This window comes from Panthera leo, chromosome A2 (genome assembly GCF_018350215.1).
Source record: "Panthera leo isolate Ple1 chromosome A2, P.leo_Ple1_pat1.1, whole genome shotgun sequence".
Taxonomy (NCBI): Eukaryota; Metazoa; Chordata; class Mammalia; order Carnivora; family Felidae; genus Panthera; species Panthera leo.
The window spans coordinates 38711544-38783632 of record NC_056680.1 but is presented as its reverse complement, the minus strand read 5'-3'; the positions used below and the strand labels follow the sequence as shown (position 1 = coordinate 38783632).

General features: G+C 43.4%; 1 protein-coding gene across 1 annotated transcript; it reads left to right on the top strand.

Moving 5' to 3' along the window:
* The first annotated feature begins 20195 nt into the window (after positions 1 to 20195).
* Positions 20196 to 58052, top strand: EIF4E3 (eukaryotic translation initiation factor 4E family member 3). The gene is made up of 7 exons (XM_042929979.1): positions 20196 to 20380; positions 34896 to 34968; positions 45077 to 45171; positions 46809 to 46869; positions 49430 to 49496; positions 52899 to 53054; positions 57427 to 58052. The coding sequence occupies exons 1-7, from the start codon at positions 20196 to 20198 to the stop codon at positions 57471 to 57473; spliced, it is 684 nt and encodes a 227-aa protein (XP_042785913.1). The 3' UTR covers positions 57474 to 58052.
* The last annotated feature ends 14037 nt before the right edge of the window (positions 58053 to 72089 follow it).

The window sequence follows — 72089 nt, the reverse complement described above, 5'->3', positions numbered from 1 at the left end:
ATTACAATATGGACTGGCCTGAAAGCCTGATTTTTTTTTTTTTTTTTTTTGGAGAGAAAGAGGGTGCAAGTGAGCAAGGGGCAGGGAGAGAGAGAGAGAGAGAGAGAGAGAGAGAGAGAGAGAAGAGGGGCTCACCCAAAGCGGGGCTGGAGTTCACCTGCTGTGGGACTTGAACTCACAAACCATGAGATTGTGACCTGAGCCGAAGTCAGATGCTTAATGACTGAGCCACCCAGGTGCCCGGAAAGCCTGAATTCTTAATAAATATATACAGGGCTGCATTGATGAATACATAACTGAAGGAAAACCTATCAATATCATGTAAATATTAAGCTGGGGGTTGTAACACCTGAGACACAGTTGAAAAAAACCATTACGCTGAAGGCAGTATTTTAATCACCTGAAGATGAACACTTCCGATATTGAAAAGAAATAAAAATCTACGCTAACATGTTATCACCATTTAAACTCTTATTTGTTTGTTTGTTTGTTTGTTTGTTTATATTTCTGTCATAAATTTTTCCTAAGAGTTATAGCCAAGGCTCCAAATGAGAAAAAAAAAAGCTGCCTTTTATGTGACCCATCTTTTCCCCATTATATTTAATAGCTATTTAAACTCCCTCTAGTGGTTAAGTTATGATGTGACCCTAAATTTTGCTTTTCAAAGATTGAATGCGGCCCCCAGGACAAGGGTGCTACTGTGAATGCAGAAGATTGTAGGGTCAACCCTGTTTCCTGACTGCTCTTCTCCTGTGTATGGACTAAGGGTATGAATAGCAAGTTTCAAAGCTGCTGCTTCTATAATCCTCTCCTCTGTCTCCTATTTCTTCACAAGTCAGATTATGCATTGATTATTGTCATTTTCTAGAGAATTACAGAGACTAGTTGCTAAGATAACAGATTTGTGGGGCACTTCCTTATACAATGCTCTGAGCTATGGAACTGGAACTGAGGCACACAGGACACATTCTAGACATGTGCCTATTTCTTGACTTGCTGTCTCACCTATTACTTTCTTATAATGAAAGCATCGACTTTCCTATAATGAAAAATGAAAGTGACTGTTATCAAATACCCACCCTCTGTGCATGTACACATCCCACTCGCGCCCAAATTCTTTCTCTCCCCCCTGACCACCAGGCTTTGCATTGGGTCTTGATTTAGATGAGGTGGAGATTCTTTTCATTGGCCAGAATTATTAGCCTTGTCTGGGGAGAGCAACTGCAAAAATAAGATCCAGGCTGACCTTAGAGACAAGACAGACAGGTTTTGATGGTGAAACAAGTCACACAGAAGTGTGACTTTGGCACATTTCTCATTTGACCTTATGGTTAAGGGTCTCCATTTCTCATCACCACCATCCCTTTACTTTCTGACATGCATAGAGCCCACTTAATGAGTACAGGTTCAAGTCTGCTTAGCATTAGTGAGGTGTAGGATCCTGAAATTCCAGGCGATGTAGGACAATTCACAGCTGAATCACATAACTATATGTTGTCAATTCTACTACCACTTTCTTGTTTTCCTTAGAGCCACTAATTGTCTCCACACACACCCCCGCCCCCGTCCCGCCCCCTTAAAGTGATATGTGCCACTTTGACCTCAGACTTTCTGACAGATCTTGCACTTTCACCCAACACAGCCAAACTCCTCATCTGGTTGATTGGTAGTGTTTTCATCCTTGGAGACCTTTCTCTTGGAACGTTTCTTACCTTCTGTCTGGTCTGGACGGCTCCCTGCACCGCTGTTGCCCTGGATCTTCCCATCAAAATCATGCTGGCCTCTTCACTCCCCTGCCATGTCAAATCTCTCATTTCCTGCGGCCCACCTCTTTCTCTTTCTTGTCTTGTTCTTTCATTTCGTTTTTAGGTGGTTGTATGGATGAACATCAGTAACTTCCTGAGAAAGGTGATTTGGAGGTAACCGTTTTAAGATTTTACACATCTAAAAGTGCCTTTCTTTTTGCCTTCAACCTTCCATAGTTTGGCTGGGAATAGAATTTTACCAGGTTGGAAATAATGACTAATGACGTTGAGCATCTTTTCATGTGCTGATCTGCCATCGACATATCTTCTTTTTTGATAAGTCCTTTCAAATCTTTATCTGTATTTTTTGATCGAGTCACTTATTATTAATGACTTTTGAGAGTTCTTTATGTATTCTGGAAACACATTCTTTTTCAGGTATATGATTCCCAAATATTTTTTCTTGGTCCGTGGCTTGTTTTTTTATTCTTTCAATAGTGTCTTTTGATAAGCAGAAGATTTTCATTTTCACCAAGTTCCGTGTATCAATTTGGATTATTTTACACATTGTGCTTTTAGTGCCCTTATCTAAGCAGTCATTGCTGGTAACAGAGTCACAAAGATTTTCTCCTGTGGTTTCTTCGAAAAGTTTTTTTTTGAAGTATTACATTTAGTTTTATGTTCCATATGAAGTTAATTCTTGTAAATGGTATGAGATATGGCTTGAAGTTATTTTTTGCATGTGGATATCCACTTCTTCCAGCCCTCTTTGTTGGAAAACTTACTTTTCACACAGTTGCTTTTGCATCTTTGTCAAAGAAATCAGTTGTTCATATACGTGTATGTCCATTTCTGGACCCTCCATTCTGTGTAGTTTATCCATATCTCTCGATGCCAATGCCACACTTTATTGATTATTGTGACTTTTTAACAAGCTTTAAAATCATGGAGTGTTGGGGCGCCTGGGTGGCTCAGTCGGTTAAGCGTCCGACTTCAGCTCAAGTCACGATCTCACAGTCCGTGAGTTTGAGCCCCGCGTCGGGCTCTGGGCTGATGGCTCAGGGCTGATGGCTCAGAGCCTGGAGTCTGCTTCCCATTCTGTGTCTCCCTCTCTCTCTGCCCCGCCCCCGTTCATGCTCTGTCTCTCTCTGTCTCAAAAATAAATAAATGTTAAAAAAAAAAAAATCGTGGAGTGTTATTTCTCCAGATTTGTTCTTCTTTTTCAAATTGTTCTGACTGTTCTAAGTCATTAGCATTCACATATGGATCTTAGAATCAAGTTGTCGAATTCTACAAAAAGGCCTGTTGGGATTTAATTGGGATTGTATGTACATCAGTTAGGGGATAATTGACACTTTAACAATACTACATCTTCCTGTACATGAAAAAGACATATCTCTTCATTTATTTGGGTCTTTAATTTCTCTCAGTAGTTTTCTGTCGTTAGCATACAGTTATTTACATCTTTTGTCAGATTTTTCCATAAGCATTTCATATTTATGATACTGTTACAAATGGCATTTTAAACAATTTCAGTTTCTAATTGTTCACCACCAGTATGTAAATACATAATTTATTTTTGCATATTTATCTTGTGTCCTGAAATTTTGCTAAGTGCACTTACGCCAGTAGTTTTTTGGGGCAAATTCCATGAGGTTTTTTACATTGATGGTTGTGTTATCTGTGAATAAAGACATTTAACCTTTTCTTTTCCAATCTAGATGCTTGTTACTTCTTTTTCTTGCCTTGTTGTACTGGTTGGAACCTCCAGTACAATGTTAAATAGAAGTGATGAGAACAGATTTTATTGGTCTGTTTCCTCATATCAAAGGGAAGGCATTCAGATTTTCACCAGTAAGTTTGATATTAGCTATAGGTTTTTAGAGATGCCTGTAGATGAGGTTCCCTTCTATCCCTACTTTGCTGAAATTTGTTTTTAATAGAAAATGATTGTTGTTTTTTGACAAATGTTTTTTTCTGCCGTTTTTGAGATGAACACATGGATTTACTAGGATAGTTTGTTAAATGATGAATTGTATTGACTGACTTTTGAATGTTAAACCGACCTGTATTCCTGAGAGAAATCCCATTTGGTCCAGATGTACTATCCTTTTTATATTTTCTTATTCTTATATTCTACTTGGTAAAATTTTGTTTGGAATTTTTCTATCTATTTTCATTAAAGTTATTGATACTTTTCTTCTGGTACTGGTTTTGTCTGTCTGTTTGTTTTCAAGGTGACACTGACTTAATAGAATGAGTTGAGAAGTATCCCTCCTTTAAAATTTTTTTGAATTGTGCTTGGTATTATTTTTCCTTAAGTGTTTGGTAGAGAAACCATTTGCACATGTTTCCTTTGTGGGAAGGTTTTTAAGGACATCCTCAATTTCTTGTGGTAATATATGGCTATTCGAGTTATCTGTTTCTTGAGTAAACTTCAGTAGTTAGTGTCTTTCAAGTTATTTGTCCAGCTCATCAGTGTTATCAGTTCATTGTCATAAAGTTGTTAATAACCTTCCCTCATTATCCTTAGAATTCCTTTGTCATCTGTAGACTTTACAGATCGATTTAGACTTTATAGATAGGTATAGATTTGTTATCACCTATCTCTTTCCTGATTTTGCCAATTTGTTTCTTCTCATTTTTTTTTCCTGAACAGTCTGGCTAAAGGTTTACCTTTTTCTTTCTTTCTTTCTTTCTTTTTTTTTTTAATCTCAAAGAACTATATTTTTGTTTCATTGATTTCTCTGCTTTCTATTTCATTGGGTTCTACTCTGATCTTTATTATTTCTTTTCTTGGGTCCATTTTGCTCTTCACTTCTAGTTTCTTAACATGATTTCAGTCATCAAGTTCATTGATTTGAGACCACTATGCAAGCATTTGTATTATAAAATTTTCCCTAGGGTCATCTGGGTGGCTCAGTCATTTAAGCTTCCAACTTTACCTCAGGTCATGATCTCACAGGGTTTGTGAGTTTGAGCCCCTCCTGGGGCTCTGTGCTGACAGCTCAGAGCCTGGAGCCTGCTTCCGAGTTTTTGTCTCCCTCTCTCTCTGCCCCTCCCCTCCTCTCTCTCTCTCTCTCTCTCTCTCTGTCTCAAAAATAAATAAACATTAAAAAAATTAATAAAATTTTCCCTACATTTGTATTATAAATTCTCTTATAAGTTTAACTGCCTTAGTAGTATCCCATAAATATGATATGTGTTGTCATATTCACTCATTTCTAAGTACTTCTAATTTCTTTTCTTCTTTTTTAAACAATGGGTTATGTAGAAGTGTTTTATTTAGTTTACAAATTTGAGGGGATTCCCAGAGATGGTGCTGTTACTAATTTTTAGTTTAATTCCATTATATCAGAGAACATCAGAGAACATCCATTGTAACTTGAGTTCCTTTAAATTTATTGAGAGTTGTTTTATGTCCCAGAGTATGGTTTGCCTTGCTAAACATTCCATGTGCCTCTGAGAAGACTGTACATTGTGTGGTTGTTGGATAGAATGTTCTGTGAATGACAATCAGGTCAGTTTGAATATTTCTATATCCAAATAAATGTAAAATATTTTATATTCTTACTGATTTTCTGTCTACCTATTCTATCAGTTATTGAGAGAGAGACGTTAAAATCTTGGCCTACAAGTGTAGATCCGTGTATTTCTCCTTGTGCTGGACCAGTTTTTTCTTCTTGCATTTTAGAGCTGTGTTGTCAGGAGCAAAAATGTTTAGAATTGTTATGTCTTCTTGGTGAATTGACTTGTTTATATTATCAATTGACCTTCTTGATTCCCCATAATTTTCCTTGCTCTTAAAAGTCACTTAGCGCGATATTAATATAGCCCCTCCAGCTTTCTTTTGATTAGAAATTGCACAGTATACCTTTTCTGCTCCTATTTTGTTATTTTAAAAATTATTTTATGGTAAGATATGTTCATAAAATCCAGCAGAGGACCAAGGTTATTTTCAATTGTGCTTACAGTCTAAGCCTGGGATTTAGGGGTGTGCAACCTGGATTTTTGTATGTCCTCAGGCATGTGGTTTTGAATGAATTCTTACAATTATTTTGTTTTCTTAATGGTTTTTCTCATATATTCTTCGTTCATAGTACCTGCTCAGTAAAAATTTGTTAAATTGAAAGTTTTTGTATACTACCCACAGAAAAAAAAAAAAGAAAATTCCAATCCTTTTAGTTTTCACCTATCTCTGTCTTTATATTTGAAGTGTATTTCTTGTATGGAGCATTATTCTAGCTCTTGCCATTTTACCCAGTCTGACAATCCCTAACTTTTTTTTTTTTTTTTTTTAACGTTTATTTATTTTTGAGAGAGACAGAGACAGAATGCCAGTGGGTTAGGGGGAGAGAGAGGGAGACACAGAAGCAGAAGCAGGCTCCAGGCTGCAGCTCCAGCTGTCAGCACAGAGCCCGACGCGGGGCTCGAATTCACGAGCTGTGAGATCATGACCTGAGCCGAAGTCGGACGCTCAACCGACTGAGCCACCCAGGCACCCCCAATCCTGAACTTTTAATTAGGGTACTTAGACTGTTTATATTTAAGGTGAATATTAACGTGGTACAATTTGAATCTATCATCTTGCTATTTGTTTGTAACTTGTCTTCCTTGCTCGGTGCTCCCTTTTCCCTATTTTTATACCTACTTTTGGATTAATTAAAAATTTTTTAGAATTTATTTTTTATATATCTTTGTTGGATTATTAGCCATAATTTTTTGCTTTGTTATTTCAGTGCTTCGTATTTATAGTGTAATCTTCGATTTATCACACACTCTACAGGTGATACTTGCCTCTTCACCTATAGTATACAAACTTACAAATACTGTGCTTCCATTTTCCCAAACTTTCTGCTCTTGTTGTCACATATTTTTCTTCTTGTGTGTTTTAAACCTCATACTACCTTGTTATTATTTTTGTGTAAATATACCACTGTATTTTTTTTTTTAAGATTTTATTTTTAAGTAATTTCTGTTCTACCCAACGTGGGGCTAGAACTCACTACCCTGAGATCAAAAGTTGCCTGCTCCACCAACTGAGCCGGCCAGGCACCACCCCCATTGTCTTTTAAGGAGATTTTAAATGTGGCTTCAGGGTCTGAGCTGTCAGCACAGAGCCCAACTGGACTGGGGGCTCGAACCACGAACAGTGAGATCACGACCTGAGCTGGCCAGATGCTTAACCCCCTAAGCTACCCAGGCGCCCCCATTTCTCTTCTTCTTGAAGGATTTTATACTGTGTGTACTTTTTAGCTTTTGGATGTCTGAAAACATCTTTATTTCTTCTTTTTTTGTTTTTTTAATTTTCACTATTCCCCCCCTGCTTTCAATTCATTGATTTCTGCTTTTATTTTTAACATTTCCCCTTCCTTCTTGACTTGGATTTATTTTCCTCTTCTCTTTCTAGTTTATTAATGTAGGAACTTGTGTTATTGATTCCAAGCTTTTCTTTTCTCAGGTAAGCATTGCACACTGTAAAATTCCCTCTCAGCAGTGTGTTAGCTACATCTGACATATTATATTGTATTTTCATTTTTATTCAGTTCTATTATATTCAAATTTTCTTTGAGACTTCTCTTTAGCCTATGGGTTATTTAAATGTGTACTGTTTAATTTTCATGTGTTTGGAAAATTTGTCCTTGTCTATTAGTGGTTTCTTTTAAATTTCTTAAGTTCCAGTGCACCTGGGTGGTGGCTCAGTCTGTTGGGCGTCTGACTTCAGCTCAGGTCATGATTTCAGTTCGTGAGTTCGAGCCCCACATCTGGCTCTGTGCTGACAGCTCAGAACCTAGAGCCTGCTTTGGATTCTATGTCTCTCCCTCTCTCTCTCTCTTTTTCTGCCCCCTCCCACTTGCGCTCTCTCTCTCTCTCTCTCAAAGATAAATAAACATTAAAAAAATTTTTTCAGTATCTTAAGTTTTTATGATCAATATGTAATCTATATTGGTGAGTGTTCCAGGAGCATTAAAAAAAAAAAAAAAAAAAAGCATGTTCTGCTAAAGTGCAATATATGTCAGTTACATGCTGATGGCTAAATGTTGTTGTTTATTTCTTCTGGAACCACATGCAACCTTTCTTGCTGATTTTCTGTCTAGTATTTCTATCAGTTGCTGAGTGTGGGGTATTCAAGTCCTGAACTGTAATTGCCTATCTCCTTTACACTCTTTCAGGGCTTGCTTTGTTGTATTTTGAGGTTCTTTTGTTTGGTGCACATGTATTTGGGCTCATTATGTCTTCCTGAGTTGATTCGTTCATCATTATGTAATATCTTTCTTTATCTCTAGTAAACTTTGCTTTGAAGTCTGCTTTATCTGATATTAATATAGCCACACTTAATCCTTTTAATGTTTACATGACATATCTTTTTCCGTCTTTTTCATTTCATCCTACCCATATTTTGTATTTGAAGTGAGTTTTTTGTAGATAGTATATCATTGGATCATGAGGTTGCTTTGTTCTTGTCATCATTTCTTAATTTCACCTTCTCTCCCTGGTGAAGGTTGATGCCTATGCCCCTCTCTTGTCCTTGACAGCTTGGGTCGAGGGTGAGGTCATAATTGTTCTGCGATGTTTGGCTGCTGTGCAGCACTTATTGTCTAAAAGTTGTCTTTCTTGGTAGCTGCTCCTTTTCTTGTCCTTTGGCTAGAGAGAAAGCAGACTTCTCTTGGGCTTTTTTTTTTTTTTTTTTAGCCTCTGCTCATTGGCATTTCTCCGATGCCAGCTTGTCCGGCTGGTGCTTTTGTTGACAAAAGATATTATAACAAAACTGGCTTTATTAAAAATAGAATTATAACATTTTTTAACTGAGATAAAATTGGCATATAAATCACGTAAGTTGCAGGCATACAACATTGTAATTTGACCTCTGTCTGAAGTACAAAGTGATCACCACCCAAAGTCTAGTTACCATCTGTCACTGTTCCAATGATCTCCTTCCCCTGGGTTGCCCCCCAACTCCTTCCACATTGGACCGGTACTTTTTATGTGACATCACCAGAGTTTTCTGCATGTATCCTTTTTTTTTTTTCCATTCATTGTGAGAGAGATAGCACACATGTGCAGGTGAGCGGGAGAGGGAAGAGAAAGAGAGAGAATCCCAACCAGGCTTCGTGCTGTCAGCACAGAGCCCCACGCAAGGCCTGATCCCATGAACTGTGAGATCATGACCTGAGCCAAAATCAAGAGTTGGACACTCAAGGACTGGAGCCCCCAGGCATCCCATGTCATGCGTTTCTGAATAAGTGCCCAATTAAGTAGTAGGAAATACCTGCTCAGCACGATGTCGCCTTTCTGCTGTGTCTTCCGTAGACATGTGTAGAAAACAAGGGCCCTGCTCTAATAGCGGTGGTGAGTCACCCCTACTCCCACAGAACCGTTCTGGCCTAGATCATTCTATGAAACATAGTCACTAATGCTACTGAAGAAAAACATGTCCCATGGCAGGTGAAGGGTGTGTTCTATGATCTGATTTCCATTCTCCCACCCCTTCACTATTCGGCAGTAGATTTACATCATGGGATTCATTTTCATTTTATGTCTTTTTATTTACGCACCAGCTCCTTTGCAAGTAATTTTAATGCTTCCTTTTATGACAGTGAGGCTTTGTGTCTGTGTGTTCCTATATAAAATAAAGGAAATGATTGTTTTTAATGCAGATTTGAAAGAAATATAATGGATTTCAGCTACAACAATTTCTCCCCATTTAGAGGAGATGAACACCTAGTTAGATGAAGAACGTCATTTCTCGTATAATTTGAATACATCCCGTTTCCATGACAACTTGTACTTACCAGCTTGCCTGGTAAAAGAAGTGTTTGAATTCTTTCTTTGATAAAAGATTTGACCAAACCCTGGGGTTCCAGTTTTTTTGAATTCCAATCATTTATTTCCAGTTTGGGGGTATTTCTCTTTCTAACATGGGATGCTTTTGAGGGAAAGAAACCTAAAACCCTGTTAGGGGGTAAACTCCATGTTCAGAATAAAAGGAGAGGATTCACAGGCCAAATGCTAATGAGCATAGGAAATGCTGTTTTTGTAGGTTGTCCTCATTTTCTGGTATCTTCCAGTTCAATCACATCAACGCAGATGATGCAACAACTCATTAAGATGCTTTTTGATTTGATAAAGAATGATTCGGTTATTCATTTCCATCTGGACACTCTCATCATTAGGCTGGTTTCCTCACTGCCGACTTAGGTCTTGCCTTTATGGGTGATCTGTGCCCTCTCACTGCTGAATTTCGATTCTTGCGAGGAGCATGGTTTTATTAATGATTTTCCCTCAGAATGAAAGATAGGGAATTATTTGCATCATTAACTATGCTGGTGCAAAACATGAGAAAGATGGCACTGTATTTTATGGACAAGATGATGTTTTATGTAATATGAAATATTTTAATCCATAAGGCAAGAAAACATGACCTTTGCACATTTTACGAATGATAATTAACTCCACGTTAAGATAATTCAGAGTTTAGTTCTGATGGATCTGGGAGGTTTTGACAGGGCAAAAAGTGATGCTTAGCTATCTCCAAGATCGTGTTCAATGATAATAAATATCTGTGACACAAAACACATGTGCACAGTGGTTTGTGGACTCCCAGGTTTATCATAACACCTATTAGAAAGCACATTTTATATCACATCCAGTATGAGCGATATGTACATTTTTTTTTTACTTCCCCCCCAAAACACCATCTTATCATTAAGGCACTTTTATTTATTTTTATATTTATTTAAGTACTGTCTACACCCAGTGTGGGGCTCGAACCCATGATCTCGAGATCAAGGGTCACATGCTGTTTGGACTGAGCAGCCAGGCGCCCCCAAACTAAGGAACTGTAAATTTTTTTTAACGTTTATTTATTTTTGAGAGAGAGAGACAGAGTGTAAGCGGAGAGTGGGGCAGAAAGGACTGAGTTGTTTATGACAAAACAGACTCTGAAGCAGGCTCCAGGCTCTGAGCTGTCAGCACAGAGCCTGATGTGGGGCTCGAACTCATGAGCTGTGAGATCATGACCTGAGCTGAAGTCAGATGCTTAACTGACTGAGCCACCCAGGCGCCCCAAAACTCAGGACCTTTTAAAGATATACCATAACATACAACTTAACATTATGGGTATAATGTTTAACAAATGCAAGTCAACAGGAAAGAAGACGGAGAAAAATGACATTATCTTTCACTATTGAGAGTATGTAATCCAAGTATTTGGTGAAAGGAAAGAGATTAAGTAACCACAGATATTTCTTTGGCCTAAAATTCTATTTGCAAGCATTTTCATGATTCCTAATGTAGCACTTTGCTCAGTAGTTGTAGTTCTGAAAGTTTTCTGTAATTACAAATTTTTTTGAAGACAAATAATGTGGCTTTATTCCAAACTTGCTTTATTTTCCTTTTCTAATTGCCCATCAATTGATAATAGCGTCTTCAATTTTAGAGGACTCTACTTCTAAGAAGTAAATGACTTGTAAAACATTTTAGTATATACTTTAGTGAATGTTTTAATCATGGAGGCGTCCATTATTCCAATATTTATTGAATGTTCGCTACATGAGCAATCTTTAAAATATTCTGGGAGGCACACACAGATGAGCTTCCCACCCACAAGGAGCTTACTAGGCCAATACAGGAAATAAGGTATAGGTGAGCATTTTGTAACATGACTCATCACCACCTAATATTTTGCTGAGTAAATTGTTAGTTTCCATATGATGATTGCTTTTTTTTTTTTTAAATGTTTATTCATTTTTGAGAGAGCATGAGTGGGGAAGGGGCAGAGAGAGGGAGACACAGAATCTGAAGCAGACTCCAGGCTCTGAGCTGGCAGCACAGAGCCCGACGCGGGGCTCCAGCTCACAAACTGCGAGATCATGACCTGAGCTAAAGTCAGATGCTCAACTGACTGAGCCACCCAGGCGCCCATCCATATGATGATTTCTTAGGCCATAATATGACGTGATTATTGAAGCTTAAAAATAAAGCTTTGCAAAGTACAGTGCCCCTTCTCAAGAGGACAGGCTTGTAGAGTGTTCCCCTAAATGATTTCTGAGCCATAACTGAAAGCTCAAAACCAAATCTTATCCCTAAAGCAGCTCTTTGCTGTGAAGAAGTAACCAGCTTGCTACTGACTTATCCTACCCTGCAAGCAGTCGTTAACTTGAGGTGGCACTTCAAGGCTTTCAGGGTGGACGCAGACTACTGACCGGAAAAGGTAGTGCTCTGTGGACGTCCTCCTGGCATGGCCAACCATCCCGCACTGCCCAGGACTGAGGAGGGGTTTCCTGGGACTTCTGCTCAAAGCCAGACAGTCTCACACAAACTGGATGGTTGGTTCTATACACTCTTCTCTAAATCTCTAACTTTGAATAGAACCCCTCTGTTCAAATCTTTTCAAATAGCATAGAGGATGTCATGTTACCTCTGCCAGAAATTGTGGTAAGGAAAAAAGAACCAGTCATTGTGTGGCATTTTATGGCTTATGCAAGGCCTCACCTCCAGCCAGCACTAAGTCACTATATGCTCATTTTTCAGCTGAGAAACAAAGAGTCTCAGGTTAACTGTTTTGTCTCAAATCACACAGCTGTTAAGTATGGGCCAAACACATTTGGGGAATTTCCTCTGATTACATTGCCTGCTGACCATCTCTCCCTCCCTTTAAAAAATTTCCAAAGACCACATTGAGTCCTGCTGGCTTTCCTTTTCAGGTCCATTTTCTGATCTGAGCATCCTCACATTTTTAGCTGATTGATAAGCGAGGGGAGCATAAATAACTACTCTTTGATAGGAAGCCAGTGATTTGCAGAGTATATTTATTGCAGGGTTGCACGTAATGGGGACGAATCTTGGTAACAATCTGAATGCCAGAGCAGGAGAAGGCAGGTTATGTTAACCTTAAAAATAAAACCGCCAGTTACTTCACCAAGAAAAATGGGTTTATTTGGGAATAGCAGAGAACTGCAATCCAGTACAAGCAAGCTATGGCAAAACCATTGGCAAGTCCAGAGAAATTCAAGGAGAGGAATACTCTTTTATAGAGGAAAGGGGGGAGTTGGAAGGCTATTACAGACAAAACAAAACAAAACAAAACAAAAACCATTGGAGTAAACTGGCAGTTCAGAGTATAGAGACTTTTCATTTGCTGAGATGTAACTGCATCTTACTGGCTGGGCTTTTGCAGGGGGAGGGGGCAAGACTTCCTGCTGCTGGGGTAGCAGTTAAAGTAGTATTGATCTCTTCCTGTTGGGTATGCAGTAAACCACTGTGGTAGCACTGAGAGCTTCCCCTTCTAGCCTCCTGACTCTGTTTTAAATGAGGTTTCCTTTATTAATTTTCACAGTAATATGAATCGTTCATTGTTCTTCCAATCAGTGAAATACTGTATGTCCACAGCAAAGGTCCCTTAATCTGAATTCTTACAGTGGCCACAGAACCAATGCTTAGGAAGTCATTGGGACTTTTCTCTTAACGCAGGAAAAGCATGGTTACTTTCCAGTGTTCCTTTTACCAGTGTAAGCAGTTCGGGCACCTGCTCAGCCCTGGCTCCAGAGCTCTGATCTTGCCCCTTTCGGGAGTGTGCTTGGTGACTGATCTCCTGCTACAGAACTTAGGCTGGCTCTTGAAGGACAGCTAGAGAATTTGGGTGGGCAGAGAAGAGAATTAAAGGCTCAGGAAAAAGTGGGGAGTTGTGCGTACACACAGTAGGTTTACTGAGAGGGGAGTAGACAGATCTTAGATTCAGTAAAGTTGAATTTTCTATGTGCCAGACGCTGCACTAGGAACTGGGGAGACCGTGGTGGGGAAGGGGCTCGCAAGCTTGCCTTGGGGGGGGGGCACGGCTCATGTTTTGGCAAAGCTGAAGATTTGCAAGAACAAGTTGTAAGTTGAAGAAGAAAGCAAGAGGAAGACGGTGCATCCCAAAATATACATATATGTATTTCAAAATACATTTACTTGATATATATTTATATATTTCTCAGTATATGCAAATTTAGATGTCTATATATACATGGTCAAATATATTTAGAAATATACTCGCAAATGCATTTGGAAAAGTGGGTTGAGTGGGGAGGATTGGAAATGCTAGACTGGAGATTTCAGACCTCAGCCTGTGGGAGACAGGCAGCCATGCAGGTTGAGCAAAGAAGTAGCAGAAAAAAGGTGCTTTTGGGTAAGAGTAATATACCATCCTAAGAAAGGATAAACTAGCAGAGGAGAAAGACTAGAAATTAGGAAATGATTTCATGGACTGTGTCCCTTTCAATCAACAGCTGCTGTATACCCAGTTCTTTTCCTTCACAAATCTTGGTGGCATGCCATCCATGTGGTCAGTCCTAGGCTGGGTACCAGGGGCACAGAGGGTCCTGGTTCTCTTGGCCCGGATGTTCTGGGGTGGGAGATGGGCAGTAGATCCGTGCAGCTGTGACCTGTGCATGAGGGAAATAATCGGTGGAGAAGAGGATCTGCTTTGGAGCTGGATGGTGGGAAGGTCTTGTCCAGGAGGCGGCAGTGGGAGAAGAACCCAGTCGTGCAGAGCAGAGACTGGTGGTTTTGCGGAGGAAACAGCATGTGCAGGTGCCTCAAGGCTACCGAGAAGCTTTAAGGAAGGGGAAGAGTGCAGCCATGCGGTTGGAAAGGCAGGAAACGTGCAGGAGATACTGAGCCTTGCTTGCAGCCAGAAAGAGATCTTGAGAGCAGCAGGGAGCTGGTGAAACACTTTAGGCATGATTGGGCTGGAGACTATTGCTGAGCCTACCGTCCATCACTGGGTTAGAAGAGCAAGTGCTGGAAGCAGGGAGACTGGTCAGAAGGATGTTGTGATTGGCTGGAAGTCAGGAGGTGAGACTAGGAGTGGGTGTTATTGGTGGGAATAAAGAAGGAAGACCAATGCAAGGGCTGCAGGAAGAACAAAACGGGGACTCCAGTTGATAGGTGGATATAGATATGGAGGATGTGTCAACTGAACCTGGATGTCACATTTTCCAGGCTCAGTGGCTGGGAGGACTTCAGTCTCCTCGTTGCAAATGCTCAACAAATGCCATTTCATTTACCCCTTTCCCTTCCACTTGTAACTCTGAAATCAGACCGTCAGGGTCTTTCAGATTCTAGATAAGTAACACTGGTTGAGCTTTTTTCTGTGTGCCCGTTGCAAGGTGCACAAACGTGTTTCTCATACATGCCTCAAAGCAGCCTATGGAGGGAGCTCTCATTATCTCCGTGTTCCAAATGAGGAATCTGGCGTTCAGCAAGGTTAATAACTTACCAACGTCACACAGCTCACCCATGGCAGGATCTTGGTTAAAGTAGAATTCAGTTTCCCTAAAGCAATCACTCTTAAATTCCAACATCTTCAGTGTCCCAGAGGTGTTTCAAGTCTTTCCCACTCCTCTAGGCCCCTCCTAGGACTGACCAACTGCAACACTTGCCTTTACTGAAAGCTTGTGCAGGGCCTGGGCCTCACTGTCCCTCGAATCTAGAGAGACTGAGGTCTGCCATCTAGTGGCCACTGCCTTCCATTTTATTCTGAGCTTTTAAAAGAAAGGAAACCGGGAGTTCCCACATCCAAGACAGGCCTGCATATTTATAGCATCACACCCTGTAAACAGGAAACTTCTCAGTCTTAGAGAAGGAGCCTGGTAACATAAACATAGCACATTGGCAATGAGTTCCTCCGCCCCTTCAACAAACATTTAAATATATATGTAATGCATATATATGTAGATACATATATAAGTGTTTGTGTTTATATATAGTCATTCATAGACACACACACACACACACACACACACACACACACACACGTATTCATTCCACTGGAAATTAAGCTCACTGAAACAGGGATTTCTTTTGTCTGTATTGCTCACTAATGAATTTCAGGAGCCCAGAACAGTGCCATGTGCATAGCAGACATACAATAAATATTTATTGAATGTAAAATAAATGAACACCTAGCATTTACTGCATCTTTACTGTATGCCAGGCATTTGTCCTGGGTGTTGTCTCATTTACTCCTGATGATGAGTTACGAGACAGGGAATGTCAAGATGCCCGTTTCTCAGATGTGGAGACTGAGCCATCGGGGGACAAGAAGCTTATCAGGTTTGGGGAGAGCTAGCTGTTGACTCAGGTTCTCTGACTTTGGAGACACTGTGTTTAACTACCGTGCACAATACCTCTTGTCTGCTGTGTGTCAAGGCCTTGTGTGCAGCATTGTCACCATTTAGACTGGTGGTAGAAGTCCTCCCAGGGGACCGCTAGCAATTCCTCTCCTGTGTTTTGACTTTACTGAGTGAAGTTTTCCATCCCACCGTGCTATGACAGAGGCATCAAGTGCAGGGAATTCAAGAATAGCTGGCTGGCCAACAATGAGTCCCTGTCACTAGCTAGCTGTGTGGCTGTGTGACTTTGCACAGTGCCCCTGAACCTCAGTGTCCTCGTTAGTCAAAGGAGGACACTGAGTTAGGATCCCTTTTTCCCTTCCAGCTCCAATATTCTACTATTCCTGTGACTCCCAGGGAGCTGGATGTGAGTGAAGAGAGAGCACCACTCGTTCCTAGGCAACCAGCACCCGCCTCACCCATGTTGCCATGGCGATGATGAAAGTTGGGCTGATGGGATTACCAGCTCCTGCTAATTGCATATGAGAGCTCAAGGTCTCTGTCTCTTTCTTGCCTGCTGGCTTGCTCTTACTTTCTCATTCTTCTAGGAACTGTGGAAAGATGTCTCTCCTCTCCTTCATCTTCAGCATCCCCAAGGCAGCCATAGTGCAATGGAAAGCAACTGGAAATGGAGCCTAGCTGTGCCTCTGAGGAGCTGTGTGACCTTGGGCAGGTTACTCGGCTTCTCTGAGCCTCTATTTCCCCATTTGGAAAATGAAGGTGTTGGAATAGGGACCCCTGTCTAAGGCTCTTCCCAGCTCTCAAATCCTTTGATGCCTAGGGAGCATGTCAAGGGAGCAGACCACATTGTTACTAGGCAACCAGCAGGCACCCTGCCCAAGTTGCCTTGGTGACTGGATACTGGAGGGGAGGGGAGTAGCTGCTGCAGCTAATTGCTTAATTATTTATGAGTGCCTCAAGTCCTTTTTGTTGTTTTCGTTGCTAGGGGCTGTGGGGTCACCTTTTCTTCCTCCCTCCTGCTACCCCAGTCGTCTGAGGTGTGTGTTACGCAGTGGGAGAGGACGTTGGCCTGGATCTCAAGCTACGCACGTTCTAGCCCTGCCTCTGTCATTTCCTAGAGCTGTGGCTTCGGGTAAGTCACCTCACCTCTCTGGGCCTCAGTTTCCTCATTTGTAAAATGATGGGGTTGCTTAGATAACCTCCGTGTTTCCCTTCTGCCTTGAATTTCTAATCCCTGATGTCCTGTTGCAAAGTGGGGAAGAGGAGGGGAATTGTCCTAATTTTTTTATCTTCTAAGGATGATTCTGAAAAGCAGCAACAACAGTTAAGTGTCTTACACATTTCGAATAGGAAGCGAATGAAAATTATGCCCATTGTTCTCTGCTTGCCTCTCGCCTTAGCCATGTTGCCCGACCTGTTTTATTAATCTTAAGGTCCTTTAACTTTTTTTTTTTTTTTTTTTTTTTTTTGTATATCACCTACTTCCAAATTAGATTTGAGGGTTTCAGGGTATAAGATGCATATGTGCAATTAGGTCATTAAAAACAAAAATAGGAGTAAGTTAATATGAAAATGGAGATGCTTCTTCATTGGTGACTATCAGTGTTATGATTAAACATCAGATGTAATTGTGAGCATCCCGGAAGCCAAAGCAAAAAGAGAGGGAGGTGTATAATTGTTACTCACTAAAGAAAAATTGCCAGACTGTTCTTAGTTCTGAATTCTGGAAGTAATTTATCATGTGGTGCTTACTCTCTTTTGGAAATTACCGATAAAACTTTTAAAATAACCCTTTGTTGTTGACAGTATATTAACCTTCTGTTGCAGGACAGAAGGAAGAAACTAGACCAGACAGTTTGACAAGTTCTAATATAATTAGTAGGGGAAAAGTCCCTTTCTACCTTAGAACTTTATTAAGATAAATATCACTTAATAAACACAACTTTAGAGGCAACCATTATTTATAAATCAGTTACATACAAATTCATGTAACTGCTTGGGACAGTAATTTAGCAATATGTGTCAGATTTTTAAATGCAGGCCAAAATTCTACTTCTCCAAACTTACTCTGAAACAAACTTATGCAGCTGAAGAAAGACATTGAATATAAAAATGCTTATGGTAGCATTATTTATAAAAGAAAGTGACTATAAACAACATCAATCTTGAGCTAGTGAATTAAATCACATTACTTCTTTACAATGGTTTACTTTGTAGCCCTTGAAGTAGGTGTATATGTTTTGATATGGAAAAAAAATCTTCAAATATATCATGTTAAGTAGATAAGGAGGCACAGCAATGTTATGAAATGCTTCTATTTCTCTTCTAAAAGATATAGATAGGTACACAGTTTCTGTGTCTAGATACATGCTTTTATGTGCCTACTTGCATTTTTCCGGAAGGAAACTGTTAGCAGTGGTTTCCTCTGGGTGGGAAGATTGATGGCCTTCAGAGGGAGGGAGGCCTGACTATTTACTGCCTTATTTTTACTATGTGGACCTGTTCATTTTCCCATTAGAACGGCAGTAGAGGCTGACAGTTTAAAGCCTAGATTCCGGAGTCTGAATACTTGTGTTCAAATCCTGGCTCTATCCCTTACTAGCTGTGTGACCTTGGGATTAATTTAACTTCTGCATTCCTCACCCATAAAATGGATAAATCCATAAAATAGTACTTTCCTTATTGGATTGTTATGAGGATTAAATGAATTAATAAGTATAAAATGCTCAGAACAGCCTAAACAATACCACATACACCTTTTCTTGAAAAAAAAAAGGGGGGGGAAGGAAAAATTAAACAAAAAACCCTGCCTCTAACCAAAAGGAACCCAAGGATCTCAGAATTGGAAGGATTTTATAAATATGTCACTGCTTTCAGCATCGTATGTTGTATACAAATTGTGTTTGAAGTAGGGATCACAAATCGTTGGTCTTGTTTAGTTTGTCATTTTATCTGAACTGAAATACCTTTTAGGGAAAACACTTATCTTGGGATGCATAATAGGCATTTCCAATGCCTGTGAAGTCCCTGAACCCATCTGGTTTTACAGTTCTTTCATCCCACTGAATGCTCAAGCCGAGAGACGAACATATGCTGGGCCAGGGAGAAAATCTCTGAGAAGACGGAAATCTACATCCACGGCTGTTAAAGGCCAGAGAGGGACCTAACCAACATTCAAGCTTTGAGAGGGCATCCGTGCCCGTACCAGTTATGCCTGTGAGTTCACAGGCCCCCATGCCTCTTCTTTTGAAAGAGAGTGACAGAAACTTGTCAAGGAGCTGTGCTGGGAGCATTGCTCTTACTTTGGACCCAGGAATCTATGGCCACAGTGACATCCTCTGTCTTCCGAGGTTCAGAAAACAGAGGGTTCTGTGTTCGAGAGTTCCTGGTTTCCTTCTTTGAAGGTGCTTTGGGGCCAATCTGGAGAACTTAGACTGACTCTGAGAACCTTTGTTTGAAGTTGGCCAGCCTTTGGGCCAGACTTGGTGCCTGACTCTAGACATATGGTGGCCCCAGTAAGGCTGAGCTGGGAGCTCTGTTCCCTTAAAATTAGCTGAGTTGGGAAACATGCACACCAGGAAGAATACAGAACCGACCTATCACCACCTCATGCCCAAGTCAGAGGTTCCTGCCTTGTGTCTGCCCGGCCTCTCTTCCTGCACTCTTGGGCATTCCACTTTCTTTATCCACTTGGCCAGCGGTTCCCCTTGCCATCTATCTGTCACATCCAACTGTGCTTCCATCTGCCCTTCCATCGCTACATCCTCCTCCAACCATCTGCCAGCTTTCCCACCCATCCTTCAGACTGCTGGTATTTCTATGCACCCCTCTTCGCCTCCCTACTTGTGCGTCTGAAACTCCATCCACTGGTCCGTCTGTCCGTCCATCCCTCCATCTTTCCGGAGCCCGCCCATCCATCTCTCCGGCCCCCTGTCTGGCTGCAGAGTGAGCCCTCTCCTTGACCGGTCCTCTGTTCCCCGACCCCCAGAGCCCGCTAATCCATACCCGGCCGCAGCTCTGCTCTCCCGCAGGCCGGTCTGCCGTCGGTCTCCCCCCGCCCGCCCCAAGCCCCCCGCCCCCGCCGCGGGATGCAGGCCGGTGCCAAATGGGCCCCGCAGCCCGCAGCGGGCCGGCCGGCTTCGGTCTGGCGGCCCGGTCGTGCCGTGCCCCCAGCGGCAGGCGGCGCGGCTCCCAGGCCCCGGCGGGCGGCGGGCCCGGGGCGCGCGGGGCGGGGCCGGGCGGCCGCGGCGGGGCGGGCGGGGGCCGGGGTGACTCAGCCGCCGCTCGCCCCGCGGTCCGCGCGTCCGCCGGCCTCGCAGGCGGGGCGGAGAAAATGGCGATGCCCCCGGCCGCCGTGCCCCCCGCCCGGGCCCGGGAGCCGCCGGGGCCCCGCGCCGCCGCCGCCGCCGCCGCCGCCGCCGCCGCCGCGCCGCCGCTCGGCCTGCAGCAGCTGTCGGCGCTGCGGCCCGAGCCGGGAGAGGTCCCGCTGCACTCGCCCTGGACCTTCTGGCTCGACAGGTGAGGGGGCGCGGGGCCCGCCGCGTCCGGCCCCGGCCCCGCGGCCGCCGCCGTGCGCCCGCCCGGCCCGCGCCGCCGCTTTGTCTCGGCGCGGCCCCCCGGCCCCGCTCCGCGGCCGCCCGCGCCCCCAGGGCTCGCGCAGAGCCGGGTCGGGAGCCCGGGGCTGGGCCGGGGCGAGCGAGTGTTGGGCGGCCTCGGCTCCGCCCGGAAGGGCACAGGCGCAGCCCCAAAAGTTTCGGCAGCACTTTCCCCCCTTTCTTCCCCGCAAAGGAAGCGTGCCGGCGGGCGGCCGCCCTGGCCGGGCCCTGGGAGATGGCCCGGTCGGGGGTCGTTGGGTCCCCGCCGTAAAGTGGGGAGAGCGGCGCTGTCCTGGTTGCCCCCGCGGCGCTCCGGGGGAGCTCGGGACCCGACCTCCGCGGTGACAGCGCTCGGGAAAGCGGACCGGCCGGCCCCCTGGCAAGTGCGCCGGGGTGGCGAGGATCGCGGCCCAGCGGGGGCCTGCACCCCGCGCCCCACCGAAACTGCCGCCGACACCGCTTTGCGTTCTTGCTCAAACCCTGGGCAGGTCCTTCCTGACCACTTACGGTGCAGCCACGCGCCTTCTAGGCGCTGGGAATTCAACGGTGAGCAATACCTCACCTAGTCAGTAAAGCGGGGACAATTATGGCTCTCTCGGGGGACGGCTTAGGTGCCATCTCTTCAGAGATGCTTCCCTGACCACCGTATCCAAATTAGCACACCCCAAACCTTGCAGTCATTCTGTGTTCCCCTGCTCTCGCTTATTTTGCTCTGTAATGCTTAATGCTGCCACATAGTATTCTGTATGAATCACTTTATTTTCAGTCTGTCTCAGTCCCTGGGTACTTTCTCCTCTGTTAAAAGCCAACGAGCAGGGACTTTGTCCTTGACTTTTGCTGTATCCCAGCACCTAGAACTGTACCTGGCATACAGCAGGAGCACGAGAAGTTTTTGACAAATGAATAAATTCACTAATGTGAAGCCCTTTTTGGTATCTGTCACCCAGTGGGTGCCCAACGATGACACCTCAAGGTTGTCCCAAGAGCTTATGGAAATTTTGATGACACTGTTTCTCTGGTTAAGCGTTAGGGAGGAAGGTGTATGGCTGTTTTCTGTGAAATTTACTTAATAGACCCAAGTCAGGTCTTTAAAAGCCTTCCATAACATGCCTGCAAGGTTTTTAAAAAGTGATATTCACCCTTTTAAGGGACATAAGTTTGTTCCTTTCTTCTTATTGGAAATAGCACCCCTCTGTAAGAATTGAAACTCAGAGCCACTGCCTTTTCCGGGGACCCAAAGAAGTAGGGGGTGGGGTAGATTCAAGAGTCTCGTTATCTAAAACATTTTCACTTTCATTATGGGATGCTAAGAAAGCATTTTACCGTCATAACAGGAGTGGTTTTGGCAAACTTTAGCAGAATGAAATTATGTGTCTGTTTTCAAAGGTGTGTTGTAACTAATGTTGTTACCTAGTATATGTTTTCAAGGTAAACCTGGATCTCTGGTCTATAATGGGGAAACTCTTGACTGGTGGAAACAGGCTTGAGGGAGTTTCTTTTTAAACAGGTCACAAATAGCCTACTTAAAGGCACAGCATTTTAAGTATGGTCCAAGATTTTAATACTACATAACAGTAAATAACTTTCTAAGAATATCTGGGATCTTTTAGGATAAGAATGTAGTAACTTCATTGAAGACACAAACTCGAGCTCTCCTGGTCTGTATTTCTGCATTTTTGATCTCTGAAAGCCAGCAGTCAAATGAAATAGTGTCCATAGTGTCCAAATTTGTAATAGAAATAATTACATTAACTTAGAAAGTATAATTACTTCCAGCATTCTTCATTTGAATTCATTTTGCCTGACCACTCACCCCATGGCTTTTATTGAGCTGTATTCCCTTCTCTGGGAGTCCCTTCTGTTTCTGTAGGTTGGTCTCCTTCCCTGTGGGGTTGTGAACACATTATGTTCTAGAAGTTCATTTGTAACCATTCCTCCCTAGGGAAACAGGATTCTATAGAGAGTAGTGATGTTCTCAGGAGAGCTTTCCAAAGCAACCTTCACCCCAGCATAGCTGATGTCCGCCACTGAGGGCATCAGTATTGAGTTCCACAGCACGTAGAGGCGCGTAGACTATCCTTTGGCACCTACTACCTACTTGTCCCTTTCAGCCTACTGTGTGTCCATGGACAAGTGATCTAGTCACTCTAAATGCTCAGTTTCATTGTTTGTAAAATGGGAATAATCATAGACTATATCTCATAGGGCTGTTCTAAGGATTATTGGATGAGTATAAAATACTCACATGCGTGCCTGGCATAGAATAAGTGTTTAATAAATGCTGACAACACTGTTACCTGAAGCTCCCAAATTACCACCTCACCTCCCCCCCCCCCACCACCACCACACATACTAATAGTCCCTGGATGGAGCACCCTGTGTGAACTCAGTGCTAGGAGGCCAGCAACCTGAACTCATTTCCCCCCATGAATGAATGGGAGAGTCCCTTAGTAGAGTTAGTTGCATCTTCAATAGTAATTTCCAGTAAGTCCATTGTTCTTGTTGTTGTTGTTGTTGTTGTTGTTGTTGTTGTTGTTGTTTTAAATTAGATGGTATGGCTAAGAATTCAAGCATATGGGGGTATAATTTTGGTTGGGGATATAGGATGGAGACTTTTCCTCCCCTTTTCTGGGTATTTAAAGCCGCGTCCTGTCTTGATCTTAGAGGCTACTCTTGGTTGCATGTCTCTCTCTCAGTGCTTTGTTTTCATCTCGTGGTGACCCCCTTTCCTCTGAGTATTGTCCATGGGACTCAGTCCTCTGGCCTCTTGTCCCCATCCACACCACACCAGTGATGCCGTTCAGTCACAAGGCTTTTAGTTCCATCACTTTGCTGGTGATTCCCACAGTTTTACACGTGTGCATCCGTCTCCTTCTCTCTGTCTCCATCTGATACACATGTGAACTCGACACAAGTCAAACCACCTCTTCAGTTTCTCTCCCCAATTTGTCTTCTTCCATGTCTCCCATCTCAGATAAGAGCAGTTGACGGTGAGTCCATCCTTCCAGGTGCTCAGCCCCCAACTCTTGGAGACCTCTGTGACTCTCCCTTCCTTTTCTTCTCCTGTTCCTTCTCCCTCCCCTACATCCACTCTCAGCAGATGCTGTTGATTCTACCATCCAAATGTATCCAGAACCCAATGCATTCTCTCCACCCGCATCCTAACCCTGAGCCACACCACCTCTCTCACCTGGGCCATTGCAGGAGCGTGCTGACTATTTTCCCTGCTTCTACCCTGACCCCCTACAGTCCCTTCCCATCCCAGCAGCTGAAGTGGTCCCTGTAATACCTAAGTGAAGGCCTGCTCTCCTTTTTACTCAGCAAAAGCCAAAGTACTTACAATAGCCTTTGAGACGCTATAGCATTTCCTGTCCCCACCCAATATACCTTCCCCCTCCCTCCCCCACCCTCGTCTCCCTCTCACTCTTTCTCCTACCCTTCTAGGTCTTTCTCTATCATCCCAAGCATGGGCCTTTGCCACCAGCAGCCCCTCCTGCCTGGAATGCCCTTCCCTCACTCACCTGCTAGGACTGGGCTTTCCTCTCCTTTTGGTCTCTGCTCACGTGTCATCTCAGCAGGGCCTTCCTTAACCACTGATGCAAAATGGCGCACACATCCTGACACACACTTCCCGTGCCCCTGACCCTCCTTTGTTTTTTCCATAGGAGCCTGCATTTGCAGGTCTCCTCTCCCTGGCATGTCGGCTTCCCAGAGTCCTTTCTGCATCATCCTGCCCTCAGCTCCTGGATCAGCACCTGGTACCAGCCATCCCACCCTGAATAGTTCGGGGTTGTGGGATTATACCCCTGGTGACTTCCCCTTCTCTGTCATGGTGGTTCATCCGATTCTGTAAATCTGCCTCCCTAGCCCTGACCTCTCTCCTGAGTTCTAGACACCCAGTCTACCACATGCTGCTTAGCAATACCACCATCTGACACATTTTTCAGAGTCGGAATTTCCGTTTGTTCCTTGACTCCTCTCTCAAAGTACACTACTCCATCCAGTTCTGTGCTTCCAATGGCTGGTCCCCTGTTGGAAGTCTAATCCGGCCCCTCCCCTCCATGTCCGTGCCTCTGCAGGGCCTGGTGCTCTCTAGCCCCAGGTACATGCTAGCCTGCCTGGCCCCAAGTTCTTCCCTTCTCCCAGCACCCCCCTACCTGGGCTTCCAGGCTTAGCCTTCTACACTGTACCTGGTCTTGCCACTCCAAACCCCTACCTTTTCACCTGTGCCACAGCAGCGGACTGTGACTCCATCTGTCACCACCTCAGGGTGCCTCTGTTGTGGGCTTGTGTGCCCCCAGCAGGTGGGATTCTGGATCGCCACCCTCCTTTGACTAGAGCAGCTCTGATTGGTTTTGTTGGTGGTGGTTTATTTTAGAAACTGGCCACTCTAATTTGAAGAAAGCATTCCGCAGGTTAAAAACAAAAACAAAACCTAAAATCTGTAGATTGCAGGTTATAAACGTCTACATTGCTGTTTTTAACGTGAAACCCACCTTGTTTTTAGCGTCATCACCTGTATCTCCCCAACTCCGAAACACCACTCTCTGTGCGTCTCCCTGGACCCAGCGTGTCGTCTCTCTGGTAACCGTGGGCTTGACAGCCTCTGATCTTTGTCTCATGATGTTCCTTCAGGTTGGGATGCCTCTCTCCCCTTAGTCTACCTGAAAGGCTGCCATGCATCCTTCAAGGCCTTGCAAAGATGCCAACTCTGTAATTGTGCTTAACTAGCCCTTGGCCTAGGCAGGATTCATCCCACCACCTCCTTTGTGCACCTGCAGCATTTTTTACAGGCCACTATTTATATTAAGAATTATTGATTGCTTCTCTGTCCCTCCTTCTTGACCATGAGACTTGGACTGCCTCATGTCTGGCTCCCTAGGAGTGGATATGACAGTGCACATAGTAGGTGCTTAGGGAGTATTTGTGTGCTTGTGTCTTAGTCACAAAGGTAGGCCAGTCACGTGAGCCTCCCACCAACCCACCCCATCGGGGTTTCCCTCCACCCAACCAGTGTTTTTCACTGTCATCTCTCTCCACTTACATCTGAACCACCTGGCTGTGCCTCTTAAAATAGAGGCTCCCAACCCCGCCCAGGACCTGCTCTCTCAGACCCCTGAGATGGAATGCATATTTGTGACAAATGCCTTACCCATCACACATGAAGAATTACTGCTCTGTTTATGGATGAGGCTAACTGAGCATATCATTTGCCCATCCCTGTTCTCACCGTTAACAGTACATGCACAATGACAGCATGGTTCTGGGCCTCCCGGAAGGGACGTCTTTTGTACCACATGCTTCCTTAGCATCAGTAGAGAGTTCCAGGAGGTACCAGAGGGAGCCCCCTTTCACGATGTGGTGCTTTCACATGCATTCCAATGGTGGGCTCCTAATAACAAATCTGATATGGGGACGAGGCCATGCTTGTTGGAGAGGATCTCAATACCATTCTTGTTCATAGAGTGGCCTTTTGGGACCAGGCGAGGGTAGAAGACTGCCATAGCTGACAGGGACAGAGTGGCTGGCATCTCGACTTTTCCTTTCCTGCTTTCATTTTTGCCTTTCTGAACCCACAGTCTCTCTTATTGTCCCAGGATTTTATTTTCTGGACGGGGCAAAGGGTCTCCAGGGAGCTCAGGTGGGGAAACGCTCTGAAGGAGGGGCTCATGACCTCAGTCTTTGGGTCATTGGTTCCTTCCCACAGGTAGGCCTGAAGGCCCTAAACATTCTCACCCAGGAAAGTTATAAGCCCTTCCCTGGCACTAGCTGCTTAAAAAGTGTATTTTCCTTCTTTTATTATTACAGATGCCATTTCCTTATTTCCAAACCTGAGACAGCTCGCAGGACGTCAGTGGTCTGGCATGGTGACAGTCCAAAACCTGGCCCTAGTGCTCCTGTCACCTCTGACACTGTCACACTTCTCTCCCACCCAACCTCTGTGTGCTCAGGGATTCGTTATATGCCAAGAGGGAAAGAGTTCCATTTGCTAGTGTCCAGGAGCTTAGAGGCCAGGAATGAAAATAGATGGAAGCCTGGAAAAATAAAAATAAACGTGCAAAAATAAAGCATTTAGACTATGAAGCGTGTTTCAATAGATGCGTTATTAAATGTTCCAGATAGGCCCTGGACCATTTTTGTATGTGACTGTCAAACAGGAAGCTGGTGTGGCCGCAAGCCACAGGTGTGTTTAAAAGTGATTAAGTTGAGGGGCGCCTGGGTGGCTCGGCCGGTTAAGCGTCTGACTTCGGCTCAGGTCATGATCTCACGGTCCGTGAGTTCGAGCCCCGCATCGGGCTCTGTGCTGACAACTCGGAGCCTGGAGCCTGTTTCGGATTCTGTGTCTCCCTCTCTCTCTGCCCCTCCCCTGTTCATGCTCTGTCTCTCTCTGTCTCAAAAATAAATTTAAAAAAACGTTGAAAAAAATTTAAAAAAATAAAAGTGATTAAGTCAAAATCAGCTTTAATGGAGTGAACGATTTAGGAGGGGTGCTCTTCATCACAGAACTGAGCCTGTCAAGACTTTCCCTCTGACTGCTGAGCCGGATGTCAGTAAATTCAACAAGACTGGCTTTATGAGACCTATCCCTGGCTTTCAACTCTCCCTCTCTAAGGTTGTTCCCTTGGCTCAAATGAAGTGGTCACTCATACAAGGTGGAATATTGTCAGTATTCATTTCTTTCACCAACCTTTTATCATGTGCTTGGACATTGGGTGTGTGCATATGTTATGTGGATATATTGTACCGTTTGCAAAATTTCACATCTTTTTCCACTCTAGCTTGTCAGTATTAATTCCTGTGTACTCTGTTGGGCTAGGTGCTGCCCTGGGTGCGGTACGTAAGTACCCACAAGGTTCTCACAATGTTGCAGTAGGATGTGTCAGCAACATTTTACAGATGAGAAAGTTGAGGCCCAGAGAAGCACCTTGACTAAGGTTACCCAGCCAGTACAAAATGGAAACAGGATTTGAACTCAGGACTGTGTGTGACCCCAAGCACTGGTGTCTCTAGCCCTGTTGAACACCACTTCCTTGTGAACGTGAACAATGAACAGGACACAATTCTTCCACATCTCATATCCTGAAATAAGGAAGCTAGGTAGGACTTGAGAGGCAATCTGGTCCTCCCACTTAATTTCACAAACGAAGAAACCGAGCTCCTGTTTCATGGGGGAAAAAATGAAGCCAGGGACTCCCTGCTTCAGAATTTGCAAAGAAGAGATCCTTGCCTCAAATCCAGATTTAAGAGCTTGTGTCGGATTGTCCTTCACATTTAACGACAGCCTCATGTTGATCATCTCTTGGGGTGACGACAAAAAATGCATCTGTGGGAAGAGGGATTTTATGTGTTTTTGATGATGCTATCTGTAGTTCATTAGCTTTTACTTCCCAAGTTGTTAGCATTTCTTACGGTGACTTAATTTAGATGACACAGGCCAGCACATCTCAAACTTCAATATATATACAAATCCCATAGGACTCAGCAGGTGTCTAATGGGCCTGGAGATGCTGTCATTCTAACAAGCTCCCAAGCAACACCGCCAATTAACTGACCACGCTTTGGCAAGGATGCAGGCAGGATTTGGGGAAACCTTTCCAGCATCTTTTCTTTCTAAGAAGCATCTCCAGGTGTCCAGGTCACTGGTAAGTGGTGCTGTGGCCTGCTAAGAGCTAGCCAGGTAACGGGCGAAGATCTTTGCCTGGAGTATTCGCAAGGGCTTCTGTCTCCATGAATTATTCATGAGCCTTACCTGTAGCAACCGTATCTTTAAGGGTGGGGTTGAATGGAGAAGGTGCGTTTGTATTGCAGGGAAGTAAACTGAGGATTGCAAGTTGCAGGAGGGTTGAGACTGCTTGGTGCAGAGTTGTATTCATGCCACCAAGCAGAGGATGGGTCAGGTAGTACGTGATCACTTCAGGTTCGTGGGAAAGAGCGAGGTTGCCAGCCATCCATGGTTCAAGTCCCAGCTCTGCCACTAGTCAACTCTGTGGCTTTGGCCAAGTCACCACCCTCAAACTTAGTTTGCTTTTCTGGGTTTGCAACCCAGAGTGGGTTTGCAACCACTGTTTACCTCATGATGTTTTAATGACGGTGAAATGACATAATGCATGCACATAACACGTGATACATGGCCTTTTCAAGTATTGGGGGCTCAGTAAGTATTTCTGGAATAAGGGAGAGGATAAAACGCCTTGGAGCATTTCAGACTTAAATTGAACTGGAAGGGTTCTGTCTTGTGAAATTCTCAGGGACCTGCTTTAATGAATCGATAAAGATGATTTGTAAGTAACACATTAGCTTTTTGCATGTAAATGGTGCTTAGGTGTCTGTAAACCATTTAGGTAGAACTGTTGGTCCAAACTTATGGGGCTTCCTGCCTTCTCCTAACTCCCCAAATGAAAAGAAATTTTACATAAAGAGTCTTAAGATGCATTTCCTGTTATTCTGTTATGCAGTTGAAGACACACAGGAGTAATATAAAGCTGGATTTGCGAGTTTGCGGTGTAAGTAACATTAATAGTTCCCCTGACGTCTTTACACAAATCACCTACTTGGCAGACCTCGAAGGACCCCCTCTCACTTCTGCCCTAAACCATCACAGCTTCTCAATTAGCCAACTCGGAGTGGAAACAGCCCTCAGGGTAGCTCTGGCCTTAATCCCGGAGACACCGGCACCCGATGGGCTTTCTTTTCTGAAGAAGGAATACAGGAGTTTCTCAGCTGTGTGTGTAACTCTCACAGACTTGGGATTCTTGCTGGCTGCCCCACAGATTAGAAAACGTACTCAGTATCTCTCAATTCTAATCGCATGCTCATCGGTTCCTGTTTTTCTGCCCCTGATGGTGATGATGATGATGGTGATGTTAGCCACAATTGCATACTAAATGCCACATGCTGGGTAAATGCTTTAAATAGAATTCGTTCATGTCATCTAAGTGGCAAAGCAATGGGTGATAGAAACCATCTTCTCAGAAACAGGAAGTGAGGGTCAGAGAGGGTCAGGCTTATCACCCAGCTGGAAGGTGGCTGAGCTGGGACTTGAACTCAAGTCCATTCATTCTAAAGATGATCCTCTTAGCCCCTCTGCTTTCCTGCCCGTGTTATTTGGTGACGTATCTTCTTCTCATGTTCAGCCCCAGAAAATGATGACCGGTACATGTGTTCTTACTGAATTGTGTCCCTTATATCACATTTTTGGGTATCGTTATTGCCAGGGATTCTGGTAGCATCCATCCCAGCCCTGCGTCTCCACATCTGCCCCCCTCCCTGCAGTGTGGCCAGATGGATGTTGGCAGGGGGATGACAGTCCGGAGCAGGTGGTGGGTCCAAGAAGGGAGTAGGTAGTCTAAAAAGAGATGAGAGAGGGATTTGCTGTTAAGAGTCCATGTGTGACCACCCATGACGCCAGTGACTGGTTTTTACTGGGAGCCATCCTTGTTTAAGAGGAAGATCATGGGCATGAGAGCTAGACAGATCAGGGAAAGAACCCAGATTTGCTACTTAAAAAGACTCACTGAGCCTCAGTTTCCTAATTAATAAAGTGGGGATGATGACACCAACCTGACCGCGTTGCTAAAGGATTGGAGACAATAGAAGCCAGACCCTCTCATATGACACGTGCTCAATAAAAGGAGGCCATTACATTAATATCATTAAATCGGAACACTCTTGGTGAACACTTCAAACTCCTTAATCTGATCCATCCAGGGAGCATTTATTGTTCTGCTCCTGTGTCCTCAGCTGCAGCTGTATACCTCAAAAAGGGGGTATAGAATTCAGAGGATGTGAAAATAGGTTCTGAGTCCCTGGTTCTGTGATTTCCCACCCCTCTGGCTGTGTGTCCTTCTAGGAAGGGTCATCGTCGACAAGTATATTCCTCTCATGGCTTTCTCTCCCACCTCATCCCTCCTTGGCAAAGAAAAGAGATCATAATTTCTTTGGCTTCAGGAATCTGGGGAGTTCAGAAAGCGGGGGTGCCAGTTCGAGAACGTAAACTTCATGAGGACAGGTCTTTGTGTCGAGTGATCACAACTGTGTCCCCATCAGCTAAAAGAGATGTGCAGTGAATCTTTGTTGACTAAATAAATTATAAATCCTCTGAGACTCTGTTACATGTTTCTGACAGGGGTTCTCAGCATGGACTCTGTTGACATTTGGACTAGATAATCCATTGTTGGGGGTGAGGTGGATGTCCTGTGCCCTCTGGGAGGCTCCACAATTGCCCTGACTTCTACCTACTAGATACCAGTAGCATCCCCCTCAATTGTGACAGTTGGACATGTCTCCAAATATTGCCACGTGTCCCCTGGGGGGAGGGGGGCACGCAACATCACGCCCAGATGAGTACCTTCTTTGGTCTGCAGAGTGAGGGTTTGCTGAGGGTTCTGTTGAGAGGTTTGGGTTTGTAACATGAATGAAATACAAAGGTTTGTTAAAGATACGAGAATATACTGTGTATGTGAGATAAGTAATAGTGTGTCTTTGATTTACCTCCGGGGCAAACATTTATCTTCCAGCCGGCACAAGTCTCTTTCAGAGTCACGGGGAGGAGGGGTGCAGGGCGGTCAGCTGCCAGGCCTGCATCTCTGCCCTGAGCCACCCGCATTGCTACTTTAAGAAACAGTAACAGTAGACGATGCAGCTTCTGGTTCAACTTTGAACCGGCAAGTCAAGTACAGGCTGACCTGTTTACAAGGCAGATTATTTTAAAATCTCAGCTTGCTTATTACCCTTTTAAAATTGATTCTGTGGATATGACGCGGTTTTGCTTGTTAAAGATGTCCCAGGTCAGGTGTGAGGATTAGGCATAGTGGTGTTTTTCAGTGACCGTCGCGATCAGATTTGGCTCACAGAAGAATACCTTTCCTACACTGGCCAAGCCAACCACTTTGTACTGTCAGGAATTCCGACAACACTTGTTTCGTTACTTTGAAACCTGGATATTCAGAAGACACTCCGGCAGCAAGAGGAAACCTTGAAGATCACAGAATCCAACCTTCTCCATTAAGAAATTAGGAAACCGAATTTCCATAGAAGCTGGTATTTTTCCTTAAAATGCCAGTACATCAGCATCACGAAATGTTAATCAGAAGACACCTCTCACTGAGGGTGATCCTGTTGGTTTGTGTGAGAACTTTCTCTGCTCTACTGGAAAGACTCTTCCCACAAAGCTGGGTGGCAGGGATTCAGTGCTGTGATGGAGGTGGAATGGTTAGGACCGCAGGAGTGCAGTGCAGGGGAATGGTGGGCGCACGGGCAGGAGTGCAGTGTGAGCGGAAGCGTGGGGGCACGGGCGGGAGTGCAGTGCAGGGGGAAGGGTTGGAACACTGGCTGGAGTGCAGTGCAAGTGGAATGGTTGGTGCACCTGCAGGAGTGCAGTGCAGGGGGAATGTTTGGAACACTAGGAGGAGTGCAGTGCAGGGGAAATGGGGAATTGTTACCACATTGGCAGGAATGCAGTGCAGGGGGAAGGATTGGCGCACCGGAGGTATTGCAGTGCAGGGTGAGGATGGGTGCCCTGGTGGGACTGCAGTGAAGGGGGAAAGGTTGGCGCACAGGCGAGAGTGCAGTACAGGCGGAAGTGTGGATGCATGGGTGGGAGTGCAGTGAGGGCAGAAGTGCTTTGCAGGGGGAAGGGTGGGCGTACGGTGGGGGGGCACTACTGGGGGAGGGTGGGTGCAGGGGTGGGTGTGTAGTGCCGGGGGAAGGGTGGGCGCAGTGGTGGGAATGCAGTGCAGGTGGAATGGTTGGCGCACTGGCAGGAGTTCATTGCAGGGAAATTGTTAGCACCCTGGCAGGAGTGCAATGCAGGGGAATGGTTGGTGCGTCTGCAGGAGTGTAGTGCAGGGCAAAAGGTTGGCACAGTGGCTGGAGGGCAGTGCAGGGGGAAGGGTTGGCACAGCAGCAGGAGTGCAGAGTAGGGGAATGGTTAGCACACTGGAAGGAGTGCAGCACACCATTAGGAGTGCAGAGCAGAGGGTAGGGTTGGCACACTGGCACGAGTGCCATGCAAGGGAAATGGTTAGCACACTAGCAAGAATGCAGTGCTGGAGAATTATTAGCACACTGGCAGGAGTGCAGTGCAGGGGAATCGTTTGCACACTGACAGCTATGCAGTGCAGGGGGAATGGTTAGCACACCGGCAGGAGTGTCCTCACACACTAGCTCCTGATAATATTATCTGACCCAGACGGAGTTGCCTTGTTGTTGTACTCAAGATCCCTTTCTGGACCCTGGAAACTAGATTTCTTTGTAAGACTTAGACAGTGAAACTGAGGGACCCTGAATGATTTTGTATGGTTGTCTCCTATACTAGAATGCAACTAAAAGACCACAGTGTGGATACAGAGGCATTTAAAAAGAGGCATATAAAGGAAATATTCCTCAGTGACTTTTTCCAGGTAAACAGTATTACCTTCACATTGTATTAAGTTGACCTAATGTCTGAGGTGAACATTCCAGTTATACTCCTTCTGCACAGTTAAAAAATTGAAGTGTGATTTAAGAAATAGTAAAAATTTGAAACATACCGTTTTTAAGAAGAAGGAAAGACAAAGTACATTTCCTTCCTTTGAATCCTAACCTGTCTCCCACCCTGTTAGGGAAGGAGCCCTGTATATACTCTCCTATGTGCTTTGGGTAATCCAGGGATATATCCTGCTGGGCATATTTGGTGGAGAGGTCAGCTAAACTTTTCAAGTGAAAAGAAATAGACATTAGAATAAATGCCAGTAGGTTTTCATATAAAAGTAATAGATTTTCTCATGTGAAAATCTATCCAGAAAAGGTTCAAGGTCTGTCTTGGTTTTTTTGTTCAATCTTTTTATAATTTAAGCCAAAAGCAGCAGAACAACCTGCATTAAATAGTAAATTAGTATTTATCCAAGTCAAGGCAGTCTCTGTGGGCTGATGGATTGATTGATCTGGGGCCCAGTCACTGTCAGAGTTAGGTGTTGATTGAATACCTCACTGTTCACCGCACTCTTCAACATAGTTATTTGAGCCTTCAGGTCTGGCAAGAAAATGCAATCATGTTGGTTATTGCTTTAAAAAAATGTCCAGCATATTTATAAACAACTAGAAAAGAGTCGTAAACACTTGGGTTAGATTTATTTATCAGATTTCACCTACTTAACATGGTCCTTTGTTTGCCCGTAAACTGGTCTATAATTGTTCTTCCTTAGTGACCTTCAAACAAGGGAATTGTATTCAGAAATAATTTTTTTCTATTCCAGTTAGATACCAGAGAGCATTTACTGGCCCATAGTTCCAGAATTATACTCTGTAGAACCCTGCCACTCATACCTCATGCCCCCCCTATACCTGGGCACGATCCTTCTTTGCTGTCCTCTCTGCCTCTGTGCTCTGTGAGTTTTGTGTGTATCTCAAGCGTGCAATGGTTTAACAGCTCTCCAGAAAGCGCAATGCCTTTAGGTTCCATGGGAGCTGTGTCTCTGCAAGTGGCCAGTAAAGATCATTTTTTACAGATGCCTGATGCTAGTGGGTCAACCATAAGCCAGCATGTTCTCCTCTCAGCAAACCCCATTTCTCACCTCACAACCAGACATGAGGCTTTCAAGCTTTACTTGAGGGGTGAGTTTTCATCTTCGGCCTGACATACCTGAATCCCAACGGTCTTGAGCAAGAACTGGTAATTCAGTGTAGGGAGAAAGAAAAGGTGGCAGGAACTGAGAGTCTTAGCTTCTAAGGATCTATGAGACCCAGTCCCAGGAAATGGTGCCGGATTTTTCTGGTGAATAAACCTGTAGTATGTTGCCATCTAGTGGAACATATGGCAAACTAAAGATTAATGTATTCTGACCACAGAGTTCCCCAGAGCTAATTAAATCAGCCCGAGAAAGTAACTGAAAGAATTTTTCTAAAAGGAAGTGTTTTGGAAATGTATGCAAATTTCAGGTGAAACTACAGTTGACTTTTAGTGATGGTGTTTTCTTAAAGTTGCCAAAAGGTTGCTCTGTTTCTTAAAGAGTTTGTGAATATTTACCACCGGGGAACTGACAAGGTTTTCAAACCTGTATCCCGGCAATGATCCTGCAATTTACCTGTCACCTACCTGCACAGTAGGCATCGTTTCTTTTCCACAGTCCTAGCAAAAGGTTTGGTTGTGACAAGGCGATTTTAGTGCTTTCTAAAATGTGTTTTTTTTTTTAAGTTTCCAATATTTTTTTAAATACATTTCCTTTAAAAAAATTGTTTTTAATTAAATTTCCACAGAATAAACATGCTTACATTTAGGAGAAGCAAACACATGACTTCACAAAGTAGGAATTTCACATCTTGAATTCTAAAGAACATTCCAGAAAATGCCTGATTCTGTGGTTTCAGACCTAATTTGTGCAAAGACTTGCAGACTTCTTTCAGGAACATTGACTACTTGTTTCTCTTGTTTCTTTGCTCTTTTGCTTTTGTTCGCTCAGATCCCTCCCTGGTGCCACAGCAGCTGAGTGTGCCTCGAACCTGAAGAAAATCTACACGGTGCAGACAGTCCAGGTAAGACGTCCAGGAAGTGGACGTCCCAGGTGAACGTGGTGTATGTTGGACCTCTAATCCTCCAACCTGAAACGGCTGCCGTGCTGGCCGTCCCCACCCAGGGTTCTGACATCGGGCGTCAGCTCTCAGGTCCAAGTTGGTAGAGCCGCGCTCAGCTACGTGTAACCCAGAGGCTGGCCCAGCGCACGTCCAAGTGGCCTGCTCTTCTCTTAGTGACCTGCTGAAACTTAGTTCCTACCTAAATCCTTCACAGACCCTCAGGGGCAGCAGGCTGTGGTACGTCCTTACATGGATGTGTGCCCCCATTCAAATACCAGCCTGGCCACTCCCTCTCTGGGTTCTCTTACCCTTCTCTGAGAGGCAAAATCATATCCCTGCAGGGTCATCTAAGGTTATAGGCCACCTAGGAAGAGCAGGCAGGTGTGAAGCATGAAAGTAGAAGGTCTCAAGCCAGTTTCCTGCTTCCATCATCCTAAATTGGGCAAATGTTAACCCTTTTAATTTCTGCAAACATTGGTATAATGATAGCACCTACCTCCGGAGTGGTTGGAAAGAGTGAGCAAGATAATGTTTATACCCTGCTTAGCAGAATACCTGATACATGGTAGGTTCTCAACACGTATAAGCTTAGATCTGTTAGTTCTTTCTCTGGCCAACTCTTATGAAGAAAATTTCCAAAAACCCTGGTTTATTTAGTTGATCATATTTCCATTTTCTTCAAAAGCAAAGTCTATCAAGTTTATCCCCCTTTTCGAGGATAATATAGTGTTTTAGACAGAATAAGGATTTTAAGGCTGCTTTATTCTTGCAATGACTAGTTGTCTTGAATTTTCTGGAAGGGCCAGCTTTGGAGTTTTCCTGTTGTGCCTCTAAAATTGTATTAGCAATTCCATGAGACGGGCATCTAGATTGTGTCCCTTAGGCAGGTTCTCATACTCAAAAGTAGCGCAAAGATCTTTTTTCAGACACTTTTCCCAGTATTTGGTTCAGAAAATTTGATGTGCCTGGTTCTGTGGTCCTGGGAATCTGATTTTAAGGTGTCATGCCTGGTCACTGAGCCGGGTGTAAAAACACAGCCCAGACCATAGGCCATGTCTGTTCCAATTGAGAAAATGACGTAAGCATGTGGAAGGCGAAAGAACAGAGCTGCTGTCAATAACCATGCGGTGCCAAGTACAAGCAGTGTCACAAGGCAGCACGTGGGCCCCCGTCCAGAGGGATAAGTGCTCTCATATTCCGGGAAAGGCTTCCCCTCGCTTCTTCCCTGCGGTGATGTTGCGGACTTTCGTCACCTCTTCCCTAGCAGTCGTTGTACAGATCTCAGAGCACTTGATTTTGAAGCCTGTCTCCACATGAAAGTCCATAGATCCCTTTGACTTTTTCCACCCCGTGATGACGTTGGGTCATCAGAGCTCCACCTGGGATTCCAAGACAACACTGGTGAAGTCAGATCAAGGGGTCCATCTGTTTCCCTGACCCTGCATGACAACAGAACATTGGGTTGGGCTTTGGTATCCTGCAGCAAGTTAGAGCTTCAGGGACCAATTTAAAGTAACCAGGCTGGCACATGCTGGGAAATACTTTCTTGAACACTCTGTTAGGAGATAATTTAAATTCAGTAAATGTAGATTTCGTAAGTATGCAGTTTAATAAGTTTTGACAAAGGTATGCAGACGTGTAACCATGACCCAGATCAAGATAAAAAGATTTGCATCTTTAGAAAGTTCCTCTGGGCCCTTGCATTCAGTCTTTTTCTTCTAGAATCAAGCACTGTTCACATTTCTATCACCATAGATTTGTTCTGTCTTTTATTGACTGTCGTATAAATGGAATAACACAGTTCCATACTGTATTGTGTCTGGTTCCTTTCCCTCAGTAAATACTGAAGGATTGAATGAATGAATGAATGAATGAGAAGTTAATAAATGAACCACTTTCCTGAATCACAACTGACTGCTTGTATAAGGATCCTTTAAGCTGTAGGCCACGTTCTCAATGGAGGCAAAAAGTGATCCTTGGTGGGGTAAAAAAAAATCCTACTCTTTTTATACATAAGTCAGAGATATATACATATATACAGCACATAAACAAATATATGGCTTTGCTGTGGTATTGACCTTTCACAAGGGAGTAATTAGCACAAGGGGCTCTTTTGAGGAGGCCTGGAGAGGTGTGATAATGAAACACTGTCCTTAGTGGTCAGGAAGTTCTTTCCTATCTCTGATGCCTCTGCCCCCCTGTTTCCTCATCTGTAAGACTGAGATAATTGCAGTGCCTACCTCCCTAAGGTTGAGCAAGGTTTTGATGAGCTTGTGGACGGTTCCTGGTGGTGCTTGGCACTTAGTAAAGCCCTTGGACGTTGGCAGCTTTTACTAAAGTGGTGTTGGATGCTACCCCTTGGCCTCATCAGTTGACTGGCGAGGATGTGGGTGACGGTGTAGAGCGGTCACACTGCCTGGGTTTGTATCCCGTGTCTGCCGCTTACGGGGTCGGGCAGGTTGCTTAACTTCTCTGTACCTGCTTATTCATCTTCAAGATGGGGAGAATCTTGATACTGATTGTATCATGAGGCCCTGAGAATGAAATGGCACAAGGAGGTAAAAAGTACATAGTAAGTATCTAATAATAATAATAATAATAATAATAATAATAATAAACCTCACCTGCCATTATTCACTTACTTCTGTTGGAACTTCTTTTTGTAGTTTCCTCAGTCACATTTTCTGTCAGAAAACCACATAGCACTACTTGTAGATTATTTATTTCAAGGTATTATCCCCCAGATTATGCCCCTACTGACACCTCTACTCACGACAACATATTTAACCTGTCAGTGATTTGAGGATTCCAGTCTGTGAGTGTCCTAAACATTTGCGAATAGTCCTTAGTATTTAACAACTAGCTTTGGTGCCAATTTTAATTCATTTGAGGACATGCCTTGGTTCCCCTGTGTTGTTATTCTGTGATCATGTGTTGATTTTTGGACCTTCCCTCTTTCAGCACTAAAAAACTCATTCCTAATTGTGTCCTTGATTTTTCCCCATCCCTGTTGGGATGAAATATGAGAACCATGTGTTATTAATGACTGCTTTATATATAAGGATATAATATGTCTTTTTGTACTTTGAAGCCCTTCAGCAAATCAGAGATGTTGATGGGAGTCGGGGAGGAATGGTTATTCCCATTTATTAGCTGGAGACACTGATACTGAGAGGTTAGTGCTCGGAAACATCTAGTGGAAACAGCCAATCTTGCCACGTCTCAGGGACTAGAACTCCCGCCCCTTCTAGTTCAATTCTTTTTCTTTCACTCTGCCCTGACTGAGAAGGTGGGGAGGCGCGTGCCTCCAGACGGTCCACTGACCCCTGCTGAGGACACTCTCACTGTAGCCAACAATAATTCTGTTTGCTTGGAGTTAAATTTATTTCCTACTTTCCTGCCTTTCTTGGAAAATTCCATTTTTCATCTCGTTGTGTTTTCCAGATGCTTATTGATTCCTTTCACTCTTTTGTAAACATTTCCAAACTTCCCACATTTCTCCTGTGTTTTTACAACCTGAATGGACACAGTACAGAATAGGACACAGCTTCTGAACATGCCTGATTTTACCTGTGAGACAATGGAGAGCTACCTGCCAAATGTGATTTGCAAGAGAGGGCTCCCTCGTCCCCACTGTCTTTTAGCTTTCCTACCACAAAACCAGCATTTCCACCCATGAAAACTCACTGCTCTCCAACACTCTATCCTGTATCGGCCGTCCGGGTTATCCCCTTCAAGATTTGGCCATACTGTGTTCCACCTGTGCCATGTTCACCCCGGTATTTCCTATAAATTGGCTGAGTTTTTACTTAAATTTACATAATACAGAAACTTCATATTTCTTTTGTAGGTGGATATCCAGCATCGTTTATCCTAAACAGAAAGTCTTCATCAGAAATACATATAATCTGTTAAAATCAAGAGTGTTCCTTCTGTACCTGTGTACTGCCAGTGGTAATCAAGACATCATCCCTCATCAGAAGGTGTGGGATGGCTGTGCTCTTACGGATCAGTAGGTTAGGACGACAGATTGCCTTCCACATCACTGGGGAGTGAGGGCTGTCGCTTTCAAAAGGAGAGGTTTGGGGCGCCTGTGTGGCTCAGTCGGTTAAGCTTCCAACTCTTGATCTCAGCTCAGGTCATGTGAGCACCCTCCCCCCCCCCCGCCACACACACACACACACCATGTCTGGCTCTACGCTAACAGTGTGGGGCCTGCTTCTCTCTGTCTCCACCTCTCTCTGCTCCTCCCCTACTTGTGCTCTTGCTGTCTCTCTCTCTCTCATAAACTTAAAAAAACAAACAAACAACAGGAGAGGTTTATAGGTCAGCACTGATAATGAAGAGTGATGTGAAGATTGCTTCAAATTTTGAACACAAGGGCAGCCCGCAGTGGGTGGCATCCTGCAATGGAATGGCCTGGAATGAACCATTTGGGTGAAGGGAAGGGACCGAGGTAAGAAAGAGAGACACTCAGTGTCTCCGCATTGAAGACAGACAAAAGGTCCTGCAGCCAGGACTGCTTCGTGGGTCTGTGGAGCACAGACTTAATTTCAGGTTAAGGCAGGTTTCTTTATCATCTAATTTATTCACCATGTGTATAATGAGATCAACATTTATAGTAACTGTCCATTTGTGCCAACATAGAACTGCAGTCAGGTTACCCATGATCCTCTGTCTCTGCTGGGGGCCCTCGTATGGGTGAGGCTGAAGGGGCAAATTAAATCTTGCAAAGAAGAGTAATTTAGTCACTTCAAATGTAAAACCTGGTCTCTGAAGGAGATCGGAATATGCCACCCCCTAAAATGCCACTTTAGCATAAGAATTATTTTCAGCTGGAGACAGTTGAGAAACAGCAGACACAAGAGGAGCCCTCTACCCTCCTGTCTGCCTAACATCAGGGCATAAATTTCCCTTTTAATGTGGCATAAACTTCCATTTGTAAGGGTATCCCCCTTTCTTGTCACTTGAGTCTGCATAGCAAACCTTACTCAACAGCCGTCTACCATATATGTCCTAATCACCTCCCCAACCTACCACCTGTCGGGAGCCCCAAACCCCTTCTCCTTTGGCCAGTCACTTTTCACAGTGTATCACCCTTCATTATAATAGTGTATAAGCTCCTGAGTCCAACTGCTTTCTCTGGGCTTTCACTTCCATTCTGTGAAGCCCCTGTGCACTTAAAAGTATTAACATTGACAAAGACACATATACCTGCGGGCCTTATTCAGGAAGCCAGATGCATGCAGCTCTGATGTCTTTCCCCAGGCTTTTCTGGGGACTCTCTCCTCTCAAAGTTTGAATTCCACTTAGCTCCCCAATCCAGACTTTGCATTTTATTCAGTGACTTCCTGTGTGGTGAGAGATTGCCCTAACACCCTATCCTTTATTTTATCATCAAGCGATGACCAGACCTCCAAACTTTGGTTCTCTCTGTGAGTCAGGCCTTTTTGGAATTCAGAGCAAAACCCCTTTCTCTATCAAGTGCCCAGCTCTTGCCAATCAGAAGCACTTGGCTTTCAGCCTGTTGTGTCTGCTGTCAGTTAAAAATGTTCTCTAAGTTCTTCAGTTGTCTTCTTTGTTCTGGATTCTTTCTGCCTTCCTCACAAATATCGTTGATCCAGTTGGTGGGAAGCAAGCTCCAGACAACTAGAAATTCATTCCTAATAAAGGAAAATATTTGCATATTATTTAAAAAAAATACTCTTCTGGGGTACCTGGGTGGCTCAGTTGGTTAAGCATCCAGGTCCTGATTTCGGCTCAGGTCATGGTATCAGGGTCCTGACTTCATACCCTTTGCTAATAGCATGGAATCTCTCTCTCCCTCTCTTTCTGCCCCTGCCTCCTCTCAAAATAATTAAATGAACTTAAAAAACTACTCTCCTGCTTCATATGCTATGGCCCTTAAGAGAAATTCTGAATTTTGTTTTTTTTGGGGGGGAGGGGGTATAATTTGCTGGGTGTTTTTGTTTGTCTTACACCCGGTTGCCTGTCACAGCATGGCATTGTTTTCTTCTCTAGTATTTTCAAGTATATTGTCTTTTTCTGTTCTTGAGAACATTCCAGTAGAAACTCGAGGAGGAAATGTGTCAGTTTTTCTGATAGTGAATGATGATCTGTTTGGCAGACGACGGTCAGGTGGCTCCAATCAGAACTGGAGGATTAGGGATTCCTCAAGTGGTCACTACTGTCTAGTGAGTCTAACCACATCTTGCTTCCTTACTTTAGGCAGATCACAAACCTTTGACTTCACCTTGAATCATTAAATTGTCCAATGAAATAGCTGTTATCTGCTCATTATGTGGAGAACGAGGTTGGGTTTCAGGGGCCCCATGAACTGTGAAGGTGATCCTGAGAACCATGGTCCTAAATCCAGGTAGACTTGCTTGGATTTTCACCTCCACTGATGAGCCTACCTCCATTCAAGGAAGGTGCCAGAATGATGCTTGAGAACGTACCCACCAAAGCGCAGACTGCAAGGGCAAGTCTGGCCCTCATATATGCAGTTCTGTTCCCCCAAGGACTCATCACAGTGCCCTGCCCCTCACTGGTGTCTGCAAATGTTGAGCAAACGAATGATACCTGACTCTTCTGCCTGTCCTTATCCTTGAGTGATCATTCAGGCTTTTGGAAGAAGCACTTAAGCACTGTACAGAAACATTGTGCTTACGTCTGCTTCAACCTACTATTTGCAGACCGCTTAGAATTAATGATGAGAGTTATAAGAATCCTAAAAGCCATTTGGCTTTTGAAATCTATTTGCAAGTTTCTCTCCGTAGTAAAATTTAGGTGCTTGAACAAAAATAAAAATGTGTTACAGAGAATATCATCATGAATTCTCAAGCTTCCAGTGAAATAGCTCTTTTACTTCTGTGGGTAGGGCGGTGTAAGGAGCTGGGCAGTGCTGGATTCCTTCCTCAAGCTATTTCACCATCATGCATACAGTCGTCTCCCCTTGTCCAACAGGAAGACATTCCGAGGCCTCCTGTGGATGCCTAAAACACTGCCTTGTGCTGAAGCTTACATATACAAAGATTTTTTTTTTTTCCTGTGCAAGCATACCTATGATAAAGATGAGTTTATAATTAGGCACAGTAAGAGATTAACAGCAGCAATGATAAAATAGAACAATTATAACTATACACTATAATAAAAGTTACCCGAATGTGGTCTTTCTCTGTCTCTCAGAATATTGTCCAGTAGTCAGCCTTCTTGTGATGATGTGAGGTGATGAAATGCCCACATGGGGAGGTGAATGACAAAGGCCTGTGACATAGCCGCTAAGCTACGATGGAGACCTTCTGCTCTTATGTCAGAAGGAAGACCATCTACTTCTGGACCACAGTTTACCACGGATAACTTAACAAATATTCCACACATTGGATAAGGTTTGCAACAAGGAAACAGACCGGTTTAGTGCCGCAGAGTTTAAACAGGGCTCTTTTCAACGGCATCACCAGATGTTTTGCTCCTGTTTTGTGTTCACACACAAACTTGTAAATATGTGCCTTGACAAGTACCTTAAGTCAGAATTCAGTCTATTGCTGTAACTTCTTGGGCTGTAGTCTCCTGTCAGATGTGCCAAGACTAAAAAAAAAAAATCAGCTGTCTGGTTTAAAAGAGAAACTTTTACAGCTACAAACCTTAGCACGATCCTTCGAGCGTTTTCTTTCTGGATGAGGAGAATATTGTGTTGTTCTTTTCAAGGTGCTTCAGACACTCAGTGAAATGCCAGGATACGGGAACTTTGGAAGGGGGGTGGGGAACAAGGGCAGGTGCTTTGTTTTGGGTGCCCCGTTAGGAGGCGTGAAGGTTAACAGCACCAAAGTCCTCTTAGTAAAGGAGGGATTTTTATTCTAGCATAATTTGATCCATAAACTCTACACAGGTCACTGCCACATCATCGCACAAGTCCCAGACTAGAGCTAACCAGCATACTCAATGTGGTTAAGGGCATTTCCTGGCAGGAAGATATCTCTAGCAGGCATCCCTCATTCTGTGACTCCTTGACCTGGTCTGTGGGTTCCAAGATTGGAGAAAGATGTGCCTAAAACATATAGTAATGTTTTCAAAGGAAATAGCATAGTATTTAAGAGCACACATTTTGGGGGCACTAGGTGTCTCAGGCAGTTAAGCCAGCTCATCATCTCGGGGTTCCTGAGTTTTGAGTCCCACATCCGGCTCTGCGCTGACAGCTCGGAGCCTGCTTCAGATTTTGCGTGTGTGTCTCTCTCTGCCCCTTTCCCACTCGTGCTCCCTCACGTTCTCTCTCTCTCAAAAATAAATATTAAAATATTCTGAAAAAAAAAAGCCACGTTTTGCAATCTAACTGTGGGGTTTCGAATTCCACCTCTGTCTGTCCACTTTCACACCCCAGACAGATATTGGAGCAGTGTTACCATTTCCACCAGTAGCAAACCATTATAGGGCGAATACCTCCATAAGGACAGATCCCTGTTTGGGGGCCTGCTGTTGTTACCACTGACCTATTTTCAGCCCTTTCCTGTGTAGCACCACTTTTGTATAAGGATCAAGATATTCTTAATAAATCTACTGCCAAGTCGTTTTCTCTTCTGTTTTTTTGTCAGGTGGTTTTCTGACTTAAATTTTATCTTACATTTCATTGCAGGTGCTCTTGCCATTAATTTGGCTTTAACTTGTACACCGACAGGCTTGAACACCTCATAAGGAGTATCATCCAGCCTACATAAAAATTTCATTTACTGATATTACCCCATTGAAAAGGCCCCAGGATTTATTTTTCTAGTTGTTCTGTTAATTGCGCTTTCCTCACATCTACTAGGAAACCCAGACAATCCCCCTTTACTGACCTCACCACCAGAGTGATAACTCTTGTTTGCGTAGTAATTCTACACACAGAGTAGATAATGTAGTGGTACTATGGCCTGTTCCAAACGGTCTGAGAAGGGTTTTCTTATTTTAAGCCTAATCCTCGTCCTAATCCTAGTGGCCATACTAAACAGCGACTCTGGAACAGATTAGTCTCCGTGCCTGCATTTCCTTATGTGGAAAACAAGAATAATAATTGGGCCCCTAAATGAGGTTTTCAGTAGGATAGATTACATGCGTATGTAAAAGTTCATGGGCCAAAGCCTGGTGCTCTCACTGCTACTCTTACTACTGTTAGTATTATTCTGTTATTTTTATATAATCTGGTTTTGTCTACTAGCCGCCCTGTGTCTTAGTTAGTTCCAGCTACTATAATAGAATACTACAGACTGTTTGGCTTAAACAGTAGTAGACACTGGTTTCTCTCAGTTCTGAAGTAGAAGTCCAAGCTCAGGGTGCCTGCAGGGTTGAGTTCTGGTTTGCAGCCAGCCATCGTCTTGTTCTGTCTTCACACCATGGAAAGAGGGCTTGCTTTTCCTGTCAGGACACTGATCTCGTTGTGGGAGCTCCATCCTTCTGACCTAATTACCTCCCAAAGACCACCCTTCCTGATCCCATCTCATTGGAGGTTAGGGTTTCCATATATGAATTTGGGGAGGACAGGAACATGGAGTTCTGTTTTGGGCAACTTGTTGCTTTGGTACCCGAGCTGTTCCCTGTTCATTCTAGGAAGCAAAGGAAAGGAGACAGTACGTAAGGTGATCCCTCTCTGCCTCCTCTTCTATAGCTATTGCCGAATCCAGAGTGGAACAGTCTCCTTCGGAGCTTAGAAAGAAGGCGGGTCTGTGTTATAAGGAAATACAGTTCATTACATGGATTCAGCACTACAGTCTTTGTTAGATGCCATCGACCTGCCAGAAAAGTCATTAGCAAGGTCCTTGCTCAGTTATATGTGGAGATACATTGCATAGGAATGTTTGTTTAATAACCATAGCTTCCTGAAGCATAGAATTTGGTCTGACATCAGCAAGGAACGTTCTTTAATGCTATGTTACATTTTCTAGTCAGGAACTAGAAAGAATACTGAAAAGAAAATCTATTTTGAATGGTTAAGACTTAATGAGAATCTGATTTTTTTTCTTTAATGCATTAATTTTATAATCTAGTGGCATTGTAAATCAATACTAGGTATATTAAACAAAGTGTTTTTCTTTTGAAGATATTCTGGAGTGTGTACAATAATATCCCTCCTGTGACTAGCCTGCCTTTGAGATGTAGTTATCATTTAATGAGAGGAGAGAGGCGACCACTTTGGTAAGTGTCTAACTTGTAATTTGAGGTTAAGGTGGGAGGGAAGTGGTCGTGAACCTCATAAAATATTTACCTCGTGCCAAATTGGAATGCCAAAGTAATTTTCTCCTGGTAATGATGGAAAGTAATTTTAGCTATTACTTAATTATGAAGGAAGCCGCTGCTCACGGTCTCCTTCACCTTGGGCTCCAGGATGATTCGTGTTCCCCACTGCACACCCCATTGTCGTCTCACCAAAAACAGGTCATCGTTAGCATGCAGAAGTCAGGGTGCAGCTCTTTGTGTGGAGTGCTGCTTCTTTTGGGTGTGTTCTTTCATTTGCTCATTAATGGCCTGGACAGTGGAGTGAAAAAGCCTAGAGGCTTTCGGGACATGAGAGGAACAGATGGAGTATCCATGTCTGTTGTATGGTTGCTCCCCAGAGACCTATCTCACGTGGACCACATAAAGAGCGTCGTGATCCAGGCCATGGCCCGGGGTCTAGAGGAAGGTATCCTTCTTTAATAGCTTGGTGTCATGATGAGGTTGGCAGACAATAAGCCAGTTGGCTTAGGCTGGAGTCTCAATTAGTAATCCGTTCTTATATCACGTCCCTCCACTGTTCTGAGTTATTTACTCGTTAATAAAATGGAAATAAGCCCTGGATCATTTGGTAGCCAATGACAGAAGCCTAACGTGGGCCTAGATAGATAGATAGATAGATAGATAGATAGATAGATAGATAGAATTTGTTTTTGTCCCTGTAACTGAGCTGTCCACTTGTTAGGGCTGATTTCTGGCATATCTGAGTGCTCAAATGTTATTAGGAATCTGATTCTCTCCATCAGATTCATTATGCTTTCCTCTGGGTTGGTTTAATTTTTCGGGCAGGTTTTCCCATGTGTGGTGGCAAAATGGCTTTCCTGAGTTCCAGGCTTACGCCTTACATGTTGAATCACTGTCAGCCTTCGCCAGACCCATTAACATGCCAAGGCTGGCTCTCCTTGGCTCACCATGGGCCCTCTTTTACATCCCTGGCCAATGACTGGGACTAGGAAGAGGCAGTTATTCTCCTAAGCAGACCTGAGTCATAAGCCCTCTTTTGAGGCTAGGATGTGGAATCAACCCTGTTGGAATGGGTCTGATATAAAGTAGGGGACAAGTAGCTCCTTAAAGGGAAATTGGGGTACTTTTCCCAGAAGAACAAGCAGATACTAAACAGGAAAACATAGGAGATGCCCACCATGGGGGCCAAGTGTCCTATTAGGCATACGGTACAAGGTTGATATGAAAATCAGAGGAGACAATATCATGAATGTGGCTCTGAAACATAAAGGTGTTTACATATGGAAAGCCCTGTATTAATTGGTCTGTCCCCAGATAGTGTAGGGAACATCTCATCTCCGCCTCCTTCAGGGTGAGAAACAGGTGTCCCATCACCACCCCTGCCCTTGTGGCCCCTGAATCCCACTTTCTTCCCTCCCTGTCTCCACTCTGTTCCTTTCTCTTTCATCTGCTTCCTTGTCCGGTGAAAGGATGGAGGGAGAGTTTATTGAAGAATGTTCTATTGTTTGTTGTTTTTAATGTCACCTGTTGTTGAACTAAATGCATGTAATTCCTTAATCCTTGAGTATAAATTTAAACCTTGGTCTCTGATCCAGGGAAGAGGAGAGTAATGCCAAGGGCGGCGTCTGGAAGATGAAAGTCCCCAAGGACAGCACGGTAGGTTAATTCTGACCCTTTTCTAGAACTGGCTATGGTTGCGATTGTTGTTGACTGCATATGGTGAGCATCTTGGGCTTTTTAGACAGTCCACCTGGTAGTCTCAGAACAGGACTGGGGGGTGAGAAATTCTGTTCTGACCTTGGCGATTTTCTGCCTCACGGTGTCACCTTGAAAATGTAGTATCGCGTTTCTCTAGAGGGATGATGTGGTAGTGTGACTGTATCGTAAAGTCTCAAGAGCCACATACCCACAAACCTCCCAGAAAGGCTGACTGTGGCGATCATTTCCTCACCAGCCATAACTGACGTGTGGAAGTTGGCGTACATAGTGAGAAGCAGGATCCTGCCCACCAAGGGCTCACTCGTCCTTCCTCCCCTGATGTTGGTGCAGAGGCAGGAGATGCTTGGAAGGCCAAGCATCCTACCATTCTTGGGGGTTTTGTGAGAGGCTGTTCCTAGCCTCCCTGAGGGGCTGATGAAAGCCTGGTTGGTGGGACGCTTGTTTCTAGCGGCCAAGCCTCAGAAACCGAGATTTTCTAGGAATGGGCTCACATTCATCATGCAGACTGAAAATGAACACGCAAACCTATTCTTAAGCTTTGGGAAACCAAAACACTTCTTTGAAAATGGATGAAAGGGCACAAGCTACCCAAGTCACCTTTTCATGGTTTCTTTTATGTGGATAAGCTCAAAGAACTGCAGTGTCTCCAGAGACCCATAGGTTTGAGTCATTTCCCTAGAAGCACAAACCTAAAGATGTGACCGGATTTATTTGTGAATGATGCAAGCTGTCGCCAAGATGCACAGCTCCAGGATTTGCCTGGCGTTTGGCTTTCCTAAAAAATGTCAGTGGAGCGAACAACCAGGCCAGGCCTGTGAAGCTCCTCTTGCCCCCCTTTCGAAGGAGGGAACGCAGAGAATGGAAGAGAATGAGAGAATGTAAGTTGTTTTTCATTTCGGCGAGAACGCCTTTTCCTTCTCAGGTTCTTTATTTACCCACACCAGGCTTTGAGTTATGGTAGAAACAGTCGTGATGTCAATGTGTGCTAAACGGTAGCTGTTGTGCACCTTGGCCCTTCCTCTCCCTGGCCATGTGCAGTCACAGATAACATGTTCATATTTGTACAAGTGTCCTCATGCCAAGAACCTCACGCCCTTTGAATTGTGGAGGAGTGGGAGTGTGGTGGGCCAGCCTTGTCTGACGTGCCAGCGAGGGCAGGGAACTTCCCCTTGCCCCTGGCTTCCTTGCAACACCCTCAGCTTCATCACCAACAGTGTAAGACACTGCACGTGGGATAGGTGGGGAATGGACAAGATGATTTCGAGAAGGGAGCATCTAGGAAAGGGAAAATAAAATCCTCCTTGACAGTGAAAGGTCACAGTGCTTAATTGCTATCCTCTTGGTTAAAAATTCAGCCAGGCTGCTTTCAGCTTCTTAGAACATAGTAATAAACACTATTATTAATAGTTAATATGTAGCGAGCACCTGGCATAGAGCAAGCCTGCAGCTATTTGCTGAACGGAACTTAACTCTTAGGTTCTGTTGCTGCAGTCACAGTGCTAAGCCCTTTGAATGCATTTGTTGACCAATTTCATGGTCACAACAGCCCTGGGAGGCCGGCCCGTTGTTATTCCCCCCTTCGCCTAAGGAAACTGAGACTCCCCGGGGTTCCTCACTTCCCCCGTTACAGACTCTGCAACCTGTCAGGATTCAAACCCAGTTCTGAGAGAGCTCAGGGCCTGTGAACTCTGGCAAGGACGATAAATAGGACCAAGAACTTTTCAAAGGGGAATAGCTGGAAGCACTTCTAGGCCTCCAGTTACCTGTGAGTGCACGCTGGGTGCTGACTGGATGGCCTTAGGAGACCTTGGGTGGAAGGGGCTCCAGGTCTGTCACTTGTAGGAGGTGGATGGGCACACGTACTGATCCTTCCAGGGATATGCATAAACAGTTGGTCTCCAGTGGATGGAAATCTGCAAGTCTCTAGTATTCCCTAAACCGGAAATTTCCTTAAGTGCTCATCACTTGGGTCACTTTTTAAGTACCTTATAAACTGCAAGAAAAACAGAGGGAAGGAAAGGTTTGGGAGAGAAGGATTTTACTAATAGCATTCAACTGTAGTCAGGTGATCCATTTTGAATCAATGAAAGGTAAAGGAATTGGACATTATACGTTTGAAAACATTCTTCCCCCAGCCCCCATTCTTTTGAACTTCATACTGGGTTTTACTAGAGTTTGGCTTTGTGGCTTTGGACATAAAGGCTTTGGACACAACTTTGGACCTCTCGTATGTCTCTGTGTAAGGTTATCTGTAAAACAATACAGTATGTGCCAATAATGGGAGTGTTGACACCTGTGATCTGGGGATGTCTGTGGGCTCCAAATATGGGCATGAAAAGTGCATATGAAGCTGAAGAAAATGTGACTTGTTTAGCTCCTGGAGATACTTATCTAAAAATATCTATGTTGTTATTGGTCTTTTTTTTTGTTTTTTTTTTTTTTTTGTTTGGTTTTTTTTTGGTTTTGTTTGTTGTTTTTTATTCTTTTCCAATGCCAGTCCACAGTTTGGAAAGAATTGTTGTTAGCGACAATCGGGGAACAGTTCACAGACTGTGCCGCTGCAGGTAAAGAAGCCCGCACCATCGTTCCCCCGCTCATGTGTGCTTGGCTTGTGCTTGTCCCTCGGAGAGGTTTGTTTTTGTGTGTTTGGCTTTTGACATGTTCTGAAGTTGTTTACTGTATAACTGTGAAGTTACTTAGGTTTTTTTCATGTGATCATGGCATCTCGTGATGTGTGTATGTGTGCATATTGACGTGTGTGTTACATGTATACATATGTGTGTATGCATATATTTTTTCCCACATAGCTCATCTTAATAGTATCCATGAACATCTGTCCAAAGTAAATAGCAGAAAGAAAAGAAAATTTGGTATCGTTTGGCTCTTAACACAATTTGGGGGAGGATTCTTATTCCAGTTCTTCCGGGCGGGGGGGAAGTGCCTTTGAGGTCTAGTGGGGTTTACAGTTAGTCAGGCACAGCCCTTTCTGTCCTCCTTAGTTTTTTCTCCCTTCCTCCTGTCCCTCTTGTGGTCCCCTGCCTGAACAGACTTAACAAAGGCCAGGCAAGGATGTGCCCACCATTATTACAATTGAAGCTGAAATATAAGGTCTAGAGGCATTTTCAAATATTGAGTGAATTTCTCCAAGCCTCCATAAGCCCATTTTTATTTTGCTCTTTTTTTTTTTTTTTTTTTTTAAATCATGAAAACACTGAAAGAGGAGAATTGAATTGTTTGTTTCAAGTTTGGTTTTCTTCCTGGCTAGTTCCTTCAGAATGCTCCTGAGGTAGTATTTAGAATAACAATTTACCTGCTCAGCTTTCAGATAAAAAAACCTTTTTTTAGGTAAATTAGTACTGATTAGTTAGTCCTCAGATGTCTTAGTTGGTACTGTCTTCAGGCCCGTCCCCCCTCCCCAGGCCATGCCAGTGTCATGGCTAGTTTCAAATTCATCTACTAGCAGTCTCAATAATTCTCCTTTTGTTTTGCTTCCTTGTTACACCAGTTTTCATTCCCTTAAGACAAAACCTGGGTTAGGATGAAATTGTCTGAAAAGTACAGGTTCCTTCTGTTTTTAACAGGGAGTCATTAGCAGCTTCACAATATGAAGCCAAAAATGCGTCCTGGGTATAATTATAAACACATAAATCCCTGGGAGAGGAAGTTTCCTGTGCAAATTATTCCTGTTTCCAGAACCAGGGAAAATAGTCTAAGTAATAATAAACAGCCAGGATTGAGTAAAGAAGGCCTGTTGTTCCGCGGTTGACTTCGGAAGCGAGTCCACTATTAACTGTCCGTTAAGCATTAGCTCTTCTATTAAGCTGGCTCTGCCCCCTGAAGCAAGTCAGCCAATCTCTCTGGGCCTCGCTTCCCCCACCTTTAAACAGTGGCTCCTCCTAGCTGTCATGGTGCCGGTACCCTAAAATAATTAGGGTTTTGCTGGTCGATTCTCCTTATGAATATTACATGTCCGCTGATGGATCTGCCTTTGCGTAAGAGTTCCAGCCTTTTACCACGCCGCTTCTGAAAGTGCTATGCTAGTAGGATCCACCTAGTTACCGACAGCCAAGCCAAACTGAAATCCTGATGCCTCAGCAGAGTCAGCATCCATCAGTCACAGCACCCTCCGGCCAACAGTGTAGAAGTAGGCCCTACCCAAAGACCAGACAACGTTGATGTTTCCTACACAGCTGACCTCGTGTCTCCGTGGCCCTTCTTGGAGATGGTCAACTACGCGTAGGGTTTCTCTCTTTACTTGGTGATTTTCTGTTCACATAGAAGTTTTAATAGCGAGTTTTAGCAAGTATACGTTGGAGGTGTAAGTTTTTTTAAAAAATGAGAAACCTGAACTAAAACAACATTTTTGATGCAATAATAAGTTTCTCTTGGCCAAGGAATGGCCACCATCAGGTCCTATTTGTTTTTTTGGAAATTTTGGGTTAAATGTGACATATATGCAGCAAAATACACAAATTGTAATGTGTACAGCTTGATAAATATTCATGAAGTAAACAGGTTCCTGTAACTGCATTCTCAGGGAGCAAGCAGAACATGACTTACCCCCCAGAATCCTTCCTTGCCCTCCCTTCCCCCAAAGGTGGCCACCCGATCTGGCTTCTGATACCATAGGCTGATTTTGCCTGTTTTCAAACATTTATATAAATGGCATCATTTAGTGTCAAGTTATACACATTTAGCCAGGATCAATGCAGGGAGGGAGGAAAGGAAAGGAAGGAGGAAACAAAGAAATTATTTTACTAAAGATGAATTCCTTTAGTAAATTGAACATGCCCTCACTTAAATTGTATTAAATACTAGAATGTTTTAACCCCCAGAAGACAGCTGGAAAAATTGATGGTATAAATATTTAGATATATGGATTTAGAGCAAATTAGGCCAGTTAGACAAAGCATATTATTCAAGGCAGAATTTCCTAATTTTGATAATGCTCATCTTTCGCATTTTACTTATAGATGTTGAGCATGCAAGTAGAGAGAGCTGACCGTGTTTCATTAATATGCCAGGAGCATGCAAACCAGGAGTCAAAACTCTTTACTCCTGTCATTTTCCTGTAAATTAACATACAGTAAGTGGCTGCAGGGGTGCATATTATGGTACGACAAAGCCTTACTTCCCCAGCCACCATTCTCAAATATCCACAAAGTGGACCCCAGTCCAGAATTTAGTTAAAAATAAATAAAAGACCTACATTAATCAGTGTAGATGAGTGCTTTAATGTCCATTTACGGAAGCCCCAGAATAGCAGAGCCAAACTCCGAAGATATTTACTCTTACTTTATATACAACGCTAACAGATGGCCATTGGTTCTGTAGCCCAGAGTTCAAAACCCGAAGGGGGATGGCCAGGGAAAAGCACTGGAGAGCAGAAAGAATGAAAAGGAAAGGAGCAGACAAGCAAACCACAAAAAAACAGAATGAGCCACTTGGAACACACAGTTTGGGGCCAGTTAGTATTGGGGCAAATAGCGCTCACCGCCCCACGATCTCTGAACGCTTGGCAGGCAGTCAGGAGAAATACTTGCTGTTTTTAACAAAGACAGTCAAGCATCGAGGAAAAGTTCATTTGAGTTCACTTGGCTTTCATAGGATAGAGCGTTATGCAACCCATTTTAGAAAAAGTCTCATCAAAACAGACTAAGAAATCAGTCAAAAAGCTTTGGTAACATGTTAAAAAGGATAAATTACTTATCTGGAAAATTCGTTTGGCTGGAACATGATGTTTATCTAAGTTCCTGGATAAATGTGATGTGACTATTACAGCTTTTGTCCACTAACTTGCTTTTTGTCCAACGTTTCCCCTTAGAAACAATATTTATTATGAGTTCTCTTGTGTCACCTTTTTATTATCGAGTCCATAATTTGCAGCTAACATGATAAGTGCTTAAAAAACAATGTGGACAGACTTGACATTATCACTCATTTCTTTTTTCCCTGCCTTCCCTCAGATGATGAAGTAATAGGAGTCAGTGTCAGTGTCCGGGACCGGGAAGATGTCGTCCAAGTCTGGAATGTAAATGCGTCTTTAGTGGGCGAAGCAACCGTTTTAGAAAAGATCTATGAACTTCTGCCCCACATATCTTTTAAAGCAGTATTTTATAAACGTAAGTGCTTCATTTTCAGTTATTACTTTCTAGCTTATTCTGTCATACTTTTAAAGATAGAGACTGTGTTGCAAATGAGATGGAGGTAGAATCACTCAAAATTCTATAATCCAGAAAATAATTCAATAAAATACATGTGTTTTGTTTAAAAAAAAAAGTTTAGTCTCAGAAATTAAAATGAGATTTTATTATCATCTAAACACATGAATCAGAAAAGGTGATACATATTGTATTTATTTCAGAAATTTAAGCCTGATCTTAAATTTGTCATTCTCAGGAAAAAAATTACCTTCTATTTGAAGCAACAATAACAAAAATGTTATTATATGAGCTGGCAGGTAGATATTCAATCATCCCTTCATAAACAGGAATTTATAATGTATAACATCTGTATTTGTGGAGGAACTTGTTCTGAGCGCGGGGATGATTGAATGTTCTACTGAAATGCTAATACTTCCTCATTACGGAAGACTGTGACACAGAACGAGAGAGAATTCACGCACAGTGGTGAAATGTTAACAGTATGAATAGGTGTGTGGACCCATTGTTTCCATCATGATTCATGTTCATTGCTTTTGTGTGCTCTTTTGAAAAAGTCATCTTTTTCATAATGAAAACACCCCTGTGCTTATTAAACCAATGTTTGGTAGATCAAACTGCAGGTTACACTTTTAACAGTGAGTTAGAGAAACGTACTGATAGCCCTACACATACATGTGATAAATTCCTACTTCCCAAACTACCCCAAGAGCCGATGACCCAATTTTTTAAACTCTGGTATTTCATGGACTCTAAGATGCCCTTGACTATGGTGTCATTTTACTATTCGTAAGAAGGAAAAATAAAAGGCTCCCAATTAAACAATGACATTGTATTGATTCTAGGGGTCTTCAGATGTGGGGTGGGGAGTGGGGAGTGCATCTCAGTTTTGCTGAGATATACTCCATTACTGTTTCCCAACCCCTTGCCAAAAAGGAGGGGAAAAATCAAATGCTCTTTGGAGATTGTCTTAGTATGATAGAGGTTATTAAAACAAAGACCTCCCTCGTAGGAATCCTACGTTCCCAGACCAAATGATTTAGATTTTAAGCAACAAGACTGACCTGTATTCTGTCGATATTCAGGAGGTGCTCAGCTTCTGAATTTTAAATGAAAGTTTAAATAAAAGAGATAGAAAGATGGCCCTGCCGAAGTTGATTCTTGGCTGTGCAGTGTGGAAATTGCACATTTGCAGATGCAATTTTCCGTCCTTAGGGCACATTAATTGTATTTTCAATCCAGATATTAATTGAAAGGTCACCAGGGGTCTTTTCTGGTTTTTCTCCTTCACAAGCCTGTCTGGAAGAAGTGTGTTTCATGGCCATTTATAAATGGGGCTACAGCATTCTTTACCACCTTTGAACCAACTCCACATTTGACTCAGAATAGGAGAGAAGCAGTTTGGAATCATTAAGTCAGGCACTCTGAATTTCTGTCCCCCCTTCAATGGTGTGACCTTGAGCAAGTCACATCTTCCCGTCTTTTCGCTTTCTCACCAAAATATTGAGGAGGTTCGTCTTAAATGATCTCCAAGGTTCCTTCTACTTCAAAATTCTCTCATTAAATTTCCAAGTAACATGGTTAGCAGCAGGTCCAAGATGATAGGAGTATATCATTAGAAAATTAAGCCACAGGGTGTTTAGGCTAGTTTTTAGGGCAGTGGTAATAATCAGGTAAGACTGAACGAGGATGAGTCACGGCTTAGTTGTTATGATGGCTTGAGGGGCGGGGGGTGGAGGGGAAGCCAAATCTGGGGGGAAAGTTGCAACATGGCCAGTTGAATCAAGTTGAATAGATGCCCTAAAGATAGATGCCATTGTGAAGTTTGTGAGTAATGCAGAACTGGCTAGGGTCTCTGTAGAAATCCATATTTTAATGGCATAAATTAACATTTAAAGACTCAAAGATTATTCAAATAAAAATTTGAATTGGAAAAAACAAGCAATTCTCTTTATTTTATATAAAGCAGGCAGTCCTTTACTCAGTAGGGTTATTATATACCACGTGCTGCAGAATTGATTTGGAAAAATGAGGTTTGTGCAGAAATCTTATTCACAGCATGATGGAGAACAGTCGTAGGGTGAGCTAAGTTAGAAATGGCCAACTCTCTGCTTTTATTCTGTCTTGTTAATAGGATCCTGGTGTAAGTATTCACAAGTGTACGAAAGCCAGGTGACATGGCAGGTTTTCCATGTGGAAAGAGCCCAAGCATATTCGGTCAAGACCTCCGGCAGGGGAGATGAGAACTGGGCCGTTGTTAAGTCATACATGATTTGGATACAGAGTAATTATTTGACTGAGAAACTCACAGTGTACAGAGACCCTTCCCCTGCCCAATCCCCCCCCCCCAGTTCTACCCTCCCCCACACCAATTCTGTCACCTTCTTCAGGGCAGCTGAATGACATCTTTTTGATGTGAGAATTATTTAGAGCAGAGGTTGGCAAACCATGAACCTTATGCCAAATCTGCCCCCTCCTTGCCTTCTTTTTTGTTAGGGCTGCAGCTAAGAATGGTTTTCACATTTTTACATGGTTGGAAAAAATTAAAAGAAGAACGACATTCTGTAACACAAGAAAACTGTATGAAATTCAAATTGCAGTGTCCGTATATAGACAAAGTGTACTGGCACCTAGCAGGGCCTCTTTGTGCCCACGTGGTCTGTGGCTCTTCCAGTGCTGGCAGTGGCACGGTTAATTGTTGGGACAGACACCGGATGGCCCACAGAGCATAAAATGTTTATTCTCTGCCCCCTTCCAGAACAAGTCCTCTGACTCCTGATTTCCAGAATTTTCTATTCTCTTGCCACCAAGGCTAACCTAAGGCTGAAAGAACTTGTGTCTCGCAGAACTCGCCCAGTTCTGAATGTTCCATTCTGCTATCTCCATGGCCCATCACAACTGCATTATTCTGGTATCTCAGCTATGCCCACCCCAGAATGGTCCCTCACACTCAGAGCAATAAAAAACTCTGGACAGTCCGTATCTCTTGATTTATCCCTTGGAGCCCAGCAACCCTGAGAGGTCTGTTGGCTTCGCCACTTGACCCAGCATCACTGTGTATTTTAGTGCAGATCAGACCCCGTTTGCTTCAGTACCGGCCTGAAAAACTGTTTTAAAAAGAAAACAAAATCATAAAAAGTGAAATATTTGTAAAGATTTACATGTGAGAAGTGTTCAGTTAGATCATTTCTGTAGGCTGTCCTTAGGAATTTGGCCAACTCACAGTATCCCGAGAGCTCTAAGTGTGCTTCCCCCACAGGGTTTTATCCAAAGAACAGGTTGGGATGAACCTCCAGGATGATCCTGAAGGGAAAACGATCCCTTTGCCTACCCCTTCACCCCTTTAGACACTGGTCTGAAGAATTTAGTCTATACTAAAAACAGAGAATTGGGAGGGGCTTAACAGGTGAAGCTGGCCAGCCCATCCATTCACTGCCCATGGGAGGTGGGGGGAGGGGTGGGGACCGGAAGACAAAGCACAGAGAATTCTGATTTGCCTTTGGCTTTATTAGACCCAAGCCCCGGTGGCTTGTCCCCTTGAGAGAAGAGGACCTACCCTTGCTTTATGATGATGGTTAGCCAGATTCAGGAAGTGGATTTCCACCCTTGGCTTTTTTTGTCTTGGACAAGATGTTATGCATTTCATGAATGTCTCATTTCCGACTTCCACTTTACAAAATTGTTAAGTCTTTGAAAAATACTTTTGATAGCACCATTTTTTATTCTAGAGTTCCTAATTGTAATTAGTAATTTCATAAGCCAGGCAATAGGACTGGGGGGGAGATTTTTTTTTTTAATTAAAAAAGAAAATATGATTGGAAAAAATAAAAGACCCATCAGTTTTTTGAAACTTCATTTCCCACAGGGGTGCTCAGAGGTGGGGAGATGTAATACGATTGCTACCCGCTTGTGTTGTTCTTTTGTTTTGCTTTATTTTTGTTTTATTTTATTTCTAAAGATAGGTCCATGAATGGCCCTGGCGTGGGTAACATGGGGTCTCCCACCCCGTGCATTCTGTGGGGCACATTTTCCCCTGTAGCATGGGAAGCCTTGCATATTTCTCTTCATCAGCTCGTGGGGATTACTCATCCTCTCGGCACAGCAAGAAGAAACAGGCAGCATGCCCATTGCTTGTTTATTCCTTGTTTTAATTTTCATTATTACGTTTCTCAGGAAATGCACGCCTTAGCTAACAGTTACTGGCACAAAAAGGTATTTGCATTCTTGCCAACATTTGGGGAAACTGAATGAGATGCCTTAGAGAAGGGTTGCCCCATCCTTTGCTTAAAGTTTTCTTTCCTTTTTTTCTTTTTTGTTTTTTTCTGTCCTTTAGCCCATGAAGAGCATCATGCTTTTGAAGGTGGACGTGGAAAACACTAATTGCACTCTAAAGAATTCTTTGTCCTTTGCTGATTGGTTTTGGAAACGGTCTTAACAGGAGGGAGAGTGAAGAGAAGACTTGCCGAAGCCCGATGCTGGTCCATTTAGAGTGGGTTTCTGCCCTTGCAGACTGGGCACTTAGGGCTCAAAGTGGCAGGTGGGGTTGGGGGAGACTGTGTGGGTTTCTACCGTCACATTATTTGCTTTTTTTATTTTTCTTTTTTGGCTTTTTAAATTCTCTGTTCTTTTCACTCTGGGCTTTTTTTTTTTTTTGGGTCCTTTTAAATTTCCTTATTCAGTCTAATTATTGTTTTCTACACTCCCCTTTTATTGAGGCACAAGAAATCGGTTTCCCTTTAAGTAGCTCTGCTGTACCTAGTTAATGAGAATACGCATAATCGTGACAATACTGCTTTTGAAAACCACACTGTACTTGGAGGAATACTAGCTTGGTGAAACCTGTCTTGATTATTTGTTGTGACACATTCCTACACACTGTGCACTGGGCATTGTTTTTTTTTTCTGTCCCAGGAAAAAGAAAAACCATACTGAATCTGATTTTGCACTGACAGCATACACATCTTTTATTTTTCTTTACTTTTTAAACTTTTTTTTTTTTTTTTTTTTTTAGCAATAAAAGGAACATAATAGTTGGGTTGCCTAACATGAAAACTTATAATCACAGTTGAGTATCAGGATATAAATCAAACTCTAGGTCTTCAGACCCTCTGTGGAAGTATTTCTAAGCACAATTTCAATTCGGCCTTTTCGAAGGATAGGCACAGAGTGGTAGCAAGGAATTTCTCCTGGTAGGAAACCTTGTATTTCTGATTTAAAGAGGAGGTGATGTTTTAATTGTTTGAGGTAAAGCTGCTTCTGAATTTTGGGTATGTGTACCCACCCACTTAGGGCTTTCCAGATGTGTCTGAACACACTTTGTTAAATTATCCCTTTTTCCTGCTCACATTGTATGTCGTTTCCAATAATTAATAGTCCTCCAGCCTGGGCAGCTCGCCCCTGCCTTTTTCATTTAGGAGCAGCTGGGTCGATCTCATTTCCAGGATGAATGTGAACGTTGACAAAGTGGAACTCTGAGTGCATTCTGTTGATACTAATTTTTGGAATTGTTGATATATATTGTACTATGTTACCAAAGAAATAATGGTTTTAGTAGAAGGAAATGGCCATGCTCTGGAGCACTGAGCCTCTTTCCAAATGCACCCATTTCCCTCTCTTGACTCCACCAAGCCTCCTACTGCTCTTACCTGAAAAAGGCAGGGGCGTTGGAAGACACTTCCTCTTGCTGGCTTTTTCTGGAGTCAGGGGAGCTGACACGTGCTTACACATTTCACACAGGGGCCCAGGGCTCAGAACTCGTACCCAGGATTTTTAATCCCTCTTGCAGTATTGACCAGCAGAGAGAGGTGGGGCTGCTTCAAGCCTCCAACCTGTGTTTGTAAATAAAATTCTCCATTCAAAAATGTAAACGAAACTTTCCGCGATATCTGTTTACAAAAGTTGTGCCCTTTTCTTGCATTACTAACCACATCAACCATAATCACAGTGACCATAGTTTTTAAAAAACCCCTTTGTTTCTAAACTGACTTTCTTCAGTGGTTTCAGAATGAGTCATAAGGATATCAGATCCATTTTTCTAAAGCCTGGAACTCACTTCTCTAAGCATTGTACTGACATCCAACTTGGTTTTAAATTATTCATTCAAGGATTAAAAAAAAATTATTCTGAACACGAATTTAAATTCTTTTTTATAATATAAGTATTTTTCTGATAGATTAGAAAAAAGGATGATTGACCTATCTTCATTATAATTGTCATATATATTTCCATAAGTAAATGGATTTTGAAACATTTTTATTTTTTGAACTTTATTTAAAGCGTTGTGGTGACATGTTCAACTTCTGCATGTATGTAGCCTTTGAAGAAAAAAATAAAATAAGTAGGAATGTTAGGCTCATATTAATGTTTTCTAGTTTCTGTTGTTTATGATCATGACACATGGCTTAACACACAAAGTACATTTTTGTCCCAGAGAACTTCTGCACCTGTTTCTGACCCTGTGGAAAATACCAACTGTGAGAAGGATTTAATTTGCCAAATGTTAAGAACCTATTATCTAAATTACTTTAAGAGTGGATTTTGTCAGATTTTGCTTTAGAAATTGTTTTAATTGAATATGTAGTTCCTATTAGACTTTGTATGAACTAAGCTGATTTAATCAGCCTAAAAACCTCTCATTACCTTCTTGGATTAAAGAAGCTAATACTCTTTTGAGATACAAGGAAATATCTTGTGGGGCATGTGACTTCTGTTTAGGGCAGCGTACCCATGCTGGGGGAAGTGGGAACTTGCAGTTGGATCCTGATGTTTCCGTCTGGTCCTTGCAGGTGCAGCCTGCTCTCTGCAGAGAGCCAGATGGAAGTCACAGCCCTGACTTTCTCGCTTTTGTCATTCCTTAGGTCTGGATGCAGAGCCAGGGTCTCTGATCGAAACCAGTATGCCGTTTTCTTCTCCCATTATCCCATACTAGGTTTGTTAGGCTGCAGGTGCTTGCTTACATTGGGGAAGTTATACCCGTTTAATAAGGCCGGATAATATCAGCTTAAAGGACCTTGTCTATATCTCCACTTTTCTCCTGTAAGCACTTCCTGAAGTGTTGATTCACCCCATTTAAAGATTCCCTGCTGGACGTCTCCACATTTCTGAAATGAGGGGATAGTTTACCGCAAACACGTACATTTAATATAATATGGCTATTAAATTCGTGGTAAAATTGACAGAGCGAAAGACACAAAAGCAAACACACCTCTAGTGAACTTTAAATAGTCTAACTTGACTCCTTCTCGACTTTCCTTTCGACTTTAGCTCATGTCTGCACCATCTACACAGTTCCAAGACTTTATAGCTGAACGAAACTTTGGGTATCACTGAGTAGTGGACACAATGTACAGGCTACTAGCAGAGACTTGACCAAACCTGTCCCTTGTGAAAGGACATGGGGTCACAAACGACAGAGCTGGGCATTAAAGTCTGTAGGCTACATACTCAGTCCAAGCTTCCTTGACCTGAAAAAACTCAAAAGTCCTGTCAACCTAACTCCAAAACGGCTCACCCCGATCAAGCACGCCATACCTCATCTCATCTGGCCACTGAGATGCCTGGACACGGTGAGATGTCCGCGTTATAACAGTTCTCATTTTCTCTCTCTGGCTCTCAGTGACTAAAGTCATGCTGCAGGCTGGTGTTTGCAAATAGCCTTATAGTGACAGGAGGTGGGTACTTGCCATGAGAAGCCCAGCTCATAGAGGGTCCCATCTTTTGTACTTAAACAAAAGTGACAACATTTGGAGCGATCACATGGTGGCGCTGCCTTCCAGCCAACAGTTCTGGCTCAGCCGTGTAATTTATCCAGCTAGGTTTGTGTAATTATTTTAAGATTTGAGTGCATTTTGTTCGTCTGGGTTTATAAAAATTTGATTAGATATTACCGATAGAACTTTAGCTCTCCTCTACCTCATAAAAATGTGTACAAGATCCAACTCTCTGGACCTGCTTAAAAAAGCCCAAATCTCAGGCTCTCCATGAGCCTCTAAGTAGTCACGAAGAGAAAGAACGAAATAAACATATAGGAAATACCAGAAATATTTCATCAAATATTGTGCCGCAAGGGAGAAGTAAAATCAGGGTTTGATTTTTGTTTTTATTTTTTTAGGGCTTTCTAAATATGGAACTCCCCTTTAAAAATGTATGTCTGCTATTCACCTTTCCTGTAATGTATGTTTCTGTAAGATTTCACTCATTACAAATGAAAGTAGAGGACTGCCTGTAGGTAGTTTATTTTTGAAAAGAATACGTGCAGACCAATTAAAAATTACTTTAGAGTTTGGTGCCTCGGGATTGTAAGAACCTGGATCATGGCCTTTACAGCTGAGAGGGGTCGGAAGGTGGAGAGGAAAAAGACGGGAACAGAGGTGCGGTGAAGAGCCCTTTGACCCTATGTTCCTGCGTAGCGTCGAGAGTGTGTTCTCACACTTGTACTCTCACAAAGAAGAGAGCTCACATCGGTTCTTTACACAACCGATTATGCTGTTCTGTTTCTGCTTTCTATTTTTACATATGCATCCAAATCTGTGAGCGCTTCTTACTTAGGTTAGCTCATTCAAGCCAAAAGTCACCATCTTGTGTTGTAGAGATACTCTCATCTTGCTGACATGACTCCATTTTTGAAAGAAAATTCACAGTTTTTGAATTTTAGAGTGGAAGGGACCTTCGAGATCATCTACCAGCCCTTCTCGCCCCTTGGTATGCAGAAGAACCTCAGGGCGCTTACTCAATACACACATTTCTCGGCCCCAACCCTAGAGGTTCTGATTCAGTAGGTCTGAGAGGCCTAGATATCTGCCTTTTCAGCAAAAGCCCCAGTAATTCTAATGTGGGTGGCCCCCAGACCTCACTCTGAGAACCCCTGTTCATATCCAACCCCCCAGTGACAAATGAGGAAAGCCTCCCGCTCCCCCACGCTCTCAGGTGACCTGACTGGAATGCATAATACCAACAACCCTAGGAAGGTTGGAGAAAGCCATTATCAGGAAGACTTGAGAAGATGTTGCTCGTAAATAAAAACTTTATGGCTAGGACCACAGCAGTAATAAGTAGCCCATCTCGGGAAGTCCATGATATAAAACCTTTAATACAGAGTGGTGGCTTTTCTCTTTTCTAAATACCACTTCAGCGTGTTAAGAGAAAAGAAATTAATGTTCAGAAAAAGTAGTTACTCCATATGTGCAGTAACTACTTTTCTATAATATCTTATGGCATCTGGGGTTCAGCATCATTGAACAAGATTAAATGAACGTTATAGAGCTATAAAATTGCATGTAAAATAACGCAAAACTGTTCAAATGACTATCAGAGTAGCCTGGGAATGAATTTCCACTAAAATTGTCAGTCTTAGACGTAGCTTAGTAGCTGTTACTGAAGTGGAGGGGTTCTTTCATACAAAGACGTGTCCAAAAAATCAAGTAAGTATTCCCTAAACCATGTGAATGACAAGCAAAAGTCATTGTGAAGTCAATATTTTTTTGTTCATCGTTGCTAAAATTGAGACTCCCATTGTATATGTGTGTGTTGAACGTACCAACCAGAATATCCAATAAAAGAGCCTTTTGGATATTCTATGCTTTTTGTGTCCTTCAGAAATCATGAGGTTGGAGACATCAGTGTTAAATGTTTGTTTGAGTTGCTCCCTTAAAAAAAGCCATCGGCTCATTTAATGAAGTGCACGAGTCCTTTGTGAAAATTTCAACTTCTGATGTTGCCGTGAGAGAATTTTTCTTAAGCTTTCATCTTGGAACAAGTGTTTGAGCTTTCTAAAACTGTCAACTTTGTATTAGAGAAGCAAGCATGAAGTAAATAGTGTTTCTTAGTTTCCTGTAGAAAATCAATGGTACCTTCCGTCTTTTCACATATGAAAGTTTAAATGTTAGCATTGCTACCTTCTATGGTGAATGGGGACTTAGACGTTTTAATAAAACGTGGAGGGTTTCTGTTTTCAAATAGAGCTATTCATTTTGTGAGCCTGCATTAAGTTCCCCCCAAATTTCTCAGACCGGAATCAGGTAACATGGCTCACAACTGCTGTATGGTTGGGGTTTTTTTGTTTTGTTTTGTTTTGTTTTGTTTTTTTACGTTTTGACTACTCAGTTAGCATCTGATACCAAGTTCCCATCCCTTTGCACGTATGCTCTCGAGATTTTAGTTTCACTTAAATCGGGACACCAAGGATTTCGGAGCTTAGACCGGTGAGCACAGTTTAACTTGGGACATCTAACACAAGGTATCCCCGAATTTAAAATCTTATCAGTTGCATTCACAATTATTCATCCTTTCACACTGTCTTACCTGTGTGTAAGCTGAAGCAGGTTTACTTGCCTTATGTTTTGGATCTGCCGGTACCCCCCTCTTCCCCATTGTATACCATTTGCGCCCCGTGCAGTTGGGGCCTTTCCACATATGGCTACAAGCTGGTGTAATGCCCTTCCTTTTGATCTGGCTTCATCTAGTGATTTGCTCAGTATTTTTAAGGTCAGGCTGAAAACTTTTCTGTTCTAGTTATTTTTGATTTTATATTGTGTGTTGTGTTTGATGTTCAGATACACGTGAAAGTTGCTTCTAGGAGTCAGTAATTTTTATTCCAGCCTTTTGCAGCAATAAGGTAAGACTAGACTGTACTTTTTCTTCCTTGGAAATGTAGTGATTTATGTGTTAGGGCGAATGCCTAGGCTTTTCGTGTAAAAGCTCTTGCTGTTTTCTAATTTGGGACTATGCTGCTATGAATTTGTGCTCCTTTTTTCAAGTTGTAACTTTGTGGGGTTTGAGTGGCCATTCGTCTGTAGAACTTTCGACTGAGATTTTTTTTTTTTTTTTTTCTCATCTGTTGCCAGGAATTGTCACTCCGTATTTGGATTCTATAGTATAGCAATGTCCTTCTCCTCCCCCCGGTTTAAAATTTCTTGCCATTTTATTATTCGCATTGCTTCGTCTTCACTGGGTTCCGAGTATGTGTCTGGTGATGGTCATAACGCTGTTTATTCCAGGACGTATTGGAACTTCCCGTCCAGCTAGCACAATGTGTGTGAAGCGCCTAGCATGGTATATGACACATAGTAGGTGGTCTTTGGTACTCTGTCAGGAAGCGGCTGTTTTTTCTACACTCCCCTATCAAACACATTTGGTGATAGGGTTCATCTTCGGCTCTTCGAATCCACATCTCACTTATTTTCATTCTTTTTCTTTACTTTTTTGCTAAGACTGCTCTCACGTTGGAATAAGTCGTCTCCTCTTGTTTGTCTCTTGTCCTCCAATTCGCCCATAAGATTCAACCGTTCCCTGTGTAGCCAAGTAAAGTGAACTTGCTCTTCCTTTCTGGCTGTCTGAAACACCCCTTTAAAAACAAAAAGTAACCAGCAAACTCTTATTTCTCCCGTTTATCTGCAGATTTTCCTTTCTCTTACTGCAGAAGCCAGCAATTCGAGATTATGTTATGTGGTGCCCGGTTAACTTGAACACAGCAGATTTTAGTGAAATCTGAAGGAGTGAAGATTTCCTAAGATCTCCTTCTCATATTTGAGTCTAATTACTGCTGCCATGTATTCTATCTGTACTTTATCATTTAGTGGTTATAATGCACTTTTAGGGCAACTTGTTCTTGGTTATAGGCTCTGCCTTCCAATTTAAGGTACAGGTTTTTAGAGGCCAACCTCAGTGATTCTTTTGGTTGTGGTACCCACTGTTCCAGAACTTTTAACTGCTTCCCCTAATGAATGGATATTTAAAAATCTCTGGAATCCTACAGGAAGATAGGTCTTTTGTTCTAGGAAGAAAAGAAAACAGTAGCATTTACGGGGCTCAGCAAGTTAAAAGGTGTATCACTGAAATATGTATCTATTTCCCATCATCTGGCTAAGCTGTGGTGCTGACTAGCTTCTTTCTTGCCAAAGAAAATAATTTTAAATCATAAGCATATTTAACTAGCAAGCATAAATCATAAGCCGTTCTAATCATAAGCATGTTGAACTCTGGTGCCATTTGCACAGATGTTATGGTTAAATGTGTGTGCTCCTCCCAGCCTCAAAGATGTGGACAAGCTCTTACTCCCCAATTTCCTCTTTCACTCGGGGAGCTTAAATCATTTGTTGTTTGCACATACAGAATTCTAGAAAGTACGGGACCTAAAGAAAGGTTTCAGGTCTTAGGAAAGTTTTGGATTTTGTGACCCACCCTGACTGGACAACGGTGGAAATAACGGGTAAATATTAAAGCAGGGTTCCCTTTTTAAGACAAAAATAATTGGTGTTTCATGATGATAGGCAAGGTACAAAGAACAAGACTTTGATTTTCAGAATGTATCTTTAAAAAACAAACAAACAAACGTCATGGAATCATAAATAAAATTTTAACAGAAGCCTGTTGGCTTTCAAAAAAAGGTTCTCCACGTGGTTGGTTCTAGAGAAAATACTTTTAGATACTGCAAACAGAGCTCCTATTGTAAAGTATATTTTAAAAAGTATTTTTAAAAGTGTAGTAACACAATAACACATCCATACTGACTTGCGTTGCAAGGCAAATTGTTAACATTTTGGAAGCCAGTAGGCATAATTTACATACTCATTGATTTTGTTTTATGAAACATCACTTTTTAGAAACTTTTTATTGTAAAATAAAACAAAGATACAGAAAACCACCCAAAACAGACGTGTAATCACTTGTTGTTTGGAGAAGACTTCCATAGAGCGCCCGGGTTGAGAAATTGAACTTTGCCAGCCGCCCCAGGGACCCCCTCATTAGTTTCCCCCCAGTTCCGCCCTGTTTTCCCAACTAAAATTACCCTCATGCTGACTTGGAGTGAGAGGAAGCCATTCTTTGTGTTTCTCTCTGGTTTTATCACTCGTGTGATATCTTTTTCTGTAGAAGCTCCTCTGCTTATAAAGTTGAGTTCAGAAATGTTATTTATAAGCTCTTTAAACGATAGGTGCAGAATGACCGTGTGAGCACTTGCTACCCCCACTAAGTCAGTGATGGGATGGAGTTTGGCATGCTTCCGCTGTGCTCTGTGGCTCTGCTCATAGCTATAAACCAATAGTGATAATAACTAGAGTGTATCGAGTCCCGTGCCATCTAAGCACGTACGTTAATTTATTTCTCCCCAAGACGCTCGGAGGTACTCTCGTTAGTGTCGTCCCCGTTTTCTGTATGTGGAAACTAAGGTTCAGAGAGGTGAGGTAACTTGCCCAAGGTCACACAAGTACTGCGTCAGAGAGCCAGGGGGCATCTAAGGTAGTGTGGCTCTAGGCAGTTCTCCCGATGCTAGGCTTGATGGAGGATTCCAGTGTACGCGGATTTTGAGACTGCTTATACGAGCTTGTCAAGGAAAGGATCTACAGCTTTAAGAAAAAGATTGAAAACTCGCTGGCCTAGTTCAACCTTTTCATTTTACAGATGAAGAAATGACCCAGAAAGTATAAAGAATCTGCTTAAGGTCACACAAGCAGTTGGTGGCAGACTTGCAGCCAGCTCCCCAAATCTCCTGGCTGTTAAAATCGATGATCTTTCCTTCATTCCATACCTTATGTGGAAAAAATACACATTTTCTAATCCGCTTCTTTGCATCAGTTCCACATGAGCAGATTTGACTCAAAACCAGCGTACAACTAGGATACAGCATCTCCTTGCTTACTTGCTCAAGGTTTTAGCTGGGAATTAACAAATTTATATTTGAAGTTTGTTCTTCTGTAGATGCACATGCCTAACACTCTCCTCCAAAGAATGTACAAGAATAACACATTTGACTGGTGTGGATGGCAGGTGAAAAAGAATTACTGGTGTAGTGTAGGCCCTTCCGTGTATTCACGGCCAATTCTGGATTATCCCAGCACAGATGGATCCTGCAAAATCCCTCTTCTGCTTCTTACTGGTGACCTTTAACTATTTGTGTTTGCAAATGCTTCCACCAGGGATTGGAAAGGAGAAGAGCAGAGAAGATGGGATGTGGTTTCTTGACCAGTGTTAGGTGTCCTGGTAAAGAGTTTAGGGGTTTTCATGGGAGACCGTGGGATTCTCCCTGGGTTGAGGCACCCTGGGATTCCCAGACTTTAGCCTTGGATGGCAACAATCAGAAGGGAAGCAAACTGGCACAATGCAAAGGAGCTTAGCTTGGAATTTGTTGAATTGGGTTGAAATCCCATTTAGCTTGTGCCTCAAGCGAGTTACTCTTCCTCTCTGAGCCCCAGTTTCCTCATCTATGGAAGGGAAGAAGACAGAGCTTCTCCAAAGCCAATAACATATTTAAGCACCCAGCTCAGCACTTTGCTCATGGAGAGAGCTATTAAATGGTACTTCGACTAGTTGACTACATTCATACGTCCACATGGTAAAGGGAGGTAAAGAGACTGAACTGATCCGATGAAACTTTTGCACTCTCCTCTTGATACATTGGTCCGGCTTGAGTTGTTTGAGGCCCTCCAAATTGGTGGCCACACCAGCCTAAACTTACTAGTCTCATAACTGCTTGTTTCCTGATCTACCTCCTTACGCCACGATGGGACAAACAAATTCGCCTTCTTCACTGGAGCTCTGCGGACCTGACTTCTGGGTCATTTGCCGTGAACCAATTAAAAACCTGAATGAATCTCCCAGTTGATTATTTTCTCAGGACATTATTGCCGTTGTTACTCAGGAATACTTAAGAAGGAAATTCGGCTAATGAAAATGTTTTCCAGTCTGGACAACTTGTTGTTGAGACATAAGCTCTGTGTTATGCTCTGTGGATTGTCGGCACTCAGACTTCTCATTGGAGGAGGCCCAGAGGAGGGTCCCTGGAGTTCCTTGTATTACACACATATGCTTTTAATGCTGGAGGCCTTAAGAAAGTTGATAGGCGTCAGTAGAGATGAGATAAGGATTGTATGGGATATGGACTCGTTCACTCAGTAAGTATTTATTGAACAGCTATGATGTGCGGCTAGGCACTGAGGATACAAAAGTAAACAAGACAAGACATCATCCGTTCTTCGTGGAGCTTATAGTTGAGTGGATTGGTACATACCGTTACAACTTCGGAAGTACTAGACCTTCAGAAAGGCAGGAAGTAGATCTCAAACATGTTTGAGCTCCACAAACTGACACAACACTGTGAACTCAATGCAGGCTGGGTGAAGGAATGCTTAAGTATCGTCCCAAGCAGAGTTGGTTTTTGTGCTTAAGTTAAAATATCCTTAGATTTCTGAAGCTGCATGTTTTTACCAATCTCGTTATTGTTGTAAAATTCTCTAATAATTGTTTTGACACCAACTTTAGTAACCACAAAGACTGTTTATAATTTGTTGGTGCTTTTCAAACACCTTTAAAAGCCAAGCAAACCCTGGACTTTCGCTTGGTTAAGTCACTGTGTCTTTATGTATATACCTGAGGGGTAACCACCATAAAAAGACCTATGCAGCAACATGTTCAATATGGGGATTCTAACACTGTGGAATGTCTAAAGATTGCTTGCTCTGTAATGTTTAAAAGCCCTGTAATTCCTTGTAAAGCATATATAGCATCTGAACAAGAAATATGACACTAAGTCTTGGATTAAATAATATCTTGGGGCCACTGCCTTCTGCATTTTCAGCAGTTCGGCAACTCCACTAAGTGCAGGTTAACAAGACCAGAGCATCGTAAACGAGCATCTGTCCCATGACCCAGTTGGAGACCCCTTCCGATTATTCATTCCAGAAGCACGTGCTGACACTGAGTTCAGCCCTCTCGAGTCTCCCACTCGAAGTGGTCTTTTAAGATTGGCGGGAGGTCAGAGTCTCCCACCCCCAAGCTTTGTGCCGCGGCTAAATGTCGCCTGGGCCTTCCTTGCTTTGGATAGCTCTATTTTCAGAATTGAAGTCAACAAGGGGAGACTCTGGATGGGGAGCAGTCCAGCTCGGAACACTTGTGCGGCAAAGGGTTTTATTGTTGTTGTTTTAGAGTGTTTTAAATGAGAGCAGGCAGCCCTGCACAGAGGAACTTGTTCGGTTGGGCACTTGCTGCCGTTGCGCCCGCCGGCCCGGGTCTTTGCAGGCCGAGTTCAGCCTTTCCACTTCAAAGGCCTGGCTCTGAGTGGATCACACATTTTCCTTGATGACAAATTAATCAAACTTGATTTCTTGGATGAGATGGATACAAAAGAACTACAACTCCCCAAGGCCTGAAAGTCAATACGGCCCTTCTGGCTCTGATTACAGCAACAAAAGGATGTCTGAGAGCCATCTTCCTCCCCGCTCGGGCTGTGGGACGGGGCTGAAAGCAGCCGGCTTGTAAAGGAGAAAGGCCTTATTAAAACACATTTCAGCTGCGACCAAGTGCCCGGCGAGCCTTCCTGACAGAGAAAATTACTTTTTAGTAGATGCTCACCTTTTTCCCAAGAGCAAAGTTTCCGCTTAGGAGAATAAGAAGAGGTTGTATATTAGCAGTCTGAAATGTTTATAGATCTCCCTTTTATGTTTCTGTTGGGAAGGTAAGGTTTAAAAAAAAAAAAGAAGGAAAAAAAAAAAAAGAAAGGGATCAGCCTGTGATATCTGGCAACCGTTAGGGATAGGTGGAGTTTGGGTGAGGAAATTTACTTGTCCCTGGTTAAAAAGCAAATTCCTGGTTCTGGGGGAATTGGATACCCTTTTTTAATTTTTTTTTTTTTTTTGGATTTTTTTAATGTTTGTTTATCTTTGAGAGGGAGAGACAGAGCGTGAGCGGGGGAGGGGCAGAGAGAGAGGGAGACGCAAAATCCGAAGCAGGCTCCAGGCTCTGAGCTGTCAGCACAGAGCCTTACGCGCGACTCGAACCCACGAAGCGTGAGATCATGACCTGCACTGAAGTCGGACGCTTCACCACCTGAGCCACAGAGGCGCCGTGGGAAGTGTGTACCTTTAAGGCAGGCCTGGGACGAGGCAAAGAATGGATTCAAAATGCAACTGCCGTGGGTCTGCTCCGGCAACCCACTCATGCGAGAGAGCGAAATAAGCCTTCTGCTAAATCGGGGAGCGCAGGATTTCGATGTAAACCTTCTTAGCAGCTTTGTCATCCGCCTGTTCTGCGGAGCATCCAAGGACACCGCTCGCATCCCTCTTGTGATCGCTGTGCGTTCTATATTTAGAAGAATTGCTGTTGCACAAAATATGGTCCCCTGACTGTCCTGGGCGTGCTTTACGCCTTTCCCAAAAAGACTTCAAAAAATGAAAGGTTCATACCTTTATATCACAATTTTGGAAAGAAGAACCCAAAGGGTTTTTTTTTTTCCCTTTAATATGGAGGCAAAACACACACATCCACATATTTCCTATTTTATTTGTAGGATCTCCTTCCACGCAGCCGCACCACCACCATCCGGTGACTAAGGGTTGATAACATGTGCGCGGTGAAGTGGGGTCACACAAGCTCATCTCTCATTTCTGACACTTGGTTTGAAGATCTTTCCTCCAAGTATCTGTGTGATCCTGACAGGCAGTTTTCAGAAGTTTGTGGCATTCCAGGACCCTTAATAATTTAAAGCTGTAGTTGAGATTCCAGCCATGAGCAAAGTATACCATGGTTCTGCCCCCACACACCCCCACCCCCGCCTTGCGCAGTCTCCAGTGCTGACCCCACTGCTCTCTTGACATGTGTGTGCACCAAGCTGCGGCCAGCCACGCCCCTCGTGTCCCCAGCCTCCCGCCTCTGTCCCTGCCTGCTCACCCCTCCCCAGTCTCTGAGCCTGTGCCAAGGCCCCCTCCTCCAGGAAGCCAGTCCTGAGCTTTCCAGCCAGACAGGAGCCCTCCTTCTTGCAACATTGGAGGCCCTCACATGTTCTCTTAGCCCCTCTGTGGCACTTGGCACATTGGCCTACGTGTTCATTTGTGAGTGTGGCACTAACTCAGGAGCTCCCAGGCCTAACACACCCACCTCACGTGGGTCTTTCACACGGAGGCTCTGCTGCTTGTTGAATAAGGAGCCTCATTGCCACAAGCCCATCAGAGAAGCCTTTTAGGGGGGCTGGGGAGCTGTTTTGGTGGTTGCAAAGAGCACCGCCATTTGCATGAGAAGCCTAGCTCCCACCACCCTCCATGCCAGCCCGCTGCTTTCCTGACCTTGCACGCGGCTGCCTGACTTTTCTGAACTTCAGTTTCTTCATCTGGGTGGCAGAGTGAATGCTCCCGCCACTGGGTAGGAAGATGAAATGAGAGAATATGTGTTAAGGCCCTTTGTAGCCGCTAGGTTCTGTCCATGTGTAGGTCTGGGTAGTCATACTAATATCATTGTATTCTGGTCAAGGTAAGCCTAGTTGTGTGTTTTTTTTCTTAGATACACAGCAGGTTGGTTTAAAATCACATTCTCTCTCTCTCTCTCTCTCAAAAATGAATACATTAAAAAAAGAGGGGGCACCTGGGTGGCTCAGTCAGTTAAGTGTCCAACTTCAGCATGGGTCATGATCTCACGGTTTGTGGGTCTGAGTCCCGCGTCGGACTCTGTGCTGACAGCTCAGAGCCTGGGGCCTGCTTCGGATTCTGTGTCTCCTTCTCTCTCTGCCCCTCCCTGCTCTCTCTCTCTCTCTCTCTCTCTCTCTTTCTCTCTCAAAAATAAACAAACAAAAAAAATAACTTTCTAGGGACGCCTGGGTGGCTCAATCAGTTAAGTGTCTGACTCTTGATCTCAGTTCAGATCTTGATCTCAGGGTCATGAGTTCAAGCCCTTCACTGGGCATGACGCTTACTTTAAAAAAACAAAAAACACACACATTCTAAAGTAGAGTGCAGAAGCGTTTTGTGTCTATGAAACTCCTTTTTTCAGGATAGAAGTGATACTTGTTTTAACAAATGCAAACATTGATAGCCAGCCCATCCCCTCCAAATCATCTCCCCCCCCCCCCCCCCCTCCCACCACTGTCACTGAAAACTTCTTTTATACTGAAATGATACCAGTGGGAAATCACGGTGTTCGTGGAGGCCTTAAGATAGACGAGAAAGTGGGGCTGCTCAGGGCCAGGGCAAGGCTGAGAGGGATGCCGCACGAGAGATGTCCAGCCAGTGAGGAGACACT

Coding starts and splice junctions, on each gene's coding strand:
- EIF4E3 (XM_042929979.1), top strand. CDS start 20,196: ATGGCGATGCCCCCGGCCGCCGTGCCCCCCGCCCGGGCCCGGGAGCCG. Junction 34,969..45,076: donor ACACGGTGCAGACAGTCCAG/GTAAGACGTCCA, acceptor TTTCTTTTGAAG/ATATTCTGGAGTGTGTACAA. Junction 53,055..57,426: donor TAAAGCAGTATTTTATAAAC/GTAAGTGCTTCA, acceptor TCTGTCCTTTAG/CCCATGAAGAGCATCATGCT.